We start from the raw sequence: 70,051 nt of genomic DNA, 5'->3' as shown, positions 1-70,051 counted from the left end.
CCACAGGTAGTCCCTACGTGGGTCCGCCTCTGTAGCTAAGTACCATTGGTATCGATTATCTCAAGTTACACTTGAAGCAATGGCGTGAGTTATTCTGTTTCTGTCTTTATCCACATAATCCAAGGTCCATTAACGGAAGAAATTTATGAGCTGAGCAATGATCCAAGTCATATGGCGGCATAAAGGATAATCATTTGGCCTGAGGAAGGCCTCCCTTCCCTCAGCAGAGACTCAAACAAACATTATTTTCTCATAAAAAGAAGGAAGGTATAACCACCAAAAAACTAATTACATCTGCATTAATTAACTATATATAATATTTGAATATACGTAAATTTTCATACAGTAACGAATTCAACCAACAGTTGATTTCCAAACTCTAACCAGAGGCTCATAAAAGGAATGAATGATTTTTAATTAGCAAAACAAACAATTTTTTTTGATAAACGACTCATTGATGAAATTACAAATGGAGTAGATATTACAAGTTTCTTTGTAGGAAAAATAACAAAATATATAGGTGGAAGTCGCATCTCTTCTTATATGTTCTTGTATTTGTGCTAAGAAGAGAATCTTTGGTTTGACCGACGGAAAGCATGGGAGAAAGAAAGATGCACAAATAGACGAAAAGAAAGAAGAAAATGAGTCAATTTCCATATCAACTTTTAATATTCTAAACCACGTTTAGGGAGAGTAAAGAATCTCGGTGCCACTCAATTATATGACGTGGCAGTAAACAGAGAAGCAGGGTATTCTCTCTCTCGCTTCTCTCTAAGAAAAAGAGGCTCCTCTGCAAATTTCCTTGCTCCGGTGACTGCCGCGTCCTCCGTGCGGTCGTCGGAGCCCCCCTGCTCTCGTGACTCTCCGCTTCTCCTTGTGTGTCTCTGTGGTCTCAGCGTAGGGTTAGTTAGACAAGGTCCTCCTCCGGTTCAGATCCAGTGCTCCCGGCGTAGATCTAGAGGGTTTTGGTGTTGTGGACGCGCTTGAGGACGGTGCTGTTATATCGTACCGCTCTCCTCCTCTTGTTTGGAGTCTCTGTCCGGTTAAGGTTTTCTCAGATCTTGTCTAACTCTCTCAAGATTGGCGGTGCGTGGGTCGTCGGTGGTCCTCTCCAGATGTTCTCTCATCTCTCAGGGTGTGCGTGACTGATGGTGGGTATGGCGTCTTGTAGAGGTTCCGGCTTCGAGCTTTGTGCTCTGGCCATCAAACTCTGGCTTTGTTCTCCACTGGTGGTCTCTGGTGGGTTGCGTGGAGCTCCGTAGGTTGGGCTTCGTGCTCTCCTCTCGGCGGTTCTGGTGGCAGCGTACTGCGGTTTGCTTCGGCTTCCGCTTCAAAGCTCTGAGTTACCGGCGGTGTGGTGCTCAACACCCCTCTCTGTTCTCCTTTGCATTGTGAAGGTTCTCTGGCTCTCTTGAGGTTGTAGTAGGTAGTTTTGATTTGTTTAGGTTGGCAGTTGGGTCTCGGGTTGCAAACTCACCAGATTGCGCCACTCCGGAGGTTGTGTACCTAGCCGGTCCGAGTGTTCTATATGAATGCTTGGTTAAATGGGTGTATACGGTCCCGGATGACGGACTTGACGGCGGCAATCTTCGAGAATGTCTCCCGAATGACGGCATCGCTGGTTTGTGTCACTACCTCGTGCCGTCGGTGGTGGTGAGCGTCGGATTGGTAAGTTTATCCGTGCTCGTGATTCTTTGGACTAGCTTTGCTTGGGGGGTCATTAGGAAGCTGTAGGCACCATGCAATCAAGGTTTGAGGGCGCCTTTCTCTCGGGCTCGCGGCAACCGTCGACTTTTCCTTCTTTGCTCTGGTTCTCTGGTCTGAGCTTGCCTCGTTGTCCTCCAGTACATTGGCTGCTCCTGCTCTCCTCTCTTGAGTTTTAGGTCTTGTATTTAGCTTCTGTTTAGTTCACTACTGTATCTCTGCTACTAGTTTTCTCTGTAATCTCTATCAAAAACTGAAAACTTGGTAATATTAATTTATTTTACCAAAAAAAATATATGACGTGGGGTGTGTTAAATTGATCATTTATATATTAAAACAGAAGTAATAACTTTGATTCATGTGTGATATTTTTAAAAATGGACCCTAACTAAAAAAAACTATCATTCATTTACGGTATGAAAAATATAAAATTATTGTATTTAAAAGTTATATACACATTTGAATATATAAATAACCTTAAAATATATACTAATTATATAAAACAAATACCCGCACGGTTGTGAGGATCCAGATCTAGTTTACTTTTAACTTAAAACCAATTAGATTTTTTTTTTATTTTTTTTATTTCTATTTCAAATATTTAATATTTGGATTGGAAATATTATGTTAAAATGTAACTTTATAGTTCTATTCTATTTGTAGATGTTTCATTTTCGATTTTAAATTTTAAATTTGTAACAGAAACTGGGTTTTAACATCTATGCAGATCCAAAATTTTGAATATAAACTGATCTAAAAGACCTGAACAAAAATTTCATGGATATATATATATGGTTTCAAAAAAAAATCTACCTTAAAGAACTGGATCCAAAAGAACGGATAAGAATAGATCCAAACCTGATAATAACCAATCCAGATAGAACTGATCCGATAAGAACCAAGTCAAATCCGATCTAAAGACCGGAATGTCTAAGACTATGATTTCATTTGTTTTATTTTCTATCTATACTATTAAAACAGAAGCAGTCTTAAAAAATCTACTTATACAAGTTGTTTGGCCTATCTATTATTGTTTGTTATTATTTTGGTCCTACAATTAATTCAAACAAAACATTACCGATTATTTTTATTCTTAGCATATCATTAAGTCTCATTAATAGCGGAGAAACTGTAACCAAATGGTTAGTCCGTGTGACATTTTTCTTCTGCTAACATTTAGTGTGTGACATTAGTTACCAAATACATTTATAATAGCGCACAACAAATGTTACAATATAGGGCCCTACAATATATTTCCATTTTACAATCTGAGAGTGTAGGAGAATCTTAAAACAATTCACTAAAACAATGAGATTTCACACATATATATATACAAAAATATAACTAAAACTATCAAAATCTCTTCTTCTTTTTTACAAAATCTCATTTTAGTTTCAAAATTCACAAATGTAACTTTAGTATAATCACAATAAAACCTACAAATTAAAATGCATAACTTAAATACAATGTATCTATTCTATTAAATTAGGAAAGTGACCTATTAATATAGGTTTAATGCAACTATTTTAATACAGTTATTAAAAATTCTTATTAATCATTTAAAAAACATATTTCACATAAAATATGATTTAAAAATATAAATATGATTAGAAACACAAATATCAAAATAAAACTTCTAAAAATGCAAATAAAAAATTATACCCGCCCTTTAAAGGGCGGGTTAGAATCTAGTAATTTTATTAATGATTGAGTTGTGATATAAATTTCTAATTTTTGTTCTTTTTGTGAATTTTGAAATAGTTTGTAAATTTAGATGTCAAATTAGAGTTTAAAATTTCCTAATTTCAATTACTACTAATTTATTTTCTGTTGTCTTACAAAATTTCAGACAAATATTATGGGCTTCGGGTAAACTTTGACAGTTTCCGGATAAAAACCGACCAAACCCAAATTGAATTGAACCCACATTTTTTTGCGTATTTATAAGTATAAACATTTGTAATGGAAAATCAATAAGAACTGATCTGGAATCAAACTAAAAATTAACAAATATCTGCATTAGGCTTGGACACTCGGGTTCAATTGGGTAGGACCCGATCGGGTCCTATTTTTGGATAAAGAATTTTGTACTCAATAGGTACATAGTAGATTTTGGTTTGGATTTTGGGTCGGGTACCACAGGTTTCGAGTCAGTTCTGAGTACCCATTTATTATGTGAATCATATATATATATTTACAAAACAAAATTGTTATAAATGTATATCGAAGAGGTCCAGTGATTACACACTCACTCATTTGTCTTTCAACCTGGGTTCGAATCCTCGAATTGTCATGAATTTACAATTTTATAAAAAATTAATATTGAAATGCTGCATATATATACAAGTTAAAAAATAAGTAAGGGTTGAAATGGTTTTGTGGTATCGTTGTTGCGTCTTTGCCTATCCAATCCGGTTCTGAGCAGAGGTTAGGGCATTTTTAAATATTATGGGGTTTAAGGTATCCATTTTTATTTAATTGGATATTCTATCGGGTTTCGGGTAAAATCAAAACCGAACCGATATCCAAATTAGAAGTAGGACCTGTTAGGTAATATTTTCAAAACCGAAACCGAACCAAATTAATCTATTTTGGGTGGTAATCGTTTCCGGATTTTATGTCCTTGGCTAATATACACGAATCAAAATCTCTAAGATCCAAATGACTCGAACCTGATGAAAACCGAGTCCAAACCGAATAAAAGATCTGAACATCCTTACCTAATTGAAGCCTAAATTTAAATGTTTAAATATTAGGAGTCTGGACATGTAAAAAATATTTTTAATATAAATTGTGAATATTTCTTCATAAACATGTTTGGTTTCTCATACATGCTATAATGTTATAATTAACTTTACAATATATTCTTTAATAAAATTGTCGTTATAAATTTTATTTGGTGTAAGTTTTATTGTATTGTGTTGTTATATATATATTTTGGCGTCTACGGAAAACATATCATACTGACTTTGGAAACCAAATCGGTAACTCCGCATCTATGTGAACGACAAAAGACGATTAATTCCTGACACTTTGTGCTAGATTATCCGCCTTCAAATTTTGCACTCGTGGTACATGAATGATCTCTGAGCTCAGAAAACTGTCTTGCAGGATCTTGATATCTTCCAAATAACTTGCAAAAGTAGGTCATTCTTCTGGTTCCGAAACCATCTTCCCCAATTGAGAATAATCCGTTGCAAACATAACCCGAAACTGACGTAAATTCCTCATACACTCCATTGCAAAAGTAAAGCTTCCACCTCTGAGTGAAGAGGGGAGAGACTTTCCCAAACATCTAATGCCCCATCAAAGCATCAAAGCTTTGTAGAGTGCTATACCAACCTTGTCCTGAGAAAAACTCCTTCTCTTTCCAACCATCTTTAAAACACCACCGTCCTGAGATTGACAGTAAATTTAAACCCTCTATCTGTTGGACTTCATTCTGCGTGGCAACACTGTGCTTCAGTCCAAAGTATTGACTCTGTTTCCGCAATTTTGAGTGTTTACATGGGTTCAATGTCTAGATTACTAAAAACCATGTTATTCATTCCTTTCCAAATGTACCATAAAATCCATGCAAATTGATGATCGTTCATTTTGGTTGAACTCTCCAAAAAGATGATCCATATTTGTGAAGAGGGATCCAGTGGGAAAAATATCTGGGTTTGATGGTATTTGTGAAAGTGCCCAAATCTAACGCGCTAGAGGACATTAAAAAAAAACATGGTTTATCGATTCCTCTGAAGCTCCACATCTGTCAGAACATAGATCTCCTTGTAGCCCTCTTACTTGCAGATTTTTCTTAACTGCTATACACCTTGACACCAATTGCAACAGAAAATGTTTAATCTTCGGTGGGCACTGTACTTTCCAGCAGAACGCTTTCAGTAAATCAACTGTGGGTCCATACACTACTGTTGATTTTTCCCTATCCGGGTAAACTCTCTCTACTTGATAACCTAATTTGACTGTGTATTTCTCATTTTGTATGAAATGCCATCTATCCCTATCCAGTATATGAGTCTTGCTCAATGGTATGCTTTATATTATTTTCACATCCTTGGGAATCACTAAAGTCCGAATTTCCTGTAAATTCCAAGTCCGCGAAGCTGAATCAATGAGAGAGTCAACTGTAAGATCTGAGTAACTATTATTTTGTGTTGTTATAAACTATTTTTAACATAGAATAACATATATTAATATAAATATATATATACACACATCTATAATTTATTTATTTATCAATATTTTATAGGTTTTATGCAAAGAAAACCCTTTCAAATGATTTTGTTTTGAAATTTTATACTTCATTTATAGAAAATGCAAATTAAACTACTAAATCACAAATAACCTGTAATATAATATTTTCCATCAAAAGTTATTCTTTTACTAAAATGTGATCTACGAAGCTGCACGCTACCAACAAAACCAGATATCTATAAAAAAAACTTAGCAGTTTTAACTAATGAATCTGTAGTTGTGTTTTGTGCACGAGATTGATAAATAATCTTGAACTTTTGGAATCTTCTTCTTAGAATTGCTTGCTCGTTCAGTTAGATTCAGAAGTCTAGGCATGCTGTTGGTTCTTCCATCATGAAAATCATGTCCTTATAGTGTACTGACATATTGAGTAGAGTAACATAGTTTCCATTGCCCAAACATGGTTTCCAGCTTTCTATGCAAAGATGATACTCACATTCTTTGATTCTTTGTATCCAATTGTTGGATGTGGCCTAAATATTTTTTTCAAACCCATACACAACCACTGTACTGTGATTTTTGAGGTCTCGATTGGTACATCAGATGAAGAAGCATTAGCATTATACTACTGAAGTAATATACTGCAGAAGCTGTATGTTCTCTTTTTTTTTTTTTGTAACGAGCTGTATGTTCTCATTAAAATTTTTAATAAGATGATTAGTAGAACAGTAGCAGTAAACAATTTTAAAATCGTTATAAAAGTTAGTATATAATATATTTATTTTAAAATAATATATATATATAATTATAATATATATATTAATAATATAATTTTTATTAAAAATAATGAATATTATTTAATTATATAAATTAAATTAAATTTAAATGTGAAATATTATTATTTAAAATATAAATGTATTTTATTTAAAATATAAATTTATTTTTGGATATAAAATAATTTTGAATATTATTAAATAAAATAAATTAATTTTATATACTTTATATATAAATTATCATTATTTATTAATTGTTATAGCAGTAAATGATTCATATATAATAGTATCATAAAAATTAATATATGACATATGATCTATTTATTTCTAAATAATATAGATATGTTTATTTTATAATTATAATATATAAATATATATTATGTTATGTTCTTACTGAAAATAATGAATAATATGTGTAATTATATAAATTATAGTATATTTTAAATGTGAACTATTGTTATTTTTGAAAAGTTAAAAATATTTAATCTCAATTTGTTTCAAAAATATTTTTTATTATAAACATAATTTTTATATTATTAGATAAAAATAAATAAATTATATAATTATTTTTAAATTTTTATATACTCTAAATATAAATGCTCTACCAAAAGCTCCATATGAGAGCATTGAGCAAAAAGCATTTGAAGAACATTAGCATCTTGTAAATGCTATTTTAAATGTTTTTGTAATAAATGCTGATTGGATGATAAAGAACATAATGCTTATGCTAATGATGTGCCAATCAAGCCCTGAGTCTATGATCCCTCTACCATCTAAATGTTTTGTAAGAATTTGTCTAGAGAAGTTAGTGGATGATGTACTATTTTTACTCCCTCCTCATGTCTAACCAGCTCTAAAGGATCCATGCTGATACCTCTTGACTTTTCCAGAGATATCAATCTGTGGATCAGAATTTCTATCAAAATCGTGATCTTCAATTTCATTTTCCCCCAGCAGAGGTAATTCATATTGGTAAAAACACTTGATTTTCCTTTATTACCTGGATAGCGATGCATGGAAGGTTATCAACAGGAGACAGGATGAGAAGCTGGTATGATAATGTTGATGCTTCTTGTGTGTTGTGCCAAGAACCGCTTGAGACAAGAAATCACTTGTTTTTTGAGTGTTCTTATTCGGAACAGATATGGAGGGAGCTTATGAGAGGAGTCATGCAGAACCAATACACTTCTGAGTGGGATAAACTAATTGATCTTCTCACTGGTTCTTATAGCTGGAGTAAAATACAGCTCTTCATCATCAAATACATGTTGCAATCCACGGTTTATGCAATCTGGAGGGAGCGAAACCGAAGGAAGCATGGTGAAGCTCCTCGTCCTACTGCTCTATTAACCAAACAGCTTGATAAGAACATTAGAAACAGGATTACAATTCAACAGAGAAAGGGTGATAAGGAGCTCGCAAGAGCGATGGCAGTCTGGTTTGGCACAAGATGATAGAAGAAATGTTGAAACAAGGAGTTGGGAAATTTTTTTTCATATTTTGCTTCTAATTCTTATATAGAAAGTTAAGAAAAGAACACAAGTTGTAACAAGGTCTTTTTTCTTTGAATTAAATTTAACATTCAATTCAAAAAAAAAAAAAAACACTCGATTTTGGAAAAATCAATGGGCAAGATGGCGAGATGATAAATCTCATGCTTCTAAAGCTAATGTAAATTCTAAAATAGCATGGTTTATATATTCATCAATATCCCCACATCTAGGATAATGATTATCACATCACATATGACGACGTGTTAATTAGCTTCCTAGTTACCGCTAAATGTCATGTTGCAGTATGCAATATACGATGACTTATTTTTTGAGAAGCATTAATTTTCCAAGCAAAGATTTGAAGATTAGTGATATTGGGTCCTGGGTACATGACCTCATGTTTGTGATTTCGAATATTCCTAACAATTAATCCAATATCCTGATTTGATAGTGTAATGGATGCTTTTCGTATAACTCCAACAAAAAGTATCTCGATAGATGGATTGAATTATGACCAAAATAAAAATCAGTGGCATGTCCTTCAGTACCACCATGCTCTCTAGCATCTTCACGTTTCATACTGTAATATCACGATAAATAAAATCACTCATTATCATTCTCGGGTGGATTACTGGAACATTAGGCCAGGTTTGCTTCAAATAAATCATTGGAATCTAAGGATCTTTCCAAACTATAATCTCAAAACATAATGAAATTATCGTCTAATTCCCAAAACCATTATTGATTATCTCCTAAAACAGTTGTCCATGCGTAAGAAGGGCTACCAGTAGGAACTGATCATAAAGAAGAACTTAGTATATAATACTCGCCACATAGCACTTGCGAGCAGAGAGTCTGGGAATTGTACTAGTAACCATAACTGTTTTGACAACAAATCCGGATTGAATTTATGGATCATATGAAATCCAAACCACCTTCATCTTTTGGGATGCATAGTTTCTCCCATTTTTTCAAGCTGATCTCTCTTTTGGTGGATTTAAGCTCCACCAGAATAGTGCAATGGTGTTTTCCATCTTTTCGAAAGTATCTAACGGTATCAGGAAGCTGGATATAACACAGGTTGGAAGAACTAATGCGATATACTTTATCGAAACTTCTTTTGCTTTTTTTTTGTCAACCATCGTGTTGACCATCAATTAACTTTATGCTGTATGTATCTTTTATGAATGCAAAAGTTTGCATTTTGAACCGTTGATATATCCTTTGGAATTCTAAATTATGATTCCATCCCGTCTTCGTTATCAATTCCCTAAAAATATTTGATCGTTTGCTTCACATTCCCAACTATTCTTTTACCAAGGAGAACAAATAGCTTGTCAAAATTAATAATACACTGATCCAAGGATTTTCCATGTATCCTAACAACTTCTACTTTTTCACACTCACGGTGCTCCAGCTACCTGATAGAAAAGAGCTGTCATAATATCTGGTCCACGAGCATATTCTGCATGCATTGCAAGCATAGCAAGTTTGACTTCTCAATATGTAACTGGAGGTGTTAATTCTCGTTAATTGTATTCGTGATAGTCAATGAAATATTTGCTAACACATATCGTCTCTTCCGGTTTTGATGCATGGCTCAAAAATATTTCTAAATTTATCAGTAGCAATATCTACCAGTCTCTCCTCTGTATCAACAATATTATTTGAATCATTAATTTAACGCGTAATTATGTTTGCTGCCGTATCTACTTGGTTAGCACATGGAAAAATGTTGAGTTCATGTCTCCTTTTCGTTGAGTAATCAATCTAATGATTTGTTTCCAGAATACTTTCTCTATCTTAAAAGCTTCAGATGATTCTTTAAAAGCAGCTGCTACGTCTTCAGTAGATGTATCACCATTCATATACATTCCTCAACCTGTAGTTTAAGTTCATCCACAAGATTTTTCAAGTTTATATCATTTGTCATTTCTATTGGCTCAAGACCATATGGCAACTCGAGATATGTGTCATGATATTTGTATCTGTTGGAAGATTTGGTGAGTTAAATCCCTCCAATATCACACGTCTGATATGCCATTATCCAAACCATCTCTTATCATTTTGTTTTTTAAAATATTTGATCTTAATATTTTTGACGAGAATGTTCACAAAATCAAAGCTATGATATAATATCCACATGCGTAAATATACCCCGTAATAGTGTATTTACTTCAACCAATTGGTCTTGACCTAGTAATGCGAAAGCTGGAGCTTTCGCACTGGGTTCGATTTCCCTTGGTCATATAATCATGCCATATTTTAGTTGCGTATTCGAATGCAAGGTCTCATGGGACTAATCTTTATGTCCAGAAAGCTTGGGATCCCCACGATTATAAACAATTGTGTATTAATTTGTTATTTATATTAAATCGTTTGATAAAAATTTAAAATATTATATTATGAAATTCAATTTATAACTGATTATATAATTTTATAGAGACTAAATAGTTTAACAACATTAGTTTCTCATGCTTTAACAACAATTTTGTTATCTTCCAAATCCGTCTCTTTCACAACTAATTTCAACCCCACATCTACTTATATATATATATATATATAAATTTATAGAGACTAAATAGTTTAACAACATCAATTTCTCATGCTTTAACAACATTTTTGTTGTCTTCCAAATCCGTCTCTTTCACAACTAATTCATTCAACCCCACATCTACTTTTTCTTCTATAGATTTCAAATAATCTGATAAATCTAAATTTTGTAATATGCAGTTATAAAAATTTGCTCAAACGATGTTTTTTAGAATTTATACATTGTCGTATACAAATCACAAGATATATACTTGATTAAATGATATATTGTTATTTATATAAAATTGCTGGATAAACTTTTAAAATATTATATTATAAAATTCAATTTCTAACTGATGATATAATTTTTATAGAGACTAAATAATTTAAAAACATCAATTAATTCTCATGCTTCAACAAAATTTTGTTGTCTTCCAAATCCGTCTCTTTTACAACTAATTCATTGAACATCACATCTACTTTTTCTTCTGCAGATTTCAGATAATCTGGTAAATCTCAATTTTTTATAAAAAAATTCTCAAACAACGTATTTTAGAATTTATACATAGTTGTATACAAATAACAAGTGATTAAATGCTATATTATGGCTTAGTTGCTGCGACTTTAAAATATTTTATTATTATTAAAACTGATGACATAATTTTTATAGAGACTATAGTTTAACAATATCAATTAATTCTCATGCTTAAACACAATTTTGTTGTCTTCCAAATCCGTCTCTTTCACAACTAATTCATTGAACCTCACATCTACTTTTTCTTATGCATATTTCAGATAATCCGGTAAATCTCAATTTTATGATATATCGTTATAAAAAATTTCTCAAACGAATTATTTTAGAATTTATACATAGTCTTATACAAATCACAAGTGACTAAATGCTATACTGTGGCTTAGTTTCTTCAGCTTTAATGATTTGATTTGCATGTTCTGTAAATAAAGAGTAAAATTGCAAAAATTAACCACTTGAACGGTTTTTCTTTTGTAGAAAATGTTATTTTATAGTTAAATTTATAATTTTATATACACATATGTAACTATAAAACGTAAAATTTCATCTATTTGTACTATCTTCTAGGTATTATTTCTGAAGTGATTTATATGTGTCATCATTATATTCAGTTTCAAAAAAATAACATCATATAACACTAACCTAATAGTGATAAGTATAATGAGGATTTGCCAAATATGATTCAAAACTTGATTTTAAATGTAAAACTATATCCAAACTTGAATCAAATGCAAAACTAACCTAAATGCCTTGTGAAATTACAACCAGCCCCTTGTGACCAAACAAAAAACAAGAACTTAATTTCGAATATAGCCCCTAAAAGTCTTCTCAATCTTCTGAGATACTGTAAGCCGTCTAGACGACGTATAGGGAAGTCTTATGGTATAGTTGATCTTAAAAATAATTTATAAATTTTGTAAAAAATATATTGATAAGTAAAAAATTAAAATCATGTAACTATAAATAATTTTAAGTGATATAAATTAAGATATAATAAAGTTGAATTGTTTCAACATAGATGACTGAAAATAGTGATCATGGTATTCTTCGGTTTAGGGTTTGGCAACATATTTTGTAGTATTATATGCATTCTTAGGGTTAGATTTTGAAAAACTTAAATGTTTTTTTGTTATCTTGCCAAAAGTACTTGACTGTATTGAAGTTATTGTTTCAACTTCAATAGCAAAACACAATAACACAAAAAATTAGTCAAATTTACTATAACTAAGGAAAAAAACTTCACAAGCAAACTTGGTCAAATTCACAAAAGATCAAAAATTACATTAGTTCAAACATATAATAATTTCACTAGAAGTCTTGTGGGAAGTCCTCGGAAAGACTTATTCTCAGAAGACTTCTCGGAAGACTTATTCTCAGGAGACTTCTCGGAATACTTACATTTAAAGCGAGAAAGTGAAATATAAAAGGGAAATTCAAATTTAAGCGGGAAATTCAAATTTCAAGTGAAAATTGAAATTTCAAATTTCATGAAAGTTAAAAAGTATATCCTATGATCTAAGAAGACACATTAAACCATATGACTTGATAATCTTGAAGTTACTTAACACTTTTGAAAGCTAAAAAAAACATATCTTGAAGTTAGTTAACAAGTTTACAAAAACTAACATATAACACTTCTGTGGAAGTATTTTCGGATCAGTTAGAAACTTTAATGAATATGAATGTTGGTAACCTCACAAATATCACCAATTAAGTTATAAATTTCATTCAGTAGTCCCAGTATTGACTAATATACATGAATTAACACGAAAATGTTAAAAAGTCTTTATAGTTTTAAAGAAAATAAAAGTTTATTAAAAATTAACGCAGAAGACTTCCAAAGAATTCTGCTGTAAGAATTCTTTGAAGTCTTTCTTTGTAAATACTGACTTACTTTTTGTTCACAAAAAATCTCAAAAATACCAGAGAAGACTTCCATGTGTCGTTTAGTATAAACATGTTAGTTTTGCATTTAACCGGATTGTGTCAGAAAATTGACTTTTTGGACGACTTACTTGTAAGTTGTCCGAAAAGAAAATAAAACTTCAATATTATATTATCATTAGACGACTTCCATGTAAGTCGTTTCAGGTTACTTTTGCAATTGAAAAATAAAACTTAAATATTTAATTTTATTTATTTTAAACAAAAAATATTTAATTTTATCTGGACGAGACGACTTACACGGAAGTCTTTCGTAATAACCAAGTTTTGACCAGAATCTCAGAATAAAATCCTGGAATACTTTCATGTAAGTCGTCTAGTGGACGACTTAAATAAAAGCAAATATTTAAGTTTTATATTTCAATTGCAAAAGTAACCTAAAATGATTTACATGGAAGTCGTCTAATTATAATAAAATATTTAAGTTTTATTTTTCTTTCGGACGACTTACAAGTAAATAGTTTGTAAGTCATCCAGAAAAGGTCAAATTTCTGACACAATACGGTCAAATGCAAAACTAACCCGTTTATCCTAGAAGATTTACAGGGAAGTCCTCACTGGTATTTTCGAGTTTTTTTGTTAACAAAGGAAAGTGGAAGACTTCCATAGAATTCATCTCCAAAAACACATATAAAAGTTAATTGCAAAACTAACCTCTACATTGAGCAGAAAACTTTCGTGTAAGTATTCTACTGCTAGAAGTCTTACACGGAAATCGTCTGACGAACAAATATGGAAAAAAACTGATTTCATAGTTTCAATGAGTGAAATAACTTGTTTAACATAAAAAAGAAGTTCTCTCTCAAAGCAGCCGCTTCTCGTGTTGAAACCCTAATCTGGTGGCCGCCGCCTCTCGCGGTCACCGGATCTAGTTTCCAAAGTCGTTTTCCTGTCTTGTCTCCGTTCATATCCCTTTTCCTCCTCCGCGAGTTGTCTCTTCTACCCGGTGTACTGCAGAGCAGTGTGAAGAACCTCTGTTTTTTTAGATCCATTGAAACTTTGGTAGATCTTTGTGGTGAAAGGGTGTTTGTGGGTGGTGTATAGGTTTGCACCTTCCTCTGGTCTCCGTTTGCGACTCTGATCGAGGTAAAGTCTCAAGCTTTGATGGTTCCCCTGTGTTGTAGTGGCTGTATCTTCAGCCTGTTTCGAGTGGTGTTGCAGACAGTTTGAAAGGAGTTGAATCCAGTTATCTTCTCTGGGAGTTTTAGAGTGTGGCTTAGTTGGTCCTTGATTTAGCAACGGGTTAGCATTAATGTGGTGGTGTGTGATGAGCAGGTGAAGATTCTGTCTTTGTGATGAAGTTGGTCGCAGGTTTCCTTTTCATCTCTCTGTTTGGAATGGTCTTACTTCTGATCTTTTATTAAGTGTTGTTCCTGGTATGTTTTTGCTCTCTGTTTGCCCTCGGTGGCTTCATTTGGTGAAGCAATATAATGAGGCTGAGATGCAAAAGCTTTCAGATGATGGTGCGTTTGAGTGAGACCTTCCTTCTATGATGTTTCTTCATGGTTTCTGCCTTGGTTCAAGCGTAGTGGTTCGTTGGTTTTATCGTGAACAGGAGGTTCAGATGAGATCGTTGTGGTTTGGTGTTGTCATCGTGAACTTGTGGTTCAGATGAGGACTTGGCTCTTCACGAAGAAGTCTTCTACGTTATGTGCTCTCTTGTTTAGTTCATTGCAAGTCTTCCGGCTAGTCATTGTCTTTTTAAGTTTTACTCTTGTATTTTTGGAGGTTTGGTTCTGGGTTCGTGTAAGGAATGTTAGGATTTGGTCGATGGTTCTTTGTTGATATGTAGCCCGTGTGTTTTGGGTTCTTGGTCCCCCTAGTGGGTTTAGTTTCCGGGGAAGTGTATGTGTTCCGCCGGCTCTAGTGTTTCAAGCTTGTATCCTTTAATGTTATCAATGAAAATTCAGATGGGGAAAAAAAGAAATAACTTGTTTAACACACATAAGTCTTCTCCAAACACCCAAAATCTCAAATAAAATTGAGTAACCAAGAATCGTAAATTTCAATGGCTCTATGAAACATAAAAATTTTAGAATAAAAAATTTGGGTATTTTTGAATGAATATGGAGAGAAAGTGAAAAAAATGTTGTTTTTAGTTCATAAGAATTAAGAAAGAAAGAGTGTAAATCTATTTGAGGTGCATTAAGAGCTTTAAATTGGTTGTTCATGGTGGTTGGTGTATTGATGGCAATGACAATCTTGTAAATACTCGAAGATGATGAGGTTAACAGAGTAAAAAGACAATTTTTTAAAAAATGACAGTTTCGTGAATAATCTAACCTTGTGATTGCAAATGAAATTTCCAAAAAAAATCATAGGTTAGTTTTGTGTTTAACTTTGAGTTTTGAGTCAATTTTGCAAATAGCTCAAGTATAATTTTCCTTATAAAAATTTATATTTTGTAAGATTATTCTAATATGGTAATCATTATTAACTTCTCTATCATCGTTAATATAAATTTTCATATATAAATATTTATTTGTTGTGAAACTATTAAAATATATTAATAACTAATAGCTCATATATCAATACTAAATTAATAGATATATATATATATATATATATATATATATATATATATATATATATAGTTACAAAATATAAATTTGTACATCAACTTATATATCATATTCAGTATAAATATATACACAAAACGAAAAATAATTGTAAGTGTGCATCAACAAATACATAATTAAAACAACAGTAATCAAATACTTTTATAGGTAAATGATTGAAATTTTATTTAAATTTATCTGTTCATTGGACTAATTAAATTTTTATTTTTTCACTTTCGTATTTCAACTAAGAAAACCAAAATTTATTATAATTTATATATAGAGATACAATTATCATTAAATATAGTATAATATAGGTAAAATTTTTATTTTAATAAAATTTAATTTAAAAAAATAACTAAAAATCAAAATGCAATCTATACTATTATTTCCGAAATGATTTTTCGCATTTGAGTTCTCATGTTAAAAGTTATAGTTATTAATACGTTTATACCCTTAATGAATAATATATATATAGTCAAAAAAAGAATTTAAAATTTATTTAGTTATATAAGTGATTGAAATAAATAATAATAAAAATTATCCAAAATCTAAAAATATATCATAACCAAAAAACAATTACTATATATATTGTGTTGTTATCTGAAAAATATTTTTAATAAAAAGTTGAAAATTAGAAAATACAAGGCACATAGTTAAATATTAATCAAGTAAAATTTTTAATTTTATATGACTAAAAATAAAATACTGAGTGATTTATAATATTTAATTATTAATGATAAATATAGTGCAAAAAGAAAACTTTAAAACTATTTATAATATGCATGAATTTTGAAATGAAAACATAAACAATAAATTATCATTATAATTTTATAATTATTTATGCATGTATTAATAAATAATTATAAAGTATTTTTATTTCTATGTACGGACAGAAAATTTAGTAATTAACTTAAATCAAAAGAAATAAGAATATAAAAATTGATAATGATTTTTTTCAAACCGTTGAAGATAAAATATAAAAATAGTTATATCTAAGTATAAATTATTATTTTTATAAAATATTATGTTTTAATTTTTTATTTTTATGCATGAAAACTTGTATTTTTCGATATATGGCATACATAGCTAGCTGTTTAATAATTTACGTTTTATTAGTCGAAAAAGGACATTTCCAAGCAAACGACAGTGTTTAGCCATCGATAGCGTTAGACTTAAACGTCCCCGTTTTGAATGATCGAGAGTCCAAAATCGGAGCGTCTAAATAGCCGTTAGGAGACGAGGCAGAAGAAGAAAGATAAACTGGCCGTTAAGAGAGAGAGTCTGGTCCACATTCGAAAGGCTTTTCACCGTTCCTATTCAAATAACAAACCTTCTTCGCCGGTCATATGGATACGACGAAGGAGGAACAAACCGCCTGTTCCTTGACGACTACGATGATAGATGAGACTTATGAGTTCACGGCGCCACGATGGTACGATTTCGAAAACGAAGAGATGAAACTCGATAAACAACGATCGGAGCTCTGGTTCGAATCAGCCACAAGTTACGCGTCTTCTCGTACGATTTTCACATTCATTCATTTGAATTATGTTCAAGGATTCGTTCAAGCTGCTCTCAGTCGGTAAAATAGGAGCTTAGGGTTTCGTTGTTTCTATATTTGAGCAGCAAGGCAAGAGTAAGTGAAATGAGAATCAATTATAAATTTCTAGGTTTTAAATGTTGAACCGTAGTCCTGGAATCTTGATTGATCTCAAATCCTTGATAAACGACATCGTTTTAGTTTGCAGCTTCGATTCCCAGTATCAAAGCCAGGAGCTCATCATGTAAGGTTGAGAGAATGTGCAACTTCAGCCAAGTAGAAGAAGAGTCAACACAGTTGAAAGTAAAAAATAGTTTCGGTTTCGTGACTAAGAAGAAGAGTAGATAGTTGCTTTGCTTGAATTAACTCAAAAGTATTGCATTCTCTCTCTGTGTTAGGCTAAAGGATCATCTGATGAACAAGTAGCTGCAGATAACAAGGAGAACATTCCTCCATCACAAGCTGAGGTATCTATAACGACCAACACTAAGACGCATCTAAATTCTACAAAGAATCGGCATGTGCTGATGCCCATAAAACAGCCACAAGCCAGAGGCACTAATCAGAAAACCATAAAGAGGTAGCTTTCATTTGGCTTTCACGCTCTTGAATCTTGATTGGTAGATGTTTTTGTGTTCCTCATTGCTGCAACTTCCAATCTGGTTCAGGAAAATCAAGCCATCAAAAGGCAAAAGCTTGATGGTGGTAAATCCAGACAGGTCAGTTAACTTAAAACTACACTACTTGTTTATCTATCTCACTGCTATGTGTTTAACTGACTGTTTGATTTCACTAAATTCTCAATCCAAGAGCCATAACTTTGCCTCATAAGACGAAAAAAGGTCTTGTTAACTCGAGCTTCAACTTATGTCCTCCAGTCACTAAAAAAACAAGGACAGAGAACAGAAAGGTGCATTGTGTTCCAGTGATGATGTGATCAAAACCTGGAGAAGTTGTTTTTAACTCTTGCCTATTCGTTTTTAAAGTTTATGTCCCGGAGCAAATTACTCCATTTGTATCAACTGCTGAATTAGTGAACAAGTTCCAACCTAGGCCGATGACACTGACAAGGCTGAATGAACCAGAGTTTGCAACATCTCAGCCAACTCGTCCTGTGAGACTTAAAAGAACTTCAGAGCTTGAGGAAGAGATGCTGGCAAAAATGCCTAAGTTTAAAGCACGACCTTTGAATAAGAAGGTAATACTGCTCGGCTTTCACTCTCAATGTCTCTCTTCAGTAATTATTAAGTTGATGCAGTTTAAACAACGGAGCTGCACAGAAACGATAGAGCCTGAAAAAAATGCACTTCTTCTCTATGTGACACAGATTCTAGAAGCTCCAGCTTATCCCGCACCACAAAGAAGCATACCGCATCCTCCAGAGTTTAAGGTGAACTACGCTGATGAGACCATTTAATCTGGTGAAGATTCAAACATTTTCTGACTGAGATGTGGCTTGATTCTTACTGTTGCAGGAGTTCCATCTCGAAACAATGGCACGGGCTAGACAGGATGCAGAGACATCTTCATTAGTCTCGACGGAAATGTCTAAGGTTATAGGACTTCTGTCTTTCCTATTGTCTCATTCAAAAGATACTTAAAGAGTTCTGACTAACCGTGACATCTCTTGATTCTTCATCCACAGCATAATGATTGGAAAAGGCCTCATACTAATGAACCAAAGAGCCCTCTGCTTCAAACAATGCTGAGAGCTCGTCCTATTAAAGCAAAAACTTCTACTGAAATTGAACAGGAGGAGCTCAAGAAGGTGCCAAAATTCAGGGCAAGACCTTTGAATAAAAAGGTAACATATTCAAGTGGTATTTTAATTTCTTCATCCGTCTTTCTCTCTAATTATCATCTCTCAACCATCCCAGATATTCGAAAGTAAAGGAGAGATGGGAATATTTGCAACACTAGAAAACACGTAACCATACCTCAAGAGTTCTATTTCCTGACAGATGAAAGGATTTCACAGCCTAACTCTGTTATAGATCTATTCGACAAGGTACTTTGAATGCTGCATCTTTGAAATTGCAGTGTCTTAACATAAACATCTACTTGGCAGCTCTCTTTGAACTCTGAATCTTGCCGTGAACGGCCTCTTCAAAGGAACACTACACCAAACCCCTTCCTTCTGTGGACTGAGGTACGTACAGAAACCCTTTCTTTACTTTCATCAGAAGTAGCTACAACAAGGAACTTTTCTGAAAGATGTTTGATATAATTAAATCCAGGAACGAGGTGCTGTAAAAGAGAAGAAGTTTGTGAGACAAGTCATAGATAAGCCAGATAAGAGTGTGAAAAGGCCAGAACTTCCAGAGCAACCCCTTATCCCTACACAACTGACTATCCCGTGGTATGCATCCAAAGTTTCTTCTTTCACTTTTAGTAGTCAGTTTTAAACGCGGACAAGTCTGTGACAAATTGTTTCAGTTCCCACCAAAACCAGAGCCTAAGCAATGCACAAAAGTAGAACCGTTCAAGTTAGAGAGTGTAGCTAGACGCGAACAGGAAATGCTGAAAGAAATGGAAGAGAGGATGAGAACTGAGAGGGAAGAAGCTCAAAGAAGAGTGTTCAGAGCACAGCTAGTGATAGCAGAGTAAGCAACTGGTCGTTCTATGGCTGTTAAATTCATTTCAGCTTTTCAAAGAACTTGCACTGACTTTGTTTGAATGAATGCTCACCACCTCAGAGATCCAATTCATGTTCCGGAGAAAGTACGAAAGCCTCTCACAGCAATTCAAGAGTTCAATCTCCATGTGAACCATCGGGCTGTCGAAAGGGCAGACTTTGACCATAAAGTAAGCTTGTTATATATATATAAGTAAAGTAAAAAGCAAGCCTTGTTGAAATACCGCGAATTAGTATTGTCTTTGGTACTAGATCAAAGAGAAGGAGATGATGTACAAAAGATACCGCGAAGAGACTGAAGCCGCAAAAATGGTATAATAAACTTACTGCCAAATGTATCCAACATGTTTAATATGTTGTGAGCTGAAACTTTGCCAGGTAGAGGAAGAGAGAGCTCTAAAACAACTGAGAATGACAATGGTTCCTCAAGCCAGACCAGTGCCAAATTTCAACAACCCGTTTTTACCTCAGAAGTAAGTAATCCAAATCAGAAGTTGATTTCCTTTTCTCTTTTCTTGCCTTTTATTAGTCAAAACTAAAAAACTCTATACCAATTAAAACACAGGTCAAACAAGGAGACGACGACAAAACCAAAGTCTCCGAAGCTTAGAGTGATCAGTAGAATCGAGAGGATAACAATGATGGCTTCTTCTTCTACTTACATGAGATAGCGTATTGATTTAAAAGTAAAAAAGATTAAGCATCAGCAGAAAACTACTGTTCAAGAACGCTTGAACCACAACAATCTTTCTGTGTTTCCAACTGATATATATGTATAGTAAAAAGAAAAAAGCTCTCCCTTAAAAAGAACTAGCTCCGTAAATACTAAACATTTGTCTACAAGAAGTAAGCAAAAAAGAGACACAAATGTAAAAAACTCCATAGAGTTCTTCTTCTAACTTCTTAAATCAAAAAACAACTGGGATGTATAATCCTTGATCCGTCTTTATATACGTTGTTGTTTTGCAGTACGTGCTTCAGACTCCAAGTTTCTTCACTCGGTTTGCTTCTGCCTGTAAGCTATGGTCTGTAAGGAACAAACCAAATAAGGAAATAGTTGAACCATACTTAGAATAAGAATAATGAATCAGATTATATCGAAACAGATTATTGTTTTATCAAAGACGTTACCAAATGCTGTTCATGGCTTGAACTGAAATCGGTTTTGAGCCTTGACAATGTTTCATCGTCTTCCAGACTTTGCAGCTCACCTTTGGATGCTGAAGCTGAAGCCACTACAGGAAGAGTCTCAATTGCCTTATTTTCTCCTCTTGTTACCAACAGTTCAACCTCTTCAGTCTTCAAATGCGTCTGAAGTGCCACAAACTGTTCAAAAACATACACACAAGTATTTTAGCGGTTATGTGATTGGGAGTCACCTTTAAAAAAAAAGATATTTAGCATCTAAATATGTTACAAAACTTTCTATATATGAAGTGAAACCTAAAGACTAGTTACTTTCTACAGTTAGAAGGCGGATGATGTTAAGAGAGCGAGGAGTACTCACTTCACGGAGCTGTTTCACAAGCAAGGTGGCTCTGCAACGAAGATATGGCTGTGGTATATCTGGTACACATTTGGCATCTAGTGAGACAAGCTTGAGATGAATATCCACCTACAGAGAGATAAAAGAGAATAAAATTTAATCAAAATCCAAAGATAAATCAAGGAAGAAGGCGAATCTCATCTCTTTCTTTTCTTTGTTACCTCAACATTGTTTCCACATACGTTGCTGCGTAGATATTCCACAAGTTTATTCACACGAGCATTCCTCAAACTCTTACTACTACTACTACTACCACCTCCCTGTGTATTATTCTCATGCCTTGGGTTACTCCTTGTAGCACTTCTCCCCCAAGCCAGCATCTCCGGATTCCACACAAGCCCGGGGGATATCCCTTTGTCTCGATACACTTCTGTGTCGTTATCTCCGCAGTTACCACCGTTGTTGTTGTTGTTGATTGCACCTGAAGAAGAAGGGTGCGGTGTCGAACGACTTGCAGATCGTTTCCTACGTTTTCTAAGCCGGACTTCTGCACCACGCTCATCTGAAGACGAATCTCCTCCTCCGTTGTTGTTGATGTTATCTTCGTTATTATTATCATCCTCGTCAACTGCGTTTCTGCAGTTCCTTCTCCTCCTACGCTGTGATCTCATTAGAACTGCAGCCTCTTTACCAAAAGATTTTCTTTTCACAAGAGCCTCTGATTGTCTTTGTGATATTTCAGCTATAGATGCTTGAATCTACACACACAAAATAAAAAAGAGTTGAGAAAGGGTAAATAACAACATTCTCAACATTGCCATTCTGTATCCGACCTGCTTGTTACGAGCCTTGTCATCTTCGTGAAAAGCGAATTCCTGAAGAAGAAATGGAAAAAAAGCATTTAATAGCAAGAATCTCTCAGAGTAATAATATTAATAAAGTTGAATATTTTTTACCTCTTGCTCATAGCTGTCGATATTAGTGAACAAAGCAGCAATAAGAGCATCAAACTTTGGGTCGTCTCTAAGAGAACGACGGCTTGCACAATGTTTCCTGCAAGCAGGACATTCGTTGTTCCTGCAATAGCAATAAACTCAGAACATGTAACCTTGAAAGTGGCATCATAGATACTAAAACAAGAAAAGAAGGCATATATACCCTAATCTCATTGACTTATCAATACATTCCCGGCAGAAGCGGTGCAGGCATTCCATCACAGTCCTTGTTTTCTTTATAATTCCTGGAAAAGAAAAAAGAGAGACTCCTATCAGCATATGCAAACTGTACTAGTGGAGCTTAAGTTAAACATATTCTCTGCAACAACAACAACAACATTGGAGCTTCATTATAAGTACCTAAGCAAATAGGACACTGGACGTCTTTACGGATTTCCCCTAGATCAATTTCCATAAACCTGCATTTAAAAGTTGAGAGACACATAATTAAACAAAAACAAAAGATGAAAAATCTGTCAAAACTGGAACTTGACACTGACATAAAATCAGAAGAACTTTTTGAGAGAAAAAAAACATGAAAGTTAAGTTGAAGGGTTATCATGGCAACACAATGAATGCTAAAAACCAAGTATGTTGTTCAGCCATAAGATACTAAGATAGTTTTAAGGACTTTGGAGACAGTAGATTACAGCATGCAATGAATCATCGGATTACTAACTCAGACAGAGACATTTCCACATTTACTGGTGTGAGACAAACCCATCAAAATAGAAACTGTTATAAAGCAAGAAACTTAATGAAAGAAGAGAACCCATTACGGAGAAAAGAGAGAGAGAGAAGAAGATGAATCGTACTCTGATTTGTCTCCTGATGGACTTTTCTCCTTAGAATCTGACAAAAGAAAAAAAACAGAGAAGCGAAAGTCGATCACATGAAACAAACACTCTCTCACGTATACACACATACACAAGATAACAAGAAGCGTGAGTTACGTTTCCAAAAGTATAAGTCTTTACCTTCTTCTTCTTCTTCTTCTTCCTCCTCTTCTGCATCTTCATCACCATCTTCCTTATCTTCTTCTTCTTCTTCTTCTTCTTCTTCTACTTCCTCATCCTCCTCCGCTTCGTCGCGTTTCACTTCTTCTTCGTCTTTCTTGTCAACCACCGTCTCCTCCTCCTGTAGATCCTCTGGTTCGTTCTCTTCAGCTTCCGGGTCAAATCGGTGGAGTTGTTGTTGTTGTTGGTCTCTATCATCATCCCCTTGCTCATCCGTAATCTCAGCCGCCGAGAAGCTCTTCTTCACAGACATTGTAGGGAGACTGTGATCTTCCACGACCCAATACCACAACCTCTCTCTCTCTACGTATCGCTCTCTCTCTTTTGCTGCGTTTGTGTTTCTTTGGTTCGGTGCCGATATAGAAGAAAGCAAAAGGAGAATGAAATCAGACGATGCAAAATAAAGAAAAAAAAGTTGGAAGAGTGATTTAACCCTCTTTTCGTTAATTTCCTTTTATTTTATGTGATTAATTATTTCTCGTAATATTGTCACCTCAAAACCATTCAATCGAATTTCTTTTTCTTTTTTCTGCATAATGCCATTTTTCACATGCAATTTCACTGTATAATATAAAGTTTTATATTTCTGCCTCTGACTCGATTCGTTGGCAGAAAATTAAATAACTGTCTTTTCCATTTCTCGACTAACGGGGGTGCCGCCGGGTGATCCAAATCAAACATTAAGGGTTAGTTTTCGTTTTAACATGTAACTAGATTCTCCGGATATATTTTTTGTGTTAATTTTTGTGAGATATTTAATTTTTATATTTTTTGTTATTTTTTGTAATCATATTTGTGTTTAATATCTTAATATAACTTTTTGTAACTATATTAAATATTTAAAATTACATAACTATACACATCATATATATTTTAAAAATTATTTCTAAAGTTTGTAACATATTATATTTTTTAATAGTTACCTAACATAATTAGTCAAAAATATTCGTATCCAAAAAATATTTCGGAATCGACCCGAAAATCAAAATCTTATAGTCTATTATATCCGACATATACACTCTAGCGATTTTTAAAATGTTATATCCGAAAACCAATATCAAATCCAATCCGCATCGAAAACCGAACAATTTTTTTGAAAAATGTTTAATTTTTTAATATATTTTGTTAAATATGTATATGTAAATATGTTAATATAGTCTTCACAAACTTTAAATAAAATAACATTTAGTAAATATTTTTGATCGAATACCCTATTTAAAACCCGTAAACTAAACCCGTAAAATATACTTTTATGAATAATATTTCCATAATAATATCAACTGATCATGTTCCTAATTTAATAGAACACATGGAATAAATAATTTAATTTTCTTATAAAACAGCTATTTATATTTATTATTTATCTTAATTGATTCATGAACTTTTATTGTATCTGGTCTAAATTTTAATCCGTTTTGAAAGCTATATATTATTAAATTATATATTTGCTATGATTTTTACTCATGGGCTGTTGGTAGTTATTTATCATGATAATAACAAATATTTATAATTATATATTATAAAGCTAATGATGACAAAAATATTATCAAGCTAATAAATAATATTTATTTTTGTTTAAAACTAACAAAATTTATTAAAAGTGGGTTTGTATCTGAGTTGTATAGTTATTTCTATTAATGATTTGTATGTGGAAATTATCATCAAAGGAATATCTCATGAAGTCTATATAATCACTTAATCACATATGAGTTTCATACCAATGAATAATATTATACCTCTCAACTTTTAATAGTATGATAATGTAGACTTTTTTTTTTGTAAAATGGCTTTCAATGATAATGTAGAAACAACAAACAAGCCGAAGAGTTGAAGAGAAAGCTGTCGGGAAAAACCTATAACTAGTTAAACCTCGACTGAGTGTGCCAATTAAAGACAATAGATGTGAGAACAGATGAATGGTGAATCTTGACGCTTCTTGAGAAACTATAAGATCGGTTGATCTTGGACTGAATCCATTGTACCAAAGGGTAGATTTAGCAAATTTCACAATATGGGTAGACTTGATAAAATAACAAAGTATAAGGTGTATGGAGGTATTGAAGGTTATAAGCCATTTAAGATCTTTGATTTTCAATGCAATTAATGGAAACAAAAAATTCTCTTATTGCACTTGTTCCACCTAAGATTGCCTAGGTCTACCCATGTTGCACCGGCTATAAGGTTAAGAAGACGATTGACTTTGATTTCAGTAATTGTTTTCTTGAAAGATGATGACCACATTAGATTTGATAGAATCTTTTATGAAATGAGATAAAATAAAATTTCAAAAATTTCCAAAAATCAATTCTTTAAAATGAAATAAATTTTCATATAAATTAATATAAACTCTTAAACTCATTACAAAGAATATTTGACATATATAACACTTTTGGAAACTTAATATTACTAAATCTAAATATTATATTATTATATATGTATTTAAAATAATTAAATAAGAGTAATACAAATACATATATGTAAATAATAAGTATATAATGATCATACTTTCATTGTGAACAAATACAAAGCAAAATTTGAAATTGCGCATATGGATTAATCTTTTATGTCATTCAAATAAAAAATCGATAAAATTATAATAAAATTATTTATAACAGTATATTATCACTCAATATGCATTAAACAATCTATATATTTTCTAAGGAAAATATGATTAATATAAGCAAATTTATAAATACAAAACATATCTGATTATTGGTTATTTCAAAGGTATAACTGTATAAAATTTTAAATAGGAAAAATAATAGAACATACTTTGAATACAATTTTACATAAAATGTATATAAACCATTTGTATTTCGGCATGCATTTGAAGCCCTTTCCAAATAGTGTTGTTTACTTAAAAACAAATATAAGTGGGGGTTATTGGTTCTAGTATTTTAATGGATTTAGATTTTTTTTTTTGGATTTTGAAATTTTTGATAAATTCATTGATTTTAAAATCAAACAATTAGATTTCAGAATCAATAACATAGATTTCAAAATCAAAATAATTATATTGTTATAAATCAGTCAAATGGATTTGTAATAAGTTTATAGCAAAATAAAGTATAAAAAACTTACAACACATGTTTTATCATATGTTATTATGATAGTATAAAATCTGCCCACATAATTGTTGCTAGTGTCGTTCTCACTTGATTGGTATGCTTTCTTTATTGATTTTGAGAGACAAGATTTTTTCACCATTTGTGTCTTGTGTAGGTTTTTTTTATTGATGTATAACAGATATTATATATTATGATGGATACATACGATAGAAAATGGAGAATTATTAATTAGAAAATTGTAGAAACTGGAAAATTTTTAAAATAGAAAATGTTCAAAAGTAAACAGGAGTTCGTGCTTACACATACACACTAGTATTGTGAGATGGTTGGTTAAGGTGTACATAATTAGCTAGGTTAGAGATGGTTGTTAAATTTTGTACGTACACAATATATTATAGAGATGGTGAAACTTTGGTGATTGTCTCATAGTGCTTGCTTAGAATTTTAGGGTAAAGGTGTTCAATACGTATGTGAAACTTGGGGGCAGAGAGATGTCGAGGTAACCAGTAATACAAATCTATCAAAATAACCAAGTTCAACTCAATATTTGTTTCTTTGTATTTTTAACTTAAAATCCCTAATAAATCCACCCAAATCTAATTTTAAATCAAATCCTTAAGTAAATCATTATTATTGAATAACACATGATTTTAAAATCTGTTTTTAAATCAATGAATCAATAACAGTGAATTTGATTATAGATTTCAAAATTATAGAACCAATAACAGCAAATTTGATTATAGATTTCAAAATCATATAACCAATAACACAAGATTTGATTTGTATTTTTAAATCCATTAAAATATACAAACCAATAACACCCCTAGATCATTTAGAACGGGGCATGATTTAGGCCCATCAAGGGGCGGGTCTGGACAATCAATTCATTGTCCATGAAATAGCGGGTTTTGCGGGTCCAACCCAAGAGGGTTGCGGGTGGCTGGATCATAACCCGTCACGGGTTAGCGGGCTGACCGCAGAGATGAATTGATTTCTTCATTTTCTTTCACTCGGTGCCTGCAAGAATTGGAATTGGAATCACCATCCGTGATTTTTGATCTGAGCTCATGCATGTGATTGTTTTAGCTTCAAATCGTCAATGGAGAGAGAGAGAGAGAGAGAGAGAGGTCGCTCCCACAAGCCTTTGACAGAGACTTCTTCTTGCTTTCTGATTCAAACCAGGTTGTGAAATCTTTGGTTTCATAAGTGTTTAGTTACATTGAAACATGTATTTATGTTCCTAGTTCACGGAGCTGTGTTTCCATAGTTTTCTCAGTTTTGAGAAATATCTTTTACAGTATATTGTTTTTGGTTTTGCTTACACAGGGAAAAGAATTGGCAGGAATACATAATTGTTGAAGGTGGAAGATGGTAAGATTCTCTTTTTAATCCTATAAGCACATGACATCTTTGTGTTAAGAGTTTTATGTACATGAGTACTGTTAGCTACTCTGACCTATACTGCAACTTTTTTAAGCTTTGGGATACTGTAACCTTTTTTATGTGAGAATTCATGAGTTTATTAGAATTAAGTATTCTACATAGTTTGCCTATTCCATGCTTCGTGGGGCTTAATGGTTCGTGATGCTTAACTTCATCTGTTTATGCTTATATTATAAACAGATGCTTATGCTTTCAACATAGAAAGCAGCTAACCGAAACTTTCACTAATTGCATTGTCACTATTAGAAATCAACTTAAACAATACTTGTGTGTAAGTTCGAAAACGTATGTTCCATTATAGTTTGTTGTGTATTTCTCGAGTCTTAGAAGAAGAAAATATAAATTAAAGTGTTCCATTATGTTTGTGCAGGTAACCCGCGGGTCGACCCTCAAACAAGGTGAACTTAGCAGGGCGGGCTTGGACAAGAGGATTCAGGCCGCAACCCGCTGCGGGACTGTCCAGGTGGACGCGGGTCAACCCGTCTGACAATGAAGTAAATTTGCATTGGGTCCAGAAAAGGCCCAAAGGAGAAGGAGGGGGCTCGTTTAGATTAGGGGTGGATGGTTTGTTTATAAATATAAACCTAAGGGGACGTGCTCATCCTCCTACTCTACGATACACTCTTTAGCGGCACTCGGAATCAGTCAGGTACGTCGTGAATCCTCATTTGATTCGCCTCCTTGCTCTCTGTTTGTTTTATTCTATGGAAAATGCAGATTGGCTTTTAGCTTTGCTTAGTATCTCCACTTGTTAGCATCTGTTGGCTCATTTTATTCAATTACTATTTGCAGGAAACCCTTTGATTTGCTTGCTATGGCTCGTCGTGGTGAATCCGGCTGCCCTCCTCCTCGCAACTTTGCTAAAGTATATCTCTAAGCTCCCTCATATGCTTGTTTTTCTTTCTTTTTTTATTAATATTAATAATAATAATAATAGTCTGAAATGTAATCATGATCAGGACACATGTACCATCGAGTTTGACGGTGCTTCAAAAGGAAACCCTGGAAGAGCTGGTGCAGGAGCCGTTCTCCGTGCTCCAGATAATACTGTGATCTTCTCTTGTCGCGAGGGTTTAGGCTCTGCCACAAACAACGTTGCTGAGTATCGAGCTCTCAATCTTGGCCTCGAGTGTGCTCTTAACAACGGCTTTAAAAATGTTCACGTCCAGGGTGATTCACAGCTTGTCTGTAAGCAGGTCCAGTTACTTCCACTCTTTTCTTTTCTTTTCTTATGTGTGTTCCAGTACTCGGTTATCTGACTAATTGGCAGCAGGTTCAAGGTGCCTGGGCAACCAAAAACCCGAACATGACTCAGCTTTGTGGACAAGCACATGAGCTTATGAGTCAGTTTGACTCATGTGATATTCAACACGTTCCCAGGGTAACCAACCCCCTTTTCTTTAGCCTCTGATCCATTCAAAGTGAAGATTGGCAATTCATTGTTAGCTCTCTTGTTTATAGGAATTCAATTCAGCGGCTGACGCTCAAGCTAGCCTTGCTACCAATCTGGCAGGTGAGTTAATTAGTCTGTGATTTTGTTTGTTTAAAAGGATATATATGGATTCCAGTTTCTTTTTCTTATTATAGTAACCGAGGTTTTGTGTTTTCTTTTCATGTGGAATTCGATGCGTATCTAGAGGGTGAAACTCATGAAGAGAGTGGAGGCGGCTATGGAAGAAGGGGATACTAATATCCAAGTGGAGTAATATGCATTTTATGTTTTCTTGTTTTTTGGGATCATCATGTCTTTCTTTTAGCATGTGCTATGTGTTAACATAAACATGAACACGATGATCTTTTGTCTCTTTTGATTTATCCCACGGCATGTTGACTTCCCAAGAACATTTCTATGTCGTCTACTACTTATTCTATTCAATAAGTTGTCTATATAATACTGTTTTCTTAATCGTTCTTCAAAATTTTAATCTTTCCTTATAGTCGTAGACTGCACATGTAAGGGTTTATTTAGTTATGTTAGTATTGACCTTATATTATACTACCAAGATGATATTTATCAAAAATTTGGAAATATATTTTTTATACATTGCAAATGTTTTTAGATGTTTTGGTTACTTTCATTATATTTACACTGATTTACTTTTTTGGCCTAAAATGTACTTTGGATTTATTATACAAAATAGCAAATATAATATTTTGTTAATATTACTATTTGGATTTTGATTTTCTATTTTACTATAAAAGTTATATTTTAAGTAAGTTGACAAATGTTAATACTTATTTTAGTTAATCTACAGATAATACCAAATCAAATAAAAATCTTTTTTGTCAACAAATAAAAATCTTAACTTACCGACATAACTATTTTGAAACTGAATGACAAATAATTATCTTCAGCAGTCGGTATTAATACATAAACGTCAGATTCTCTAATTCTTGTTAAAGTCCTCTGAGAAAAAATATTTTAAGCAAATACTCTAAAGAGAAGAAAAAAATGAAGCAATTGTTTGTTCTATTTATTGTATTACTAATGTTGCAGCTGAGTTTTTATCGCCGTCAGAAGCACTTTTGGTTTCAGAGTCACCTTTAATATTACCGTCAGATGCACTTGTGGTTTCAGAATCACCTTTAATGTCACCGGCAGATGCACCTGTGGTTTCAGAATCACCTTTGGTATCACCATCAGACGCACATGTGTTGTCAGAGTCACCTATTGTATCACCGTTAGGCGCACTTGTGTTATCTCCTTCATCTGAACCATCAAACAATGATTGTTCTACTGTAATTTACAGTATGTTCGATTGTCTTTCCTTCTTGACAGTCGGATCAACGGATCTTAGTCCAACTAAATCGTGCTGTGATGGTGTTAAAATAGTTCTTAAATATAATCTTAATTGTCTTTGTATTGCACTGGAGAGCAGCCGTGACATGGGATTTGAGTTAATTAATAAAAAAGCCTTTGCCATGCCTTCTATCTGCAACATTCCCATTAATCCTCATTGTGGTATTATTCTTTGTTTCTTATAGCCCTTTAATTATTTGTCTGTTTAAATTTTCCTAACTTTTTTTTTTTGCAGATGTTGCATCAAGTCCGACTGCATCAATCTCAACAACACCAGCAGCAACTACGAGTTAGTTTTCATATTTTATCATATGAATTAAGTTTCTTTTTTTCAACAGCATCTTGCACTTGGTTATTTTAATCAATATAAAAAGAAAGAGCGTGGGACAAGATGAAAAACACGATCTCTCACATATATTTACATTAACTTTTGTATCTTTAATTTTTATTTACAGTTTAGCTATAATTTTTATATTGTATGCTTTATATTCCAGTTTCTCCATCGGAGCCACCTACAAATCTATCACCACCTGTGGTTATGACCCCATCACCGCCAACGGTTACAACTTCGTCACCACCAGCGGTTAGTACTCCGTCACCACTAACGTTTACGACTCCATCACCACCAACGTTTACAACTACATCACCGTCAGTTAATCCTTCACTACCTGCGGTTATTTCATCACCGGTTAGGACTGCTTCACCACCGACGATTACTCAGTCATCACCTGCAATAATTTCTCCGTCACCATCTAAATCAGGAGCCACGAACTTGTCCATATCCAAACTATTCCTTGTGATCGTCACAATTTCTACCTGTGCTTATGTTGTTCCTTTCAATTTAGTTTAGTTGAAATTCTTTTTCTGTTATTATTTAATGGATTGTTGAGAAATAAGTTATTGTTAAGTATTTTATATCTTTTTTCAAGAAATTTAGTTGGTTTTCTTAATTACTCATTTTTTTTATTTCTCCTTATACAAGAGGCATCATCGTATTTATCTTTTCTGAGTACTTTTTTTTTCTTGTCTATCCAATCTGTTTTGATTTTAGATCCATTGAAATCAACTTGTTTTTCTTCTTGAAATCAACTTCACTTAAACCACCGTTTGCGACTTTTCTGTGAAACCGAATAACGTTGGATGTGCACAACATAGTATAATAATTACAATTTTCATAAATCTACAAGAAATCAACCTCTTTTAAAAAGAAAATGAGTCGTATAAGATTTTGATACCAAAATCACTGCTTTTGTGATGTAGCATAATTCTGTTAGTGATTTTATTATACTGAATTATTATATAATATCTAGTTTCCGCAAATTTCAACACATTCCATCTAAACCTGTTGAAGATTTATTGACAAATTTTGCATTTATATTATTATAACTAGTTATATATATAATACTAATTTTAGTCTTTGTTGGAAATATTAACATTTTGAAAAGATAAATTATAATGATGAATTATCATATTAATTATTATATTCTTAAATATTTATGTTGAATTTCAAAATTATTATAGATATTAAGTTAATATATATATCAAATATATATATATATATATATAATTATTTTACTTTTGTTAGTTTACCTTATTTGATACTGATTTTTGTTTTTTTATGAAATAAACAGTTTTTAGAAATATCGACATTTTTAAAAATAGTTATGTAAAATAATAAATTGTCATGATAAGATTGATTGTTTTAATTTCTTTTTGGATGTTTTCAATGACTTATAAACTAATTACTTTTTCTAGGATTTTTATAGTCTTAGAGCATCCCCATTGGGAGCTCTAATAACAAGGTCACACGCATACCGAAAAAAAAAGCAATATATTAATCTTATTTTTTTGAACGTTGATTCAGTGAGATGAACCTGTACTTAACTGTTCTGCGGACCCCATGACACGTGGCGGCCCGCGATAGGTTCGAATATTACTATTTTTTTAAAAAGTCAAATGGAAAAAAATTAAAATAATATAAAAGGACATTGGGAATCGGGATATGAGAGGTTTGTCAATGGAGATGCTCAGCATCAGCATTGGTGAACCCCCTTTTGGGTTTCATCTTTTAATTTTTAATTATTAAATTTTTTCATTTTTCTTTTTGATTTAAAAAAATAAAAAAATAGACCAATCGTGGACCGCCACAACACGTGGAGCCCACGCTACAGTGATGAACTTTAGGAGAGAGGAGTTCACTGGGAAGAGTTTCGCGGGAGAGAGGTTCATCAGATCTTTTTATTTTAATATTTTTCTTTCTTGGGAAATGTGTGATCCCCTCTCATGATTCTTCAATGGAGATGCCCTTAGATTGTTAGAACTAGGGATCTCGCTGTCAGCTTCTAATTCGTTGTAACGCTCTTAGGCAAATTTAGAATAAGATCTCTTTGCTCTCTTTTTGAATTCTTATATTTTTTTACTTGATGTTCTTGATTGCTTGACTTATGGTTTAGCAGATATCTGAGACCTCTGAGGAATTAGAGCTTTCTTAACTTACCTTATTTTACGGAAATCGTTAGTATCAATTTCGATTTCCACAGTTTAGCGATAGAAGGAAAGAAAGGGAAAAGTACGGATCAATCTAACTCTCAGCCACCAACGCTCAATCAAACATGGTAGCAGACGACCAACAAACTCGTGTCGATGAGGACATCCACGACAATGTTACCAGCACTCCAACAGCGAATGTATCTGTGGTCAATGCCGAGCGTTCCGAGAGATGTTCACCGCCTTCCAAAATAAGTCAAAAGAACAAAAAAAGTTCATAGGTTTTTTCGCTAAACATGTCAAAACCTTAACAGCGAGAAACAAAGCCGCTTAATGTATGTTTTACAAAAAGAGAATCAATTAGTTTCAATCTTTTCACTAGCAGATTCATAATACATGTACAACATCTCACAACAAACTATTACAACTTCATATTTAATGTTAACTATTTTTTCATACTATCATTAAGAGAAACATTACATATAGTGATAAATATTTTTTTTCTTTAAACTCACTCATTGATGCAATCTTAAAAATGATTTCAAAAACATATTTGACATTTTCTTTATTCATCATATCTCTAAATATTAGATGCATCAACTTCTTAACAAATAAACTGATGTCAAAAATAATTATGTGGTTAAGCTCTTCTCAAAAAAGAAGTATTTCTTTAGTTTGATTGTTTCATATTCTTTCAAAAAGTAATTTATGAGGTAAATAATTCTCTCAAATAACCATGGTATTGTAAATTCTTTTCACATATTTTTTAGTAAGTACATGTCGTTTTGATGTTCGTATATAGTCATCATACTCAATTTTAATGTACAAAACTTCCATTTGAGCCATTTGTAAAAAAATTCAAAAATTGCAATAGTAAATAATTATTGTTTTGACTGAAAACTACATTATCCTTGTCCATTTACATGATTATGTCTCATTTTTATGCAACACTGATTTTAGAAGCTAACATTTTATTTTGTTTAAACGATTTTATATGAAGAATGTGATGAAAGCTGTTGATGTTCTTAGATTCTTCTTCATCCTTTTATTTTGTTTTCAATTCAAAATTTTCCTGTTTTCTTTTTCGAATTTTTTAAGATTTTTTTTTTTGAAGTATCAAATTTGCAAAAGATGAGAAGTTAAATGATGATATTAATCAGAAAATATCTTAGGATTCTGAGACATTTTATGTGTATGAGAATGATACATTATTCTGATTCTCCAATTGATCATCTTCCAAATTTATATAATCTATCTTCTGATAACTTCATTTGGTGCCAAAAAAAAAATCTATATAACTTCATATTTTTATGAGATGATAACTGAAACCTAACCTATCTTGATAACTTCATATTTTTATCAGATGATAAGTCCATTTGTACACACATCTCTATAATATATAAAATGTACATGTGAATATAATAATGTACAGAAGGATCAAACTCTATGATGAGTTTGTACAAATGTTTTATGTAATCACAGAGCTGAGCTTTTCTGTTGTATAAATCTCTATTACAAACTTTTCAAAATCTAGGAAGGAACCAGACCGAAAGCTCATCGGTCTCTTTTTGAAATAACAAGACTCGAACTGGTTCTCTGGTTTTGTCCTTTCGAGACACATGATTCAGTTTCTTGATTGTTTTGCCCTCTGTCTGGTGAATTCCTGGAGCTGCCGGTCATGCTCTTCCAGCATTTGATCCATTTTACTTGGTTGAGCCAGCAATGGACCCGACATGTACATTTTGTTGTCCTCAGAATCATACTGTTGTGTAAACAAAACATAGAGCAGAATGTAAAATAAAAGAGAGATCCTTGTCTGCAAAAAAGTAAAGGAAAACAAGAAATCACTGAGATTAACTTACCCAAGATGGGTCATTTGGGATTTTGATTTGCCTCTTACTAGTATCCATTGTGTCAGTTCTGTTGAATGCTCTCAAATTCTTCTTTTGCTGATCCATGATTCGCTGATCTGAGGCAATTGTGTCTACACGTGAACCGCATTGTGCTCTGCTTGAAGGTATTCTAGCGGCTGCATTCCTGTTTTTCATCATGGGACCTGAGTAGGAGACTCTTCCACTTGTGGCATTGTTGCCGGTCATGTCCTTTGTGATCTGCATTTGTCTTGTTGAATGATCCGGAACACATCTTCTTAGATAAGGATTCTGTATTGGGCCAACAAGTTTTTTTTTGTTTTTTTTTGGTTTTAAGTTAATATTCTAATGGAACACCAAACCATAGAAGATCAAGCCTCTTTGTTACCTCCATAGCCGCTGTGAGTGATGGGTTAGCTTTCACCGGCGGGATAAGTTTCCTTTCGTGTGATCTTCTAGTCTGAGAGTCTTGCTTCTCCTGTGCTGGTCTTTGTTGCCTCTTAGCTTCATCTCGGAGTTTAGCATCAATCTCTTTGCTTGGAGGATATTTTGGTAGAGAAGATGGATCACAAGCAAACGGCTCTGTCCTGAAGTACTGCCCACAATGTCATCACCAAATCACACAAAAAGTAAAGATAGTATTATCAAAAAAAAAAAGAAGTAAAACCAAGCACCTCACTCTCAAGAGCTACAGCTGCAGAGCCTCTGTGATCAGGATCTATGGAGAGTAAACCATCCAAAAGAGAAAGAACATTGGTAGGCAAATGCTTAAACATCTCTGATACACGTCGTCCGTAAGGAAGGGAAGGTCTAAACGCAGCTGAAGGTGGTAGCTTCAGTTTCCTCCAGTAATCTTCTGTTGGTGAACCACACAGCTTAAATATTTTATGCAGTTGCTCCACCTAGAAAAACATTATATTATAACAACAATATAATATTATGTAAAAATAAAAATGATTATCAAACATTTATATTATAAAATAATATGATATGCTCTATATAAATATTACAAAACATAAAAAATATACATGAGTTTTTTTTATAAAACCAGCAATTTATAAATTTATATTGAGAACAAGTTAAATCAAACACCTAAGCGGAAGCGCGTCAAGTTCCAGTTATTATTATAACAACAGCTCACATGAAGATAGATTTAAGATTGTGTACGTACCTCAGTTTTCCCTGGGAGGATCGGTTTCCCGGTATATAACTCGCCTAAGATGCATCCTGCGCTCCACAAATCAACACCAACACCGTAGTGACAAGCTCCAAGAAGAAGCTCTGGTGGTCGATACCAAAGAGTGACAACACGGCTAGTCAATGGAGCATTGTTCTGCGGGTCGAAGAACGTTACTAAACCGAAATCAGCAATCTTCAAGATTCCATTACTATCAATCAGTATATTTGATCCCTTTATATCACGATGCAGAACACCACGGCTGTGACAATGATGAAGCCCACTTAGAAGCTGTTTCATGTAACATTTGACCTGAGGCTGGGAGAAGTTGATACCGGGAATGGAAGCAAGTCCGAGGAGATCATGATCCATGTATTCGAAAACCAAGTAAAGAGAAGAGGAAACAGAGGCAGTGATCAAGCCTAGTATTTTAAGTACATTAGGATGATCAAGCTTTCTCATAACAATGATCTCTCTAGCCATAAACTTAACGCTTTCTAAATCGGTAAGATCGAACCGGACTCTTTTAAGGGCAACGATCTTGTTGTTGTTGAGAAGATCACGAGCCTTGTATACACTGCTATACGTACCTTGACCAATCTGCATCCACGAAGAAACAAAGAGTGTGTATGTTCATCTAATATCTGAAAAAAAGAAAAAAAAACAGAGAAACAAGCTTTACTTTGTCAAGTTTCTCAAAGGAACTAGCACGTCGTGGAGTCCAACCCAGGAGTGCTTCGCCAGCCACTGAGACTAGCCAAGCAGGCCACACTGATGCTGCTTCCTCCTTTGAAACAGAACTAGGCTCTCTCTTTAACTCCTCCTCATGTGGAGTAGAATCTTCTTCTTCTTCTTCTTCGTCCGTATCACCAATCTCTGGAATCTCTGGAGAAAGGCTAGTTGAACTGAGCTTTTCGGGTTCGACCAACCCAACTTTGCTCTGGCTTGAATCATCAGGCTTCTGTGATGATTCTCTTGGTTGTGGAAGATGGTGGTTTCTCTTTGGAGACTTCTTCTTAGAAATTATGCAACCCATGAGACTTGAGAGGTTCTCGAATCACAACTTTAATTCCCCGGCAACACCCAAAATCTCATCACCATCGGCTCAACACACCTTACATCGAATCACAACTAGAATGCTCAGAATGGTAGACTATGTCTCCTTAGACCATATGAAAGGTTTTGCCTCCTTGCAAAAAATAATCAATACACTAGACTATTTTTCCTCGAATCATGTGGTAGGATATTCCTCAGATTTTATTAATGTTCTTTAACTTTTGCATTTAAAATATTCCTTTACTTTATACCTTTAAATTTACGCATTTAATTTATGCATTTAAATTCTCGTCTTTATAATATGTTTATATTATTGTTCTATGAATACATTTATCATGCCGAATTTAACAAAATCGTTCTCTTGATATTACATGAATAATTAGGTGCAAAGATGCACTTGAGAGGGAAAAAGGCTTTTGAAAACCATCGATAATACGAAAATGGTGTCGGATGAGAAAAGGCAAAAACCATGATATTTTCTTTACGAAATCACATATATGATTGTTTAAAAGATGAATATATTACAAAAAAAAAAGAATATGCAGATATTCGGCAATCATTAAAAGAGAGGTTCAATCACCAGAGATATGTGGTCTTACAGAAACCCAAACACGAATGGATCAATATCTGGTTTAATCAACAAAAGTGTTAGTGAATATAATTCTTCGATGTTTGGAATTACATTAATGATGATGCTATTTGAAGGAAAAATAAGTGTTTATGATATGATTGAGAACAATCTCTCCACATGTTCCATCATGAAAACGTAATTCAATAGAAACAGTCAGCGCTGGGCAAATTATCCATTAAGTTTGATTTGATTTGTTATTCATTTCGATTTGATTCAAAAAAATTGGATATCCGTTATGCTTCGAAGCAAAGCAAATAATAAAATCTAATATTCGTAAGAAACAAATCATATAGCAAATATCACTTTTAAAAATATCAAATATCTGCTCCGATCCGTAGTAAATATGTAATACAATTATGTATAAATAAGCTATTGTATTTATATATATCATAAATATATAATAAGTTAATTTACCATTTGTTAGTTTTGGGCTGCTGTAGAAAATCCAATATGATTTAGACAAATTTAATTTACCATTTTCTTGTGTAGATTTATATATCTCTTCAGCTATATCTGTATCTATATACAAATTTGTCTAGATATAAATTTGAAACCCTAGTCGGTGCTTCTATATTTCTGTATCTAGACAAAGCTTAAAACTGAAAATAATGCAAATATCTCCGTTAAGATTGTACGGTAGTGGCTACTTTGGGAAGTTTGGGTGCAACAAACAATTCATCTAGATGTTGATCCGCGCTATGCGCGGACATTGTTTTGCAAATTTTCACTAAAATTATTCAGATTATATCATACGATTTTCAAATTTGTGGTTTATATATTTGTTGTATCTATGTGCATATATATATGTGTATATATAAATACTGACATCTATATAATATATTTTCATTACATGTATATAACTGATTTATGTTATAATATATGTTGTTAGTTTATAATGTATAATGCTCTATATCTAGTTATTTTAGTTGTTTGATTCATCAATGGTGAGGTGTAGAATGCATTAGGGTGATTATTTATAGTGTTAGATACTAACCATTAGGTATAATGTTTGCTTTTGAGGATCGATAGGCATAATCTTAAAAAATATATTCGGTATTTTTCAAATCTAATAGAATTGGTTTGACAAACAAAATCTAAGAAAAATGAAAAAAAAATACAACTAAATTAATTTAAAATTATTTGATATAAAATTTCCAATATTAATGTATATAATATACGTTTAACTAAAGATTAGACTGGCTAGATTTGATCAAATCGATATAAATGCGGTTAGAATATTTTGCCTAAATAATTGTAGGTGGATTTTTATTAGATACAGACTTTTAAAATAGATTATATATTATATATATTATATATAAATGTACCATTTTTATTAAACTTACCATATAATTAATTTAAATGTATGACTTTAGCTAATCTTATATACAAAATATATAAAATCGTATTAGGTGTTTGGAAGTAAGGAGATGTAGATTTGGATGATGAAATGAGTTAAAGTTTAGATGTAAGGCTAAATAATAGCATATTAGATAATGAATCTTATAGTTGTAAATTTTAAAGAGATTACCAATACAAAAAGGTCTTTATTATTCTACAGTATTTTTTACACAATTTAAATTTTCTGTGATGAAATTATATTATTTAAACTATATGTTTTCAAATAAAACTTTTGTTTATGTTATAACTTGTTTTGAATTTTTTGTTGACTGGATTGTTTCTAAATTAACTAATTATATTTTTGTAAAATTATTGTATAAAAAATTAGGTAGTTTGTAGATCTTTATATGTGATCAAATTATAATAATACATATTTAAATAATTAATAAAAATTCTATAGTTAAAACTAAATTTTAACCAATATTTAGTTTTTATATGTATTTCACTATATCCGAACAAAAATTACATACAATTTTTTATTTTTTATATCCAGTTATTTATATTAGATTATTAGTTTTAAATAATTGATCATAAACTTATTATTGATATAGACCAATATGTTCTCATATGTTATGCGGCCCAAATAAAAATTTACCATAGTTAGCTCATAAAATTATACTACACAAATGAACCCAAATATTTTTCGTATATCAAGCAAATATACATAAACCCCCAGTTATTGTTTTGGTATTCACAAAAATACCAATATATGAATTATTAAAAGAGTTTATTAATTTCTAAAAATAAAAATCCTTTTGTCCGGTAAAGAAGTTCGAAAACTATATATTTTTCTTGACAATTGATTTATAAATTTTAAAATGTATTGTTTAATTTTGAATTTATGGAGATATTGAGCAATATTCTTTGGTTATGGTTGGATATAGTGTATCCATAAATTATATTGTGTAGATAGGATTTAGAAAGTTGTTTTGGATATTACCGGAAATGTAGTGTATATATATAAAAAACCAAATATCCGGGTTGTTGTAATTTAAGAAATTAAATATTTATAGTTTAAAAAGAGAATACTCATTCGGTATTCATTTACATGAATATAAACTTTAGGGAAAGATAATATATAAATTACAACTATATTAAATTCATGAATTACATGTTTACATTTTACAATGAGAAATGTCTTAAATTTATTATACCAACCAGAACCGGTGACGTATATATGAAGTCATTTAACCAATTATGTTTTTGTTTTGATTTGAAACAAAACCGGTTAGATCGACAAAAGAAACCAAGTTAAGCAATTTTAATATTTTCACAGTTTGTCTTCTACACCTGCTGCTACATACACATAAAAAGCTTTTTTCTAACCAAAAACCAATGAAAAGCTTGAAATCACAAGTCCATAATCACGATAATCTACCCAATCATAGGCCGAGTTAATTGAATCTTGTGAGCATCGAAAGCTACTTTTAAAAAAAATACTGAAAGCTAAAGTAATTGATATGATGTCATATTGGAAAAAAATTCCTAAATTTAGGTTTGTTTGATGAAATAAACCTAGGAATGGTACTATATGTGAACAAACGTAGTTGCTTTGTTTTTAGTTAATCTCATTTAACTATGTAGATGTATTTTAAATTATTATGATGCACGTTTGATTTAATTGTGTAGATATAAATTTAATATGGTTAAATTAAATCAGTAAATAGATTGTTCCTACTATGTTTGGTACAACATATTCAATGGGTACAAATTTAAAACATGCCATGGTAAATTTAAAATAGGACTCTATTTTAATAGATACTAGATTTTGACCCGCCTTTTTCAAAGGCGGAATTATTCTATAAATTTTTATTAGTAAAAAAAATATTGGTCTTTAAGTTCTTACTATATTTGTAGTTCAATTATCTATTTTTTTACGAACATGTATTGAATTAAAAGAAATTGGATATCTAAACCCGAACATATAATACCCGAACCCGAATGGATATCCAAAGATAACAGAATTTATGTATTCTTAACTCCATATTCCTAGTTTACTTCTCTAATTTTATTTAAAATGTTTATATATTGATTATTCACATGGTTCAAAATTAGATAACATACATATAATTCCAAGAAAAATAGATTTTTACTTACTTAAAATGGATGTCAAAAAATTTGCTTCATGCATTAACAAAAGTTACATTAAAATTTAAAAACAATAATCAAATTAGTGTCTTTTATTTTTAAAATTTATCTTCAAATCATTCAATCTATTAAAAATAAAATATCAGTAAAGTAAAAGGTTTATTTTTAAATACAAAAACTTGAGAAATGAAGAATTTATTTTTTTTCCAAAATCTAAATATCCGAAAACCCGACCGAAATAACTGAACCCGAACTCAAAATTACTGACCCGATCCGAAGTACAAAAATATCCGAATGGATTCTATACTCCTATGCCGAAATATCGAAAATCTGAAATATCCGATCCGAACCCGAACGGATATCCGAACGCTCACCCCTAATATAAATGCAAGTAATTAATTTCATCTTTGGGTTTAATAGTTAAAACTAAACTGAACATGATCTAAACTCTATATGATTGTAGCTTATACGTTGTAGTTATAATTTGACTTTTTCATATATTGGAATGTTCTGTTTAGTGAAAGATGAACCAAATCACTCATAATTTAATATTTTCTGTTGCAGGTACTGAACTGAGGAGAATCTGTCACGATAATATATTGTAACATGATGTCCAATTAGAGTTATTATATTGATCTTATAATAGTAATAATATGTCTGTCAAGATTCGATGGTTTGAGTAAATTATTTTTTTGTATAGTTTAAACGACACGGTTAACATATAATATCGGATGGTTTCACTATATTAAATGCTGGTTTAATTAAAGTGATCTTGTTATATTATTTAGTTAGTTATTATGATAACGATATATATATATAGTAACGTACTGAAGAAACTGAAAGAGTCTAAAATTTAAAATGAACCTTCTTAGGTGTATAAAAATAGGACTATATTTTAATAGATTAGATAAATCAAGAAGCAATAACATATTTATAAAAATGGGGTATAAAAACAGTCACATATATCTACCATTATATTAACAAAAAAAAACCAAATATATACATATGATGAGGAAGGTGTTACGATCAATTAAAAAATATTGAATGTAAATAATGTACCAACCGTGGAAATTATTGTGTGAGTTAAAATCATTGGTCTAATTTAAGTAAATCAATAGGCTTATGTGTGTGTATATCTAATACATAATTTGTTAATCTTTAATTGTCTATTAATTAGATATAGTCCACAAATCATGTTACACCCTAACAAACTCCAAACAGGCCAAAACTTAAATGAGAACTTTTGTGGTAGATAATTTTTAGGACTCTATTTTAATAGAGTAGATAGCTGAAGATATATATAAATCTACACATGAAACCTCAGTCGGTGCTTCTATATATCTGTATCTAGACAAAGCTTAAAACTGAAAATAATGCAAATTTCTCCGTTAAGATTTTATGGTAGTGGCTACTTTGGGAAGTTTGGGTGCAACAAACAATTTATCTAAGAATTTTTTTTAAAAAATCATTTAAGAGAATCAAAAGAAATAATTTTAAGCATAATTTGGAATATTAAGAGAGTTAAATTTAATTTTACTAACTGGTCACTGGTGGACGCTGGGATTCGGAAGCAAAATGAAATATATAAACCGTAACAAACAAAAGCGACTAATTATTATATTAGTATAGATTATGTACTATTGATAACTTCTACCAATATTATAATTTCTACCAATATTATAACTAGGCATTGACGGGCGGGTAATTAACCAAAATAAATATATTTGGACAAAATAATTACATATCTAAATATATTATCAATTTAATGAGTATTTTAAAATGTTCAGTTTTTTTTAAAATTAAAATGATATTAATATTTCCCGTACATGTTTTGTTATTTTGATATTAAAATGATACTATTAAAAACTGTTCAGCAATAGATAATAGTTTCATATGTTTTTAATATTTACTCTACTTTAATTATGGTAGTTATGATAATAAGTAGAATGTAGATTTTAGTATAAAAAATGGATTACATTTTCATTCTTACATATTTTTTCTTGAATATATCAATAATTTATTTTCCTATGTGCAAATTGAATACAGACCAACTTTAGAGGTTCAAATACTTCAAACTACAATTATAAAACAAAATCCAAATTAAATACTCCCTCCGTTTCAAATTATATGTCGTTCTAGAGGACATTTTTTGTTTCAAAATAAGTGTCGTTTTCGGTTTTCAATGCAAAATTTATTGACAATATTCTCTTTTCTATTTTTCTATTGGTTGATACATGGTTAGATGTATTGGTAATAGTGTTTTTATTTTGGAAATATATAAAATTAAATGTTTTCTTAATCTGTGTGCATAAGGTTAGAACGACATATAATATGAAACGGAGAGAGTATGTAACTAAAATACTTAAACTTGCAATTATATTTTTGAATATATTATTTATTTTTTGATAATTCTGTTATTTTGGTTGAATTGCTGCTTGGCATATCTACATCTTATTTTATATAGCCTATCATTTGTTTTTCTGATTAAATACTTAAAATGTTAGTAGAAGCTATGAATTTTTTTACTTGTATTAATATTTTTTTGCGCTATGCACGGAATATTAGTTCTTTATAAAAAACGTTATCAACATTATTTATAACATTAATGTTTATATTGTAAATCAATTGTTTAGTTGCTTATTGTAGATAAGCTCTTGTTCTTTTTTTTTTGGTCAGTAGTACTCAGCTTACGAATATAGTAGTTTTGAAGATGAAATACTATGTTATGGGCAATGGGTTTCTACCTTTGTAGTTGAATTATGTTGACAATTTACTTGTGGTTGTTTTCTATTTGGTTCTCTTATGTTCATTAAGTATTTTATTATTTAAATGCTTATTTATGATGTAATATATTAGTTTTAGATTGTCTTGCTCAAAGTATACATATATAGTACTCTTGAAAAAGACTGTAATGTAACAAATAAATTGTTTATATGGATTTTAAAAATAATAGATAAATTGTTTTGGCTGTATATGTACTTTTTTAATAATTCGGTAATGAGTCATAGAGTAATAAGGCCATGTGACTTCTTTTTGATGTTTGTTTTGTATTCTGATGTGGACATTTTATAATTATCTATTTACTGTAAAATTTTAAGGAGATGTTTAATTTAGTTTTCTCACTTCTTAATTGTATATTTATTTATTGTTTATTTTTTATATTTTATATTACTTATTTTTAATTTTCTTGCTTTTACATCAAATGATAATACTATGATAGATGTTTAATATAATATTTTTATTTCTTATAATGTAAGCTTGTTTTTTTCTTATACTATATATTTACTTATAAAAAAATTGGAAATAATAAAAAATGTAAAAATATACATTTTTCAGATAGATGGTTAATGTAGTTTTTAAATTTTTATTTTGTATATTTACTCATTATTTTTGTTTTCTTGTATTGTATATTTACTTATTCTAATTTTTTTTCTTTTATATCAAATTGTAATATTACAATAAATGTTTAATGTGATATTTTTCTTGTATTGTATATTTACTTATTATTTTATTATTATATATTTTTCAGATATATGTTCTTCTTTTATTTTGTATTTACTTAGTATTTATGTTTTTGTATATTTTATATTATTTATTCTAATATTATACCTAATTTAATATTTTTATTTCTTATATTGTATATTTACTTATTATTTATTTTACTATATGTTTTTCAGGTAGATGTTAATATTGTTTTTCCATTTTTATATTGTATATTTACTTATTATGTATTTACTATATATTTTTCAGATAGATGTTTAATTAAGTTTTATATTTCTCATATTGTATATTTACTTTTTTATTTTTTATATTTACTTATTCTATTTTTTTCTTTTATATCAAATGATGATATTATGTTAGATTTTTAATGTAATATTTCTATTTCTTATATTTTATTTTTACTTATTATTTATTTTTTCTTATATTGTATAATTACTTATTCCAATATTATGATAAATGTTAAATATAATATTTCTATTACTTATATTGTATATTTACTTATTATTTATTTTAATATATATTTTTCATATAGAAGTTTAATTTAGTTTTTATTATTAATTGTATATTTACTTATTTTTTATTTTCTTATATTGTATATTTACTTATTCTAATTTTTTTGCTTTTATATCAAATGACAATATTACGATAGATATTTAATGTAATATTTTTGTTTATTATATCGTATATCTACTTATTATTTATTTTCTGTTTTTAATAATAATAACACATGGCATAAATATTAATGTAATATTTTGTTTTTTAATTACTTTCGGATAGATGTTCAATGTAATATTTTCATTTCTTATATTGTATATTTAATTTTTAACTTATATTTACTTAGTCTATTTTTTTTTACTTTTCAGATAGATGTAATACTTCGAAATAATTAAAATATAAAATTATATGTTATTTCAAATATATGTTTAATCTAATATTTACTAATATTGCAATGTTACAATTTCTTAAAAATATTTGGAAATAATTAAAATGTAAAATATACATTATTTCATATATATGTTTCATGTAATATTTCTATTTCTTATATTTATATTTACTTATTATTTATTTTGTTTTTTCAATAATACTGTCACGTGACATCTTCCGAAAAAACTTGTTTCGCTGATGTAGACGCTCTCTAGAGCTCAAAAGCGAACTTTTATTAGTATAGATGTACTCAAATTTGTCAATTACAAATTTAGTAATTGTAAATTACAAATTTTCTTTTATGGATATGACTCAAATATGAAAAAAAATGTACTCAAATTGTCATTTTTACTTAATTGACCTTTATTCATAGTTTAATTGATTTCTAAATTCTACTCGTTTATTTGTCTTTTATTAAAATGAAAATAACAGTATACATGTTTTTCAAAATCTAAAGAAAGAAATATTTCATATGTTAGTCTATTTATAAATTGGTTTAAAGATGTGAACAAAAATAATTGTAATTATTTCAGTGATTCAGTATTAGCCAATAAATCCATAATGTTTACTTGTTAAACTTCTAAAGGCTCGCTACTTTAAGGCCACATCTATTCTAGATGCATCACAACGAGTAAACTCGTCTTTTGGTTGGAGTTATATTATGACTGACAAAGACAATTGGATAACTTCAGATCCTGACCGGCATCGCTAAAAAAAATACCATATTAGAAATCACTTCGATTTGAAAAAATAAATATTAAAAAAATAATTTGTATGCATAAAATTATATACATTAGAGTAATCACATAAATCAAAGCCAATACATTTGTCTATTTACAATATTGTTTTTGGTAAATAAATCAATACAATCATTTCATTTACTTTATATGGTATATAAATTAAACTTATCTGATATTGGCATATATATACATAGGCTTGGGCGCAAGTCGGGTACTTGGTCTTTTTGCCCTACTCAATATTTGATTTGCTTTGTGTGAGTATTATAACTTTTGGCTTGTACTTTTACTTGATCCGATCAAGTACTTAGTAATCAAATACTTGCCTATATTTTTAATACTTGCAAATTACTTGGTAATACTTGATAATTGTTTATTTAGATTTAAAAATTTAAAACTAAATGTACAAAAACTAATAAATACAATGAAGCATGGAATAAATACTTTTATTTTTCCATATACTTGTTACTTTATTCAATCTATTCAAGTAATTTGATTTAGTCTGTGTATATGACACATTCAAAATAAATACTTATAATATAAAATCCCTAAAAATAATATTTTTATATTTTTATTACAATGTCAAAAGTAAAAGAAGTATTTTAATAGGTCATATATATTTTTAGAACCAATAACAAGTAATAAAACAAGTAACGGGTCGAGTATTAGAAAAAAATCGTAATATTTGATATTTGTCTTGTACTTGCAAATAGTAAGATTTGCGGACTTGCTACTTGACTTGACAACATCAAATATTTGCTTTTTCATGTCGAGTACTAGTCAAGTAGTAAGTATTGACCGAGTAACAAATATCAATGTCCAGCCCTGGATATACATATAGTATATCTATTATTGACACTTCCTACTCATATGATTTTATTAACCTTTGTATTTTTTTGTAACAAAAATTTAAACTGTCAATCGCAAAAAACATTAATGTGAGAATTTTCAATACAAATTTCAAAATTAAAATATTAAGATCTCAGTAATTTTTTATGCAAATTTTGAAATTAACATATCTATATATTTTAATATAATTTAAATGATACATATAATTATATATAATATGAATATCAGTTAATCAGACTTCATATTCACATGATTTATGATCATCTGTATATTGTTTGAACAAAAAAACCACTGATCAGAAAATTTCAATGTGGGACTTTTACCCTTTAATAATTAATAGTCGTTTTAAAAATTTAAAATATAACATATAAGAAAAATTCTATATTTTTATTTTTTTCTTAATGTGATTGTTTAATTTCTGTTAATACTATAAAAGTTTTTTTTTAAAATAGGTTACAAAATTGTTATCAAATATGTATTCATATTAATCGTTGATTATCATATATGTTAATCATATTAGATAATTCCATAGCTTTTATTTAAGGAAAAAATGAGAATATTCTTTTGTACACTACTAACTAATTTGATAGATAGTTTAACAAAAAATATAATTATATATTTATATGGATCAACTTATTTTTCCAAGGATTCTAAGAATCATCTTAATGATGACACATGGCTACGAAAATATGTTGTAATGCTCTATGATTAACATATAGGAGATTAAAAATTATTCAGTATTAGGTACTCTAAGAAAACTATATATTTAAATTTGGTAACTAATAACTATAGATATACCAAAATTCAAAAAGAAATTGCCAAAAATACCATTTTCATAGTACCACTTTTCAAGTTTACATTAACTACTTTTATCACTACTTTCAATGAAGTGTTTAGATTTGAAGGTTTATGATTTAGAGTTTAGATTTGTTTTAGGGTTTAGGATATATAATTTAGGATTTAGAGTTGAGGATTTAGGGTTTATAGTTGAGGTTTTAGGGTTTAGGGTTTAAAGTTTAAGGCATTGAATTTAGGGTATAGAGTTTAGGGTTTAGGGTTTAGAGTTGAAGATTTAGAGTTTAGGGTTTAGAGTTGGAAGTTTAGGATTTAGAGTTTTGGGTTAGAGTTTCGGATTAGAATTTTAATAAATTAAGTATTTTTGAAAATGTATTTTTACTGGTGGTAAAGATGAATAATAGTAACTTCAAAGTGATATTTTTGAAAATTTCCCCATTCAAACTACTTCTGATACTACTTCTGATAGTTGGTAGATCAAATATGTAGCATACAAACTATTTTTTTTTGGAATACAAACTACTTGAAATGCCCTTAAATGTAAACTACTTTATACAAATATTATATTAAAGATTTGGTAATTATATATAGTTCATAAACTGTTTACTCTATTTAACCCACTATTTCACAAATTAACCAACAAACTCATTAACAAACTTTTTTTTTCTTTAAAAGGGACTTAGTGGTCAATAAATCATGTGTGCAACGTGTTTAAAAATTATAAGTGGTTGTTTTGTTTTTGTTTGGCACACCTTAATTGACTCCTTCCTAATCTTTTTCTCTCTACCTCTGATCAATGCATCTTTAAGTTCCTTTTATTTATATATATATATATATATATATATATCAGAAAAATGTACACAAATGCAAGAGAACTTCATCTGTGATAGAATTTTCTTGTAGAATAAAATAGTCTGATGGGTTTCTTATCAAATATGTTAAGCTGTTTCACAAAGAACTCATCGGAATCTCGAGAATACGTCTGCGACGGTAGTGTTTGTGCCCTAAGAAGCTCGAAAACCCCAACACTTCAAAAGGGTTAATGCATATGTACTATCTCATTTCTTGAGCTTGCTTGTAATCCTCTTCTTTCGGTATTTTTAATATTTTAAATTTTGCTAAGATGCAAGTAGCAGATCTTAATACGGACTGGCACAAGTTTGTCATCCATTTTGGTCCCAAATTATCTTAAAATTCATAAGTATAAATTCTATGTTTTATCCATACGATAACTTGTGTATGATTTTACTTGTTTTGGGCAATTTTTCAATACAACTGGTAAATTTGAACGTACCTTTAGTTTAAAAAAAAATTTGAACGTACCATTTTGTATAAATAAACAACATAAGAAAAAACTTCCGCAAAACATGTGGAAGAAGGGAAAATAATCTTATATGCTCAAAATAGTTTTTAATAAAAACAATTTTGCCAACTACACAAAAGTAATACTTGATCACGATGTGTTATATTATTAACATCATCATCATCATTCCAAACTACCGTCCGTCACTTCAAGTTACTCACTTGGAATTCATTCAAGAAACTCCATCACCTGGAGGAAAACACTTGTGCTCTTGTTCCAGGACAGATCACGTTGTGGAAATTGGAATCCCCCTCCAGCGAGCTTTTCCTTGTGAGTCAGAAGCTGAATCCAAACCGAAAGCGAGTGTACACATTGCCAAGGCGGTGAATATTATATAATAATATAATATTGATTGTATATTAAAAATATGTTTAGAATATTATGTAATTTAATCTGATGTTAATAATATAATACAATCCCCCACAAGTACGATTACCAAGGCGGTGAACACCAAACGAGTGAATAAATAACAGAGAAGAAAATGAAGGCATCAATAATAGGGGAAGAGATATGTATTGCCGAAGAGTTCACTGTTGTTATGGTGTGGAAAATGAAGAGGATTTTTTAAATTAATAAAGGAGATTGTGAAAACTCACTGTGATAATCTAAAGTTTCAGATTTATAATTGATGGTTACAAAAAATATAAAGAGAAGTCACTGCAAACATGAAGAGAGAGAGAGAATATAGGGATTTAGAAAAGATGAATAATGGAAGGGTACTTTTCTAATATCAGTGGCGCGTGGATGTATGTACGCCAATTTTTTCTTTTTAATAATTAATTTACAAAACTCGTTTTAGGTTTAGATTAGGGATTTAATTGGAATTACTGAAAAAATTATACTAATTGGACAACTTATGTTTCATATTATAGCATAGGGACAATATACTATGTTTTATATTATTAACATCACTATCATCATTCCAAACTACCGTCCGTCACTTCAAGTGACTCACTTGGAATTCATTCTACACCTGGAGGAAAACACTTGTGCTCTTGTTCCAGAACAGATCACGTTGTGAGTCAGAAGCTGAAACCCAAACCGAAAGCTGAGTGTTTATTAATTTTGTCTTCTTTTCGTAGGCTTGTGTTTTCAGGGCCAAATTGTAATTTGCGATAGTTTTGGGGTCTTTCAAATGCTATATTTTCCTCAGGGGTCAGCGATAAATTTTGAAGAATACAAACCTTTGCAGAATTTTATTTTCATATTGACTTTCCATAAGTAACGATTCTCCCTTTAATGTAAACTTGCTGTGCAAGGCTTGGTCTCAATATATTAAACCTAAACCACGATAGAGAAGTTGAATACTCACAAGAGTCACAAACACTTTGTTTAGGGTTTACACAATGTTCCAGCTTATTCACAAACCTTGTGTCTTCAGAAATGTCATCGTAAACTTTCTATTGCTCTGTTCTGTTTTCTTTTATAATTTTTTCGTTTAGTTGTCTTTAATTATTTCAATGTACAGAGACACACTACACAAAACGTTCGAATGTTCTCATCTTCAACACCAACCTTTCCGTTTATGTTGATTGACTACCTCACCAACCTCTCATCCGTTGTAGACGATGGTCCTGTGACAAAATGGTATGGAAGCAGTCCCCCTAATTGCTACAATCAAAAGGAAATCTTGATTAGAGACTGGAAACTCAGGGAGGAGGTCCTTGAAGCGATGACTTCTGGATTTTCAAGTAACCAATCATTTGGATTCCCTGATTATTATCTATCTGGTAGTGGTGAAAAGTTCCCTATTCTCCTCAAACACAAACCCTCTGACCCGGAGTTAACAGAGGTAAGTGCAAATCTACCTCCTTTGCCTTGTGGTACCAAGATCCAGAACATTGCCATGTCTTGTTTTTCTGACCGAAAAAAAGATTGGGTTGTGTGTGTGAAGTTATCTGGTTCTCAGTTAAGTCTTTGTAGACCTTTTGTTTTTGGTCAATTTAAATGGATAAACATCAAACCAATGCCCGAGTCTATAAGCTCTTTCTCGAGTATTATGTTCTCCAAGAAAGATCAACGGTTCTATATTCCATCACCTGGAGGCAACCATTTGTGCTCTTTGGATCTCAACTTCAAGGAGGGTGACAAGCCTCGGTTCTTGCGGATTGGGTTTGAAGATTATCCTGAGTCCGTGGTTAGCGAGTTGGAGGAATTAAATTCTTGCTCCAGGACAGACCATCTTGTGGAATCACCCACTGGAGAGCTTTTCTACATTAAGTGGTATGTATTATGATTATAACCTAATCCTTTTTTTTTTCTTAGACTATGGCATCTGCTTTATCTTGTTTCTTTTGACAGGTACGGTGAGGAGTACGAGGGTGAGGACTTGGATGAAGATGAAAACTACAACAATGTGGTGAGATCAGTGACACACAAAACCAAAAAGTTCATGGTGTTCAGAGAGAAGGAGACGGGATATGCTGAAGAAAAAAATAATGAGGTTATAATCTACACAGAAGAAGATGATAAGACTATGACCTACACTGAAGACATTGGAGATCTCTGCATTTTTGTTGGACATAGTCAGGCTTACTGTGTCCCGGCCAGCTCGTCCCCTGGACTCAAGCCTAACTGCATCTATTTCGTGGGCTACAGCTTCGGTGTTTATGATATCACCACAAAAACTTGCACTACCTTCTTTACCAAAGAAGCTGACGAAGAAGATAATGAGATAGTTCCACTAAGGAGATTAGATTTCCCTTACTGGCCTCCCCCATTTCCGATCTCTAGTTAAGAACTAAAAAAAAAGCTTTAGTTTTTTCTTTTGTTCGTGAATTTTGTGTTCGTTCTTATTTTCCTTTAGTATAGACACTGAGTACACGTATAATTATCCTTTTATTAAAGCTCGAGAGCTTCTTGCATGCACCTTTTTGCTTCAGAATACACTCTGAAACATATTAGTCATGCCCGTCTTGTTAAACTTATGAACCTTGTGCAAATTATAATCTCGTAAGAATAAAAAAAAATGCAGAAAGGGACCTAACTTTAATCCTTATAAAAAACATAGAAATGTTTTTTAGACTTAGTGCAAATGCACTTCTTGCATTTTGAAGACCGGGTGTGATTATAAATTTATAGTTTGAGTAATAATAACAACAGTAACTACAAGTTTACACTGGTAAACTCAACTGGATTCCAACGCTTCTCTTATGAAAGAAAACACACATCCAAGGCGAACATAAAGGAGGGATAATAAGATTGATCAGGAATACATGGAATAGAGATTTAAACCTTTTCTAGCTTTTATTTTTTCGTTTTAAAGCTTCTAATCGTTTCAAGTTGTATGTATATATACAAGTAAAAGCAGTTGTTCAGATTATAATAAAGGGTCAATAAACCATGAAAATTTAAGCTTGCACATTAATTAGTTCATGACCTCCCTCATATGATAGAGTTTTTGTTCTTTTGTTTTTTTTTTATTGGAACAAAAGCTGAGATGCTGTTGAAACCCTAGGAATATCTTTCAACTCCCCGATGATCAAACCTTGATCTTGAAGATCGTAGCTGGGTCTAAGAGAGATTGTGGCGGTCTTTAAATGCTTAGAGTGAGCTAGAATGTATGTCAAGAATTCTTCCTCTTCTTCTCCATCTTCATATTCTATCCACTCAAATATTTCGAGTGTTGAGGACAAGCATCCCGGAACATAGTTGGGTTGGTTCCATGTAAGTAGAACATCTCCGTATCGATCTCTGTATGCCTGAGAAACAACTATATATAGCTAAGCAAAAGAAATTTTTTATTTTATTTCAATTAATACTGTGGTGGAAGAAGAGGATACGATACGTACATCATCAACCGTAAGATTTCTTAATTTCGGAGCATTTCCAAGTAAAATTATAAGTGGTTCCAACCAATCTGAATCTTCTGGGTCTATTATTAACTTTGTAAGTCGAGAAAAGTTGATGGTGCTACAACAGACAAGCTGCAATGATACAAATTAAGCAGAGTGTAACTTGATGCGAACAATATTTATATGTAGAGAGATAGAGAAAGAGAGCCATACCGTTTCATGATTCAAGCACAACTCAAGAGACAAGAGAGAAGAAAAAGATATTAAAAGCTTTTCATCAGGGCAAACGTTAGAACTGAGATATGCACCCTTAAGACAAGGCATATGATTGGTCAAGCAGTAGTCTCTCGAAGTATCCATGACATGGAATTCTTCCAATGCCGGAGTATCAATAACTAAGCACCTACTACTATTGTCTTCTTCAACAACATCATTGTTCATAAAACAATTATGATATAATAAGCACCATAAGGAAGGAACTTTCACGGTCAACGATTTCAAATTGTCATCCTTTTTCCGTGTCACAAACAGAGCCTTGAGAACAGGGCAGCTAATCGACAGAAACCTTTGGAGAGAATCGTCGTCTTTATACACCACAGAGAAAAGCTCAAGTTTTTGTAGGGATGGAAGACAAGAAGAATATGGGAAATCCACAAGAATCTTGTCGGAGAGAGAAAGTTCCCTGAGAGATTCACATGAGTAAAGGCTGTTGGGCAATCTCGTTGGATCTGCGGACCATGCTAGCTCGAAAATTATCCCACGGACGCAACGATCAACAACGTTTGCAACGCACTTTCCGACATCAACATCGGTAGGACATTGTGAACAGAGTCGCACAGATAAGGTGTCTACTAGAGGTGCCTTGTGGTATTGCAGCGACTTGTGTAGAAACCACCAAACGCTGTTTCTGCCTTCTTTCTCATCTCTGTAATCAAGTATAGGTACCATCGTCCAAATAGAGAGCCACCGTTTTGACAGAAACATGGTGGCCACTGCGTCTTTTGTAGGGATAAGGCTCAATATCGCCACGATCAAATCATCTGGTAGCTCACTAATCTCCTCACAAACTCTCTCTTCAACTTTGGCTTTTGACATCTTACCAAGCAAAACCCTAAGAGAATGAAACCGGCTCGTCTAGAGGAAATCTTTATCTAATCTATTAATTCATGGTGTTATTTTTATGTACTACTAGGGCGTAGGGCGGGTGGTACACAAATATACAAATAATAACTAAATATATTTAAAATGTTTAACTTATTTTTAGATAAAAATTGAATTAAATTTTTATGTTTTTATTACTTCAAATTTGTCTATTTATTTTTAAAATTGTAAACTTTTTTTTGTCAGCAAAAATCATAAACTTAGGTAGAATTAATCTAACTATTTTACAAATTATAAAATATAATTATTTTTCTCAGTTTGTTTTAGTTTAGCTTATAACAATATGTCAGTTATGTTATTTTTAACAGAAAAATATCCAACTAATAGTTGTAGCTTTAATCTAAATCTAATATTACAGTAAAACCTCTATAAATTAATACTCGATAAATTAATAATCTCTATAAATTAATAAATTTTACTGGTCCCAGCCTGGGCCGGTATAAAATATGACACAAATCGATAAAATAATAAGATAATAATATTTTAAAACTCCTATGTAAATATATAGTCCCATTAAAATCATAAATTAATAATCTATCTATATACATTTTTTATATAAGTAAAAACTAAAAATTATATTGTTGGTTTTATATTCACAATGAAATACCTCTAGTTTTCTTAACATTTCAATATATTTTGATAATATTTAGTAAAATTATATCGAAAACCATATAACAGTTCTGTGAAACATAAAATTATACACCAAATAAGATAATAAAACAATATGAAAGTCATGTTTCTAAAATTTATACAATGTAGGGAGAATTGCCAAGTGTGACTCAAAACTTGGAGTCAAACCCAAAAGAATACTCCAACTTGGGTCAAAGGCAAAAGTAACCTAAAAGACTATTGAAATTACAACTATCTCCTTGTGAACAAACAAAAAAAAACGGATTTTTTTTTACGTTTCTACCCCTCGCAAGTCGTCTGTTTAGACGACTTGAAAATAAGTCGTCCAGACGACTTAAGTTAAGTCGTCTGGACAGTTATTCTTAAACATAATTTAAAAATTTTGTAAAAAATATTTTGATAAGTGAAAAATTGGAATTATGTAATTAACATATGTCTTAAGAGATATAAATTAATATATAACAAATTTCAATTGTTTTCCGTCCAGATGAGTGAAAGTAGTGAGTCATGATATTCTTTAGTTTATGTTTCATCAACATATGTTGTAGTATTGTATGTGTTCTTAGGGTTAGATTTTGGAAAGCATTAAAACCGTTTTTGAAAATTTTTAAAATTACCTAAGCGTGTTCATTTCTGTATATACACTACAAGAAATATGTACATTCTTAGCTCACGATAAACGCTATCGTAGCCCTTTGATAGCGTTTTATCATCTGCTATGTCATCGGCAGCCATCATAGGTATCCCCTCTACGATAGCTTTTTTTTTTGACGCTATGTAATGTTACAATACGATGGCAATAAACGGAAGCTGTGTTTAGTGTAATTATAAGACGAGTTTTTTATGTTACAAATTGATTACGAGTCATGTTTAGTGCCATTATAGGTCCTTCGACAATAGCTGTTTGTATATGCTATAATTAATTTTGTTATGATTTATTATGTGTTATGAAAGTTTGTTTCGTAGCTATTTATAAACGTTATTATATTGGAGAACAATTTTTTTTTTTGCTATTGTTGGTTCGTTGGATGTGCTATGCTTATTGTATTTGTATTTGCTATAATAAATTTTGCTCTTATACAGACACCATATAAACTACCAAACATCCTTCATTAGAACACCCAAACATTCATACAAGATGGTGATTTTACATAAGTCATAAGTTCAAGTACCAGAAACAGAAAGAGCCGATTGAAAACATAACAGCCGATTGAAAATTTTTTAGCCTAGTCTAAAACTAGCTATTTCTGGACCAAACTTCTTCATCCCCTGCATGCTGCAACAATAAAAAAATCTCATCAGTTTAGCAATTGCATATGAAAGAATGTAACCATAAAGAAGCAGACTTACATGTGCATCTTAAAATATGACCAATTTATCAACTGGCCATGCAATAGATGAACCATGTGCATCTTTCAAAGACTCGATTTCATCAGACTTCCTCCAAACGTCTGCATCATCTACCATCACTGCATCAACCCACACTCTAGCTGCATTCGGACCCAATCGTACAAAGTGTACCATTTGATTTGGGTCTGTTGAATGCACACGTCCTTCGGCAACAACCCGTTTCCTTCCACTAATGTCCATCAGTTTGCACTTCTTATTAACTTGTACAGCTTCCGATCCATGATTTAGCTGTCATGTTTAATATACATAACTATTTCAAACCCAGACAGTCATAAGAACAATGTTATTAAAGACTACAATAAAAGTTACCTGGCTTGATGGAGATTTCTCAGTAGGAGCTGTGGATGTAGGAAACTTAGAACTGATGGATGGAACTTTTAGAACTGTTTCTCTTATGTTTCCTACTGAGGATGCAGTGTGCTGTGTAGGAGAATTTCTTGTTCCTTCAGGTGGGTTTTCGAAGACAACTTTCCGAGCAGGCCATGAGATGAAAGACATCAAGCAATCCTCAAGGTATGCGACGTCTGACGTAGGCCTCCATAAAAAAGTTTGAGGTTCAAGTATGACATCAAGAAAGACTTTAACTGCTTTTGGACCGAGGGGAATGCCATTAACCAATGCTTTTGGTTCTTGTGTCTGCCAACGTCCTTCACCAACAACTACACTATCATCGGATAAATCAAGTAGTTTGCACTTGTTGAGAGAGTTTGCTTTTGAGCCCTGTCACAGACATTGACAAAACTATATCATGAAAGACCAAATCATTATTCTTATTTCCAACATTAACTACTTATATAACACAACAAAAAACGTTACCAGTGGTGCAATGTCTTCTGGTTGGAGGCCTTGACCTAGTTCAACACATTTGTTCTTAGGCCATGCAATGATATGACCAACAGCTTCTTTAATCGTGCACATGTTTCTCGCAGGTCTCCAGAGGTAAGCATCTGGTTCAGTAGCAGAATCAACAAAAACTTTGACATCCGTAGGGCCTAATCGACTGTCATTCATAATATCTTCTGGGTCTGAAGAGATAATACGCCCCTCAGCAACATTTCCATCTTCATCAGCCCAATCAATAATAAGACACCTCTTCTGTGTTTTTTTGTTCACACTCTGTAACAAGGTCAGAAGTAAAAAATGTGAGATTGTCAAGTTTAAACAAAACATTGATCTAAGCTACGTAGACTTACTCTTGCAGCAGAGTTTTCACCCACTTCATTTTCTTCTCCGACCTGGTTTTGAACTTTGGCAAGTTGAGCTCGTAGGTGCTCAACCGTTTCCTCTAGCTCAATTTGCTTCTCTTGCATCTCTGACATAGTCTTGTTCTTAACTTGGAAACAAGCTAATTTGGTCTTACTCATATTTCTACCCATCACTCTCAAACGCCCATGATTATCAGGTCCTAACAGTTGGACGAGTGTATCCTCATCTCTGTTTTTAGCAACATTAACAAGCTCAGCTGCCTTTTGCTTCACATCAGAAAACAAACGAAAGACATTATCAGATTGTGTGATATAAAAAAATACAGAACAAAATCATGATAAGAAATATATGTTTAAAACTCACAATCTTCTCAGCTGCATTTGTGTTAATAGGAGTTCCATCTTTTCTGGTACGTGATTTGACCCAGATTTTAAGCCTTGAAACTCCAGATGGGTTATCAGAATTTTTTTTCTACGAAAACGTAGCCAGTGTAAATATCCTTATGCTAAAGAAAGACTAATGAAACAACAGGAAGAAAGTATACTGACCATCTCTTCAGCAAGTCTAACCATTCCCTTGCGACTGCATGTGTGAGGAATCTGCTTGCTTCTTCTATCTTTGTAGCTATCACTCAAGACCTATCATATGGTTTTTAGCATGTAATCTATTTTCAGATAAATATTGTACTCAATTTGAGAAGCATACCTTAAATTCTTGGCTAGTTTTAAGCTTTACAAATTTCCGCCACTCAACCGGAGGAACATTCTTAGGTCTTAACTTCATCCTTTGCTGGTTATTCTCGGAGTCATTAATTTGTGTCACTAGGCGTGACTTGGATGACCTCCACAAGGCTCCCATATGCTTAAGCAAAGCATCCCTTTGGTAATCATCATCAATTTCAAACCTAGCCTGCAATCACATATAATGGAAATCAGTTCTGTTATTTACTTGTGCTCATTCTATAGAAACTCTCACCTGGACCGATTTCCAGAGCATAGTCTTCACTTCGTCTGTAAGCTTTTTCCAACTTTCAAGTGTGACAGGAACGTGCTCCCTTACCAAAGGACCTAGATATGACGACAACTTCACAGAACCCTCACCATAAGGTTCTCCCAGAGAATTGAAATCAACATGAACTCTGGTATTTGGATCTTTGGCTAGGTCTTTCATCTTGGTAGGTCCACGCTTTCTCTTACGGGATCTTCCATCTACAGGTTCTTGATCTGTACCTAGTTCGAGTTCTCCTTGAGGCTCTTCGGCGTTGTGCTGCTCTTCTGGCACATCAGTTGGAAGTGCTTGTTCTGGTACACTTTCAGCCTCTTCTGGTACTTGTTCTTGTAGGGTTTCTTCAGGGTCTTGGTCTTGTACAGTTTCTTTAGGGTCTTGTACATGCTCTGTGTCTCGTAAATCAGCTCCAGCTTGTACAGTACACACGAACTCAACTTCCTCATCTTGATGTATTACTTTCTTGACTTTTTTCTTTCCTCTTTTCACCTTTTTAGGTCCCATCTCAAGTTACCTGAAAAAGATCATGAAAGGAAGAGTTAACTACAATCCAAATACTAAACAAACATCACACACACAAAAAAACTCAAAAAGCCATACTAAGACCACAAGAACTAAATAGTAAACACACATCAAGCACACAATAACTCAAACAATCAAAGACCAATCACACACAAAGGACAAGAGAACTAAAAAAGGATATGCTTCACACATAAATTCCTTCACAATCAGTTCTGGCATTGTCGGCGTCATCAGTGTCAACTTCCATGTCTAAATTTGTAGGCAACGGCCCAATCTCTCCAGTTCCCTCGTGGACATCTTCCTTACTGTATCTTCTTGAAGGACCTCAAGAAGATTCAAGAACAAGTGTTAACAGAAAATCGAAAACGAAACCAAAGCAAGGCAAAATCGAAAACGATTAGAGCTCGAAATCGAGTAAGACCTCGCAATTGAAGCAAGGATACCTTATGTGATGGAAAAGTCAGATGAATTTGTGGTTGGAATATGGTAATTAGGTTTTCTAAGTTGTTGAATCGAAATCGATTTTTCCTAGGGTTCTAAGAGAAAAGAGGGGAAATAAGAGAGATGAGAGAGGTAAATGAGATATGAGAGGGAAATGAGAGATGAGAGAGAGGGAAATTTTCTGATTTTCGCTAAGTGTCACGCGGAAAATCACATTTAGCTTCCCGCTTAGTAAAACTTTTCCATAGCGTTAATATAATGCTATTATAGAGTTACGATTTTTTTTACACACAAACAACAGCAGTTTGGTAAAACGAGCTATCGTAATATGCTATCAATGTGGACTTTTTTTGTAGTGATAGTAAACACTATTGAAGTATAATTTGATTTTATAACGTGGTTAGTAAGTTAATTTAGTCATTTTAGTTTAGGGGTTCATTTTAGGGTCTGGGACGACTTAATATTTAGTCTTCTGTGCACAGACGACTAAATATTAGGTCGTCTGATGTACATTATCAGCCAGAATAAGTCGTCTAAACCGGACCAAACCTTAAAGTTTACCAATGTACTTTTAAAGCTAACCGGATTATTTACCCAATATATAAGGTGAGTTTTTTTTTGTTTCATTTTCCGCGAAATTCAGAAACCCTAACAGTTCTCTCTCACCGGCGATATCAAAGGCGATTCGAATTCCCACTATTTCCGAACAAACCATCGTTCTCAACGTCGGCTATCTATCTCACTTCATTCTCACCGTTGTCGCCGCAGCTTCTTCTAACCCTAGCGCCGCCGATTCCTCTAAACCCTAGCGCCCCCGCTTCCACTATTTCCGAACAAACCGTCACCCTCGCCACCGTGCTCACCAACGTTCTCACCGCCGCTTCTTCTAAACACTAGCTAGCACCGCCGCTTCTTCTAAACCCTAGCGCCGCCGCTTCTTCTCTGTAAACCGTAGCGCCGTTTCTCTGTAAACCCTAACGCCGGTAAGTCATCAATCTCGAGGAAAAGATGAACATAAAACGTTGTCTCTATCAATTTACTCATTCTCACCGTTTCATGTTTATTTTTCAGATCTATAACCACAATGACGAGTACTCCAACTCCTTTTGCGACTAATCAGGTCCGCTTGAAATTTTTCTAATGGAAGACTTGTAAGTAAGTCGTCTGGAAAGTCTTCCAACTGGACGACTTAGTAGACGACTTAAATATAAGTCGTCCATTTGGAAGACTTTTCAGACGACTTAAATATAAGTCGTCAACTAAGTCGTCCAGTTGGACGACTTTCCAAACGACTTATATTAAAGTCGTCTGGAGTAACAATTAAGGCGTGATTGATTTAGCTTGTGTTCTGACTTCTATTGTTGTCTTTGATTTTTTTGCAGACAAAAAGGATGGATATTCCAGAACTCCCCCGTAGGTTATACACATTAGGGGAAGAGCCAGAACCCCAACATAGCATTTCGTATCATTCGGATAACAACAGGTTGCATGCTGCTCTTAAGGGAGCTCTCACTGAGAAAGAATTTGAAGAGCTCAAGGAGTCGAGATTGGGAGTTTTCATCAAGTTCAAGGAGCAGGGATTTGGTTGGGCTTCAAGGCTGGTTCACCACATGCTCTGTTTAAAGCTGGACATTAAGAAGAAGTACGAGATGTGGTCTCTCGTTGGTCCAGAACCTGTGAGGTTTTCACTGTTAGAGTGAAATGATCACTGGTCTAAACTGCGAGTACATCGAGGACCTTGAGACACCAAAATGTGAAGTTACCCCAGAGATGGTTTCTTTCTGGGGGATGATGGGAGTTCATTTGGAAGCTGGGCCAACTACTGATCAGATAATAGATGCACTGAAGATATGCGGGGATTGGTCCACGGAAGATCGCAAGCGGCTCACGTACCTTTCCATCTTCACTGGATTCATTGAAGGGAGAAAGTTTTCAGCCGCTACACGAGCTACTCTGGCAAGGCTAGTGATGGATTTAGAACGGTTTGAGAATTATCCATGGGGGAGAGTCGCGTTTAAGGTGCTGATGGACTCTTTGTGGAACAAAGAGATTACTGGCTGTTACACCGTGGATGGGTTTATACAAGTTCTTCAGGTCTGGGCGTACACAGCTCTGCCGGGAATGGGTGCTAGTATTGGTAGTCTCAGAGAAAACAGTCCGCTTCCACCGATTCTGGCTTATGAGAGCAGCAGAGGCCGCAGATTCATGAAAGCTGCTATCTTGAGTCAGGTACCTTTCCATCTTCACTTAATTAAGTTGTCTGGAAAGTCTTCCAGCTGGACGACTTAGTAGACGACTTATTATAAGTCGTCTGGAAGGTCTTCCAGCTGGACGACTTAGTAGACGACTTATAATAAGTCGTCTGGAAAGTCTTCCAGCTGGACGACTTAGTAGACGACTTATTATAAGTCGTCTGGAAGGTCTTCCAGCTGGACGACTTAGTAGACGACTTATAATAAGTCGTCTGGAAGGTCTTCCAGCTGGACGACTTAGTAGACGACTTATAATAAGTCGTCTGGAAGGTCTTCCAGCTGGACGACTTAGTAGATGACTTATAATTAAGTCGTCTATTTAGTATTTTGTTTCAAATATCTAACTCGATTCTTCTTCTATTTACTGCAGACCCGCGTGATCAACTTTGTTGAGAAGGACATTAGTGAAATGTGGCCAAAATAGGACTCTGAGGTTGAGGACGTGCCCGCGGAGAACATCATTAAAGTCATGTATGATCGGAGACCGTGGAAGTGGACCATGGATTGCTGGGAAGTCACTGGTACAAAACCTAAGGTTGTGACTCCATCGAAAAGAGCCAAAGAGATGGTTGTGGTGGAGGTGGAGGAGGAGGAGGAAGACAATCAGAGACCTCGGAAGAAAGCTCGTAAAGAGGCTCCTAAAGAGGCTAGAGAAGAGGCTAGAGAAGAGGCTAGTTGGGTGACCAGAGAGGAGTTGGAAAATATGTTCAAGGACGTGATGTCCGATAGATTGGAAGCTGTCATGAAGGACGTAGTTGACATGATGAAAGATGGGTTTAAGAAGTGCATCAGGGAGATTAGGAAGATGTCCGATAGATTGGAAGCTGTGGAGAAGAAGGTTGGTGTCACCAATCAGGCTACCCCTACCCCTCAAGCCAAATAAACCGGGGTTAGTAACAAACAGCCTACCCCTCAAGCCAAAGAAACCGGGGTTAGTAACAAACAGCCTACCCCTCAAGCCAAAGAAACCGGGGTTAGTAACAAACAGCCTACTCCTCAAATCAGACAGCCTACTCCTCAAAAGGATCAGCCTACACTTCAAACCAATCATCCTACTCCTGAAACCAGACAGCCTACTCCTCAAAAGGTAAAGCCTACTACTCAAAAGAAACAGCCTTCTCCTCAAACGAAACAGCCTACTCCTCAAAAGAAACAGTCTTCTCCTCTGCCCAAAGAGGTTAGTATCAACTTACGTTTAAGTCGTCCAGACAACTTACGTTTAAGTCGTCCAGGGTCAACTAGTCGTCCAGACAACTTTTATTTAAGTCGTCCAGGGTCAACTAGTCGTCTAGACAACTTTTATTTAAGTCGTCCAGGGTTAACTTGTGTGCAACTTTTATTGCAGAGATTGTTGCCGGAGGATACAGCAGATGAGGCGATCTCGGTATATAAGATCTTGCCGGAGGATAAAGCAGATGGTGTCACCTCCAAAGAGATTGTTCCTCTCACTTCCACTGACCAACCGAGCTTCGCTTCCAACGATCAACAACCGAGCTTCGCTTCCACCGATCCAAGCGTTCCAGTTTCAGAACCGAGCTTGGTTGTATTGGACAAAAAGCTCCCACTGCTTCTGTGCGTGCAAGGAGTGAACGAACGAAGAAACCTGCTCCCACGCAGATATCTCCTTATACGGCAAAGAGAAAGAAACTCCTTAGAGTGGCAAAGTATAATCCATTTCCCACACTAAACACACCTAAGTTGAAGGAGCTCGCTGATTGGTTGAAAACTGATCCGTAAGTGATTGCTTTACCCATAATAGCTTGATTTAGTCTACCAAAACTGATTGCTTTTTTGTTTGCAGTCATTATTTCACTAAGCAAGAGGACAAACCACGTACATCACCAACTTGGTGGTATCACATCCTCCGGACACCCAAAGGATGGCTGGAAGACGTAGTAAGTCTTCTGCTTATCTTTAAGTCGTCTGGTAACTTGTCTTTGTATAGATTTGTAAATATATAAGTCGTCTGGAAGGTTTTCCAGCTGGACGACTTACCAATAAGTCGTCTGGAAGGTTTTCCAGCTGGACGACTTACCAATAAGTCGTCTGGAAGGTTTTCCAGCTGGACGACTTACAAATAAGTCGTCTGGAAGGTTTTCCAGCTGGACGACTTACAAATAAGTTGTCTGGTAGGTTCTAACTTGTATTATTTTATATGCAGCATATAGATGCTTGGATTAATGTGCTGAGGCAGAGGTATCAGGAGAACCCACAAGCTTTCCGGAGCGAGCGAATGTGCTTCCTGGATCACAACTTTTCCCAGTCTTGGAGAGACCAGTATATGTTCTTCAAAGCATCGGAACCTGATCACAAAGGTTTAGGAAGAATGATACCTGGTGGGGCGTCGAGTTTTTATGACGGATCAATGCCTTCATTTTGCCAATCAAACAAGAAGTGGGGGAGGACATTGATGATATTTATGCGCCAGTGAACTTGGACAACAAACATTGGTTGCTATTTGGATATCGATCCCTAAGAGGCACATAGTCGTCAGGGACAGCAAACCTACATCTAGCATACCAGAAGCATGGGATGAGATAATGGAGCCTTTTCTCGAGATGGTCCCTTATCTGCTTGTTGAGTGCGCAGGCACCGACGAAGGAAGGGTCACATACGGGTTGGAGCGATACACATATGAGAGACGGCTGAAAGATGTACCCACGGCCAACAATGGTGATTGTGGCGTGTACGCTCTAAAGTACATTGAATGTCATGCTCTTGGGGTCCCTTTAGCCCTAAAGACTTTGCTAGGTCCAATGCGAAGACTATGAGGGATAATATGGTGGTGGTTATATGGACGGAGCTTGTTGATCAGCATTTGAAAGAGAATGAGGATGGTGATATGTTCGTGGGCATGTATGATTAGATTTGTGTATGGCTTTGAACTTGTCTTTGTATAGATTTTCTAACTTGTGTATGATTTCTGTATTTGTATTTGAACTTGTCGTTGTATAGATTTTCTAACTTGTGTATGATTTATTTGAACTTGTCTTTGTATAGATTTGTAAATATATAAGTCGTCTGGTAGGTTGGACGACTAACAAATAAGTCGTCTGGAAGGTTTTCCAGCTGGACGACTTACAAATAAGTCGTCTGGTAGGTTTGGACGACTTACAAATAAGGTAGTCTAAAAATAGTAGAAGGTAGTCTAAAAATAAAATACACTGGACGACTTAGTAAAAGGTCGTCTAAAAAAATACACTTGAAGGGATAGTAGAAGGTAGTCTAAAAATAAAATACACTGGACGACTTAGTAAAAGGTCGTCTAAAAAAAATACACTTGAAGGGATAGTAGAAGGTCTTCTGGACGACTTACTTAAAGGTTATCTGGTAGACGAAACACTGGACGACTTAACAATTAGTCGTCTGGACGAGTAATCAAGACTGGACGACTTAAATTTAGGTCGTCTGGACAACTAGTCAACTGGTTGTGTACATTGTGGTTTCATATGGCCAGTTTCCTTGCAGTTTGAGCATCTCCGTGCCCTGTGTTTCTTCCTGGGTTTGTGTCCTCTCATCCTAGATAGCTCCAACCAAGATTGCCATCTTGATTTCTTCTGTCTCCCCGGACCATGCTTTACGTCTGGAGGAAAGCATTCTCGTTCCTCAATATGTTGTGACACGATAGGATATATATTCTCTGAGTATCCTGCATACAGATGATTCTTTGAGTAAAGTGGACATACAAGTGTGGAGATATGCAAACCAGCATGTGTTCCAGCAGCTATAGCATGAGAGCAAGGTATTTTCTCCACTCCATAGACACCACAATCACACTTTACATGTTCCAAATCAACCACACAGTCCATTTTGCCACCTTTGACAAAGAAACGCCATCCATCAATTGGTTCGACCGTCATCGTATCCGCTATCTCTGATCGAACAGCAAGCAAGTATTCAACACCCCGGCTATGTTCAGTTGGGAGACTCAAAGCATCTTGTCTCCTTTTCCAATACCATTTTCCTAACTTCTGCCTTATGAACTCCAGCAGGAACCGAATCGGAAATCCTCTTACTCGCTTCAGTGCGGAATTAATAGATTCAGCGATGTTGCTTGTTTTTATGTTGAACATGTTCCCCTTACAATAAACCCTTGACCATAGCCTGGCGTCGGCCTTCTCCAAATACGTTGCAAGTTCCGGGTTTGCACTCCGTATCTCAGCCATGTACCGGTCAAAATCGTAAACCGTGTGCGCATAAGCAGCCCCTTTCACCAAGTACATGAGATGTTTCCCTTTAAACTTTTTGACAATGTTATCTTGAAGATGATAATAACATATTCCTCGGGTTGCCAAGGAAACACCTCTCACACGCACTTTTAATGGCCGCGTGCCGGTCGGAGACTATCACCAGAGGCTTGTCATGAGATATACAACTAGCCAATTTTGTGAAAAACCATTCCCAAGAAAGTTCATCTTCAGCATCCACGATCCCAAAGCCAATGGGAATATCTGAAAATTGCCATCTTGTGCGGCTGCAACTAACATAACACCTCCATACTTTCCACTTAGGTGAGTTCCATCCACCACAATGACCCTTCTCTGTTACTTAAAACCTTTGATAGAAGCTCCAAAAGAGAGAAATAGATACTTAAATCTTTCATAGAATCAAGTTCTATAGCCGTGATAGAATCAGGATTTGCAATGGAGATTTGCTCGAGATATGAAGGCAGACGCGAATACCCTTCTTCTGCTGATCCTCTCACCAATTTTTGTGCATATAACAGTGCTCTGTATGAAGTGGTGTAATCAAGTGTCATGCCAAACATGTTCCTCATTGCATCAGTGATATGCTGTGGAGTTATCCCATCAATGATTCCAACACGATCAATGAAAAACTACCAACATACTTTGGAGTACAATGTCTCCACTGAGCGATTCGGTCTCCAATTGAGCATAAATGTTTTTCCACATACTTTGTTACCCAAAACGTGTTTGGCCCATGTTTCACACTCGCTCTGATCTTCCATCCACAACCGCTAACCCGACATGTTGCCACAAGGAGAGTTTTTGATGATTTGTATATTCTGAAAGAAAACTTACCCCTCACTGCTGTCAACCGCAGCTCTGAAAGCAGTGCATCCTTGCTAACAAAACTCTGGTTGACATAGATGCTGGTACAATCCGATTTTCCTCCTTCAATAGCATTTGTCTTAGCATATGTCTTTTCAATTTCTTCAAAACAAATATTATCATCATCTTCCCCGTCCTCATCTTGAACCTTTCCATAAAGACTGTAATCCCCACCATTCTGATCCGTTTCACCAACAATAGTGTTATCAGTATCCTCCTCCCCATTTTCCTCCTCCCAATTTTCCTCCTCCCCATCTTGATTTTCATCTTCAACAGACTCATTATCACCAACATCTTCAAACATTCATCAGCTTCATCATTATCACCAACATCTTCTTCCCATTCACCAGCTTCATCATTATCACCAACATCTTCTTCCCATTCACCAGCTTTCTTCTCTTTTCTCTGAAACCGTTTCCACCTTGCTGCGGCTTGATACACAAAGACATACTCTATGCGTTTTGAGTATCTCGAGCAAGTTTCGAACTTGTCTATCACTTGTACATGAATGGGAGGACTGCCTGGAGTCATCATCATTTCTGCTGGTAATGAGTAGCTAATCTCCACAGTCACTGATCTCATGTCCAGGTTATAATCTTCTTGAGCCATTGCAACAAGTTCAGCATGTGTTGAATCTTCATTCAATAAAAACAATCTTGCTCCTTTGAGATCATCAACCACAAAATCCCAACGGAAATCTCTCAACAACCATTCTCCATACACTGCATGTAACTTAAAAATCATCTGCAAATATTCAAAATAAAACACATTAGTAAACATAGAGAAAATGAAGAAGTTCAATAAACATTATCGCAGACGACTTAGAATTAAGTCGTCCAGAAGACTTAAAGGTAAGTCGTTTAAAGAGGTCACTTTTGCAATTGAAAATTAAAAGGAGACGACTTAATTCTAAGTCGTCCGGCTTTGTTTGTTAAAAAAAAAATTCAGACGACTTATATATAAGTCGTCTACGAGAAAACGGACTAGTTTTGCATTTAACCTAATCGATCTTTGACTATTTCTGGACGACTTATTTCAGTCGTCTCTGGAAAGTAAAAATTTCAATATTTTATTCAAACTAGACGACTTACATGTAAGTCGTCCTCGGTTAGTTTTGTAATTGAAAAATAAAACTTGAAATTTAACTTTCTCCAGACGACTTAACTAAAAGTCGTCCAGCTAGACGACTTAATTTAAGGTCGTCCGGGATAAGCAAGGTTTGACCAGAAAATTGGGAAAAAATTATGGACGACTTTGCTTTCCCCGGACGACTTTAAATTAAGTCTTCTGACGTGACGACTTTATATTATGTCGTCTGGTAAAGTTAAATTATGAAGTTTTATTTTTCAATTACAAAACTAACCTAAGACGACTTACACGTAAGTCGTCTAGTTTTATAAAATATTAAAATTTTAACTTTCCCAGAGACGACTGAATTATAAGTCGTCCAGAAATAGTCAAAGATCTGACACGATTCGGTCAAATGCAAAACTAGCCTGTTTCTCGTAGACGACTTATATATAAGTCGTCTGGAGTGTTTTTTTCAACAAACAAAGCTGGACGACTTAGTTTAAGTCGTCCGTTTGACCAGAAGACTCATCAGTAAGTCTTCTACATACAGATGACTTACTTGTAAGTCTTCTACGCGAACAGATTTTGAAAAAAATTCAAATTCGTACCTTAAACTAGGTGAGATGACTTCGTTTGCACACAGGGTCTTCTCCAACCACCCAGAACCTCAAACGAAAGCACCGTAAGTCAAAACGAAAGAAATATGGCTCTGTCAACCATCGCCCATATTTTGAATCAAAAGCTTGAGTTTTTTGGATGAATATGGAGAGAAAGTGAAAGAAATGTTGTTTTTAGTTCATAACAATTGAAACAGAGAGAGTGTAAGAGATTTACGTGCATTAAAGGGCATTTAAAAGCTCCAAACAGTTCGTACAAGGTTGTTCTCACTATTCATGGCAGTGGCAATATTGTAAATACTTGAAGAATATGAGGTTGAGACAGTAAAGAAGCCATTTTCGAAAAACAAAAAAAAATAAAAAGTTAATGGCATCTTCGTAGATAAAATGCAGGTGTGGGTTAAAAACTCAAAAAAAAAAGAGTCAAAAGAAAATGTTAGTTTTTCTGTTTGACTTCAAGTTTTGAGTCACTTTTGCAAAAAAGCCCTACAATGTATATACGGTAAAATCAAATATTTTCTTCTTTTTATTAATAAAAATAGAAAAAATCTAAAAAAAAATCTAAAAAATAAAACTTTTATAAATTAATATATCTATAAATTAATAAAATTTTAAAGTCTCGACATTATTAATTTATAGAAGTTTTTACTGTAGTTTCAATTTGTCTTTCACTTTTATACACAGTCACACGCAAAATTTAAAAGCGTATTAGCGTAAACTAAGCTTCTTATCATCTACTTTGTCGTGAAAACTCTTTCTCTTTCGGTTCGAAAAACCTTTTTTTCTCCAAGAACTAATCATTTTCTCTTTTTTTACGTGTTTGCCTCTTGAAAATTTCTATAAAAATTTCTCCAATTTCACACAATCGAATTGTGAATCATGAACTATGTCAAAAAGGGTTTTTAGGTACAAACTATACAAATTAGATATGTATTAAAGTAGAAGCTTTTATCATTCTTTGGCTCTCTTTTTGCAGATTTAGATTTACACATTTGTGACGGTAATTTCTCGTGGCATTTCGTCAGTCATTCTGCTGCTCATCTTTTGTGTGTTATCACCTTTGATCTTTGTTAGCATCATGTTGTTTTGTAACTTTTAAAGTTCTGGTTTATGACAATGAGCTTATTTTGATTATGTTATGGAGACGCCACTGCTTGTTACTTTTGATATCCTGCCCTGCATACATTTTAAAGATCAATATTGTATATTCTTTAACTTGTAATATTACCCGCGTCGTGTTTATAGCTAGTGTGTTTGTTTATGATAGATTT

General features: G+C 33.1%; 9 protein-coding genes and 1 long non-coding RNA gene across 15 annotated transcripts; 6 read left to right on the top strand and 4 right to left on the bottom strand.

Moving 5' to 3' along the window:
• Nucleotides 1-13,970: 13,970 nt before the first annotated feature.
• LOC130510736 (uncharacterized) lies at nt 13,971-15,016 on the top strand. The gene is made up of 2 exons (XR_008944476.1): nt 13,971-14,264; nt 14,340-15,016. It is a non-coding gene; the product is annotated as an uncharacterized LOC130510736 (long non-coding RNA).
• A 1,959-nt stretch (nt 15,017-16,975) lies between these two features.
• On the top strand, nt 16,976-18,332 carry LOC108848291 (protein TPX2-like). Its single transcript, XM_057008945.1, has 5 exons — nt 16,976-17,375; nt 17,481-17,582; nt 17,678-17,859; nt 17,948-17,998; nt 18,090-18,332. Exons 2-5 carry the CDS (start codon nt 17,538-17,540, stop codon nt 18,214-18,216), a joined length of 405 nt encoding a protein of 134 aa, XP_056864925.1. The 5' UTR covers nt 16,976-17,375; nt 17,481-17,537; the 3' UTR covers nt 18,217-18,332.
• Nucleotides 18,220-20,621, top strand: LOC108850488 (protein TPX2; the record flags this gene model as incomplete). Its single annotated transcript, XM_057008021.1, is given in 14 exon segments — nt 18,220-18,477; nt 18,607-18,669; nt 18,755-18,832; nt 18,925-19,083; nt 19,157-19,184; nt 19,187-19,287; nt 19,348-19,428; nt 19,517-19,582; nt 19,585-19,638; nt 19,716-19,882; nt 19,976-20,084; nt 20,167-20,226; nt 20,293-20,387; nt 20,480-20,621. Coding segments are annotated over 14 exon segments (1,425 nt in total), but the record flags the coding sequence as incomplete, so codon positions are not given.
• Nucleotides 20,622-20,693: 72 nt separating this feature from the next.
• On the bottom strand, nt 20,694-37,114 carry LOC108848290 (putative E3 ubiquitin-protein ligase RING1a). Of its 4 annotated transcripts, none has more exons than XM_057008941.1 (10): nt 37,100-37,114; nt 23,211-23,249; nt 22,756-22,814; nt 22,559-22,640; nt 22,357-22,477; nt 22,234-22,275; nt 21,622-22,158; nt 21,422-21,529; nt 21,046-21,240; nt 20,694-20,927 (listed from the first exon to the last, which is right to left on the bottom strand). In XM_057008941.1, the coding sequence occupies exons 3-10, from the start codon at nt 22,808-22,810 to the stop codon at nt 20,892-20,894; spliced, it is 1,176 nt and encodes a 391-aa protein (XP_056864921.1). In that variant the 5' UTR covers nt 22,811-22,814; nt 23,211-23,249; nt 37,100-37,114; the 3' UTR covers nt 20,694-20,891. The 4 variants fall into 4 exon arrangements, with proteins under 4 accessions (XP_056864921.1, XP_018477114.2, XP_018477115.2 ...); XM_018621612.2 differs by lacking the exon at nt 37,100-37,114 and adding an exon at nt 23,373-23,823 and having other exon boundaries at nt 23,211-23,247; XM_018621613.2 differs by lacking the exon at nt 37,100-37,114 and adding an exon at nt 23,373-23,822 and having other exon boundaries at nt 20,694-20,941; nt 23,211-23,247.
• Nucleotides 27,494-29,828, top strand: LOC108850487 (uncharacterized). 3 transcript variants are annotated; one of them, XM_057008944.1, is made up of 8 exons: nt 27,535-27,661; nt 27,806-27,850; nt 28,293-28,571; nt 28,715-28,787; nt 28,882-29,118; nt 29,196-29,303; nt 29,384-29,435; nt 29,560-29,828. In XM_057008944.1, the coding sequence occupies exons 4-8, from the start codon at nt 28,737-28,739 to the stop codon at nt 29,610-29,612; spliced, it is 501 nt and encodes a 166-aa protein (XP_056864924.1). In that variant the 5' UTR covers nt 27,535-27,661; nt 27,806-27,850; nt 28,293-28,571; nt 28,715-28,736; the 3' UTR covers nt 29,613-29,828. The 3 variants fall into 3 exon arrangements, 2 of the variants coding, with proteins under 2 accessions (XP_056864923.1, XP_056864924.1); XR_008945135.1 differs by having other exon boundaries at nt 27,494-27,850; nt 28,715-28,749; XM_057008943.1 differs by having other exon boundaries at nt 27,517-27,850.
• LOC130511642 (non-specific lipid transfer protein GPI-anchored 23-like) lies at nt 30,299-31,667 on the top strand. Its single transcript, XM_057008942.1, has 3 exons — nt 30,299-30,884; nt 30,958-31,011; nt 31,217-31,667. The coding sequence occupies exons 1-3, from the start codon at nt 30,512-30,514 to the stop codon at nt 31,570-31,572; spliced, it is 783 nt and encodes a 260-aa protein (XP_056864922.1). The 5' UTR covers nt 30,299-30,511; the 3' UTR covers nt 31,573-31,667.
• On the bottom strand, nt 34,834-37,293 carry LOC108852515 (probable serine/threonine-protein kinase At1g54610). The gene is made up of 6 exons (XM_018626021.1): nt 36,940-37,293; nt 36,252-36,857; nt 35,755-35,982; nt 35,469-35,675; nt 35,072-35,371; nt 34,834-34,971 (listed from the first exon to the last, which is right to left on the bottom strand). Exons 1-6 carry the CDS (start codon nt 37,291-37,293, stop codon nt 34,834-34,836), a joined length of 1,833 nt encoding a protein of 610 aa, XP_018481523.1.
• Nucleotides 37,294-51,102: 13,809 nt separating this feature from the next.
• Nucleotides 51,103-52,336, top strand: LOC108850485 (uncharacterized). Its single transcript, XM_018624011.2, has 2 exons — nt 51,103-51,826; nt 51,920-52,336. Exons 1-2 carry the CDS (start codon nt 51,125-51,127, stop codon nt 52,334-52,336), a joined length of 1,119 nt encoding a protein of 372 aa, XP_018479513.2. The 5' UTR covers nt 51,103-51,124.
• A 606-nt stretch (nt 52,337-52,942) lies between these two features.
• On the bottom strand, nt 52,943-54,586 carry LOC108850484 (putative FBD-associated F-box protein At1g05080). Its single transcript, XM_018624010.2, has 3 exons — nt 53,607-54,586; nt 53,391-53,525; nt 52,943-53,300 (listed from the first exon to the last, which is right to left on the bottom strand). The coding sequence occupies exons 1-3, from the start codon at nt 54,486-54,488 to the stop codon at nt 53,019-53,021; spliced, it is 1,299 nt and encodes a 432-aa protein (XP_018479512.1). The 5' UTR covers nt 54,489-54,586; the 3' UTR covers nt 52,943-53,018.
• A 1,691-nt stretch (nt 54,587-56,277) lies between these two features.
• Nucleotides 56,278-59,104, bottom strand: LOC130510571 (uncharacterized). Its single transcript, XM_057007011.1, has 9 exons — nt 58,776-59,104; nt 58,506-58,709; nt 58,349-58,438; nt 58,164-58,271; nt 57,788-58,066; nt 57,411-57,710; nt 56,904-57,314; nt 56,535-56,822; nt 56,278-56,460 (listed from the first exon to the last, which is right to left on the bottom strand). The coding sequence occupies exons 1-8, from the start codon at nt 58,968-58,970 to the stop codon at nt 56,544-56,546; spliced, it is 1,866 nt and encodes a 621-aa protein (XP_056862991.1). The 5' UTR covers nt 58,971-59,104; the 3' UTR covers nt 56,278-56,460; nt 56,535-56,543.
• Nucleotides 59,105-70,051: the final 10,947 nt, after the last annotated feature.

Source organism: Raphanus sativus, chromosome 4 (assembly GCF_000801105.2).
Source record: "Raphanus sativus cultivar WK10039 chromosome 4, ASM80110v3, whole genome shotgun sequence".
Taxonomy (NCBI): Eukaryota; Viridiplantae; Streptophyta; class Magnoliopsida; order Brassicales; family Brassicaceae; genus Raphanus; species Raphanus sativus.
This window is presented reverse-complemented; position numbering and strand designations above follow the sequence as displayed.

Coding starts and splice junctions, on each gene's coding strand:
- LOC108848291 (XM_057008945.1), top strand. CDS start 17,538: ATGTGCAACTTCAGCCAAGTAGAAGAAGAGTCAACACAGTTGAAA. Junction 17,583..17,677: donor AAGAGTCAACACAGTTGAAA/GTAAAAAATAGT, acceptor TCTCTGTGTTAG/GCTAAAGGATCATCTGATGA. Junction 17,860..17,947: donor AATCAGAAAACCATAAAGAG/GTAGCTTTCATT, acceptor AATCTGGTTCAG/GAAAATCAAGCCATCAAAAG.
- LOC108848290 (XM_018621612.2), bottom strand. CDS start 23,664: ATGTCTGTGAAGAAGAGCTTCTCGGCGGCTGAGATTACGGATGAGCAA. Junction 22,641..22,755: donor CCAGTGTCCTATTTGCTTAG/GTACTTATAATG, acceptor TTTCTTTTCCAG/GAATTATAAAGAAAACAAGG. Junction 21,530..21,621: donor TATGTGGAAACAATGTTGAG/GTAACAAAGAAA, acceptor ATCTCTCTGTAG/GTGGATATTCATCTCAAGCT.
- LOC108850487 (XM_057008943.1), top strand. CDS start 28,737: ATGGCTCGTCGTGGTGAATCCGGCTGCCCTCCTCCTCGCAACTTTGCT. Junction 29,119..29,195: donor CACAGCTTGTCTGTAAGCAG/GTCCAGTTACTT, acceptor AATTGGCAGCAG/GTTCAAGGTGCCTGGGCAAC. Junction 29,304..29,383: donor ATATTCAACACGTTCCCAGG/GTAACCAACCCC, acceptor TCTTGTTTATAG/GAATTCAATTCAGCGGCTGA.
- LOC130511642 (XM_057008942.1), top strand. CDS start 30,512: ATGTCACCGGCAGATGCACCTGTGGTTTCAGAATCACCTTTGGTATCA. Junction 30,885..30,957: donor TCCCATTAATCCTCATTGTG/GTATTATTCTTT, acceptor TTTTTTTTGCAG/ATGTTGCATCAAGTCCGACT. Junction 31,012..31,216: donor AACACCAGCAGCAACTACGA/GTTAGTTTTCAT, acceptor TTTATATTCCAG/TTTCTCCATCGGAGCCACCT.
- LOC108852515 (XM_018626021.1), bottom strand. CDS start 37,293: ATGGGTTGCATAATTTCTAAGAAGAAGTCTCCAAAGAGAAACCACCAT. Junction 35,676..35,754: donor CTGTAGCTCTTGAGAGTGAG/GTGCTTGGTTTT, acceptor CATTGTGGGCAG/TACTTCAGGACAGAGCCGTT. Junction 35,372..35,468: donor CACTCACAGCGGCTATGGAG/GTAACAAAGAGG, acceptor GGCCCAATACAG/AATCCTTATCTAAGAAGATG.
- LOC108850485 (XM_018624011.2), top strand. CDS start 51,125: ATGTTGATTGACTACCTCACCAACCTCTCATCCGTTGTAGACGATGGT. Junction 51,827..51,919: donor TTTTCTACATTAAGTGGTAT/GTATTATGATTA, acceptor GAGGAGTACGAG/GGTGAGGACTTGGATGAAGA.
- LOC108850484 (XM_018624010.2), bottom strand. CDS start 54,488: ATGTCAAAAGCCAAAGTTGAAGAGAGAGTTTGTGAGGAGATTAGTGAG. Junction 53,526..53,606: donor TGTGCTTGAATCATGAAACG/GTATGGCTCTCT, acceptor GTATCATTGCAG/CTTGTCTGTTGTAGCACCAT. Junction 53,301..53,390: donor GAAATCTTACGGTTGATGAT/GTACGTATCGTA, acceptor GTTGTTTCTCAG/GCATACAGAGATCGATACGG.
- LOC130510571 (XM_057007011.1), bottom strand. CDS start 58,970: ATGAAAGACCTAGCCAAAGATCCAAATACCAGAGTTCATGTTGATTTC. Junction 58,710..58,775: donor TGCTCTGGAAATCGGTCCAG/GTGAGAGTTTCT, acceptor ATGTGATTGCAG/GCTAGGTTTGAAATTGATGA. Junction 57,315..57,410: donor CAGAAGACATTGCACCACTG/GTAACGTTTTTT, acceptor TGTCTGTGACAG/GGCTCAAAAGCAAACTCTCT.